Source organism: Bufo bufo, chromosome 2 (assembly GCF_905171765.1).
Source record: "Bufo bufo chromosome 2, aBufBuf1.1, whole genome shotgun sequence".
Lineage (NCBI taxonomy): Eukaryota > Metazoa > Chordata > Amphibia > Anura > Bufonidae > Bufo > Bufo bufo.
This window is the reverse complement of record NC_053390.1, coordinates 250973027-251031846: the sequence shown is the minus strand read 5'-3', so window position 1 is coordinate 251031846 and position 58820 is coordinate 250973027. Positions and strand designations below refer to the sequence as shown.

At 44.3% G+C, this 58820-nt stretch overlaps 1 protein-coding gene across 1 annotated transcript; it reads right to left on the bottom strand.

Moving 5' to 3' along the window:
- Positions 1–20499: 20499 nt before the first annotated feature.
- Positions 20500–57365, bottom strand: SLC25A1 (solute carrier family 25 member 1). Its single transcript, XM_040416367.1, has 9 exons — positions 57079–57365; positions 36302–36409; positions 34844–34943; positions 34553–34691; positions 28261–28345; positions 27027–27131; positions 25728–25843; positions 21077–21150; positions 20500–20893 (listed from the first exon to the last, which is right to left on the bottom strand). Exons 1-9 carry the CDS (start codon positions 57239–57241, stop codon positions 20779–20781), a joined length of 1005 nt encoding a protein of 334 aa, XP_040272301.1. The 5' UTR covers positions 57242–57365; the 3' UTR covers positions 20500–20778.
- Positions 57366–58820: the final 1455 nt, after the last annotated feature.

Sequence of the window (58820 nt, the reverse complement as noted above, 5' to 3'; positions counted from 1 at the left end):
CCGTGGAGAACGTTCTGTTGCCTGCAACATCCTCCAGCATGACCGGTTTGGCATTGGGTCAGTAATGGTGTGGGTGGCATTTCTTTGGAGGGCCGCACAGCCCTCCATGTGCTCGCCAGAGGTAGCCTGACTGCCATTAGGTACCGAGATGAGATCCTCAGACCCCTTGTGAGAACCTATGCTGGTGCGGTTGGCCCTGGGTTCCTCCTAATGCAAGACAATGCTAGACCTCATGTGGCTGGAGTGTGTCAGCAGTTCCTGCAAGAGGAAGGCATTGATGCTATGGACTGGCCCGCCCGTTCCCCAGATCTGAATCCAATTGAGCACATCTGGGACATCATGTTTCGCTCTATCCACCAACGTCACGTTGCACCACAGACTGTCCAGGAGTTGGCAGATGCTTTAGTCCAGGTCTGGGAGGAGATCCCTCAGGAGACCGTCCGCCACCTCATCAGGAGCATGCACAGGCGTTGTAGGGAGGTCATACAGGCACGTGGAGGCCACACACACTACTGAGTCTCATTTTGACTTGTTTTAAGGACATTACATCAAAGTTGGATCAGCCTGTAGTGTGTTTTTCCACTTTAATTTTGAGGATGACTCCAAATCCAGACCTCCATGGGTTAAAAAATTTGATTTTCATATTTTTTTTTTTTGTCTGATTTTGTTGTCAGCACATTCAACTATGTAAAGAACAAAGTATTTCAGAAGAATATTTAATTAATTCAGATCTAGGATGTGTTATTTTTGTGTTCCCTTTATTTTTTTGAGCAGTGTATTAGGTTATTTCCTTTTTTCCTTGCTTTGTGCTTTCTCTCTGCCATTTATTTTTCAGCTAACCTGAGGTAAATCTATTGGAGGATTCTGATTGGACGATGGTTGCTTACCTGTATCTGGGGTACCTGTTTTCTGCCCCTCCCATGATTGGCCAGCTGTTCTCTGTGGCGGGAATTTGGAATATTTATAGGAGCTGTTAAGCGGGTTCAGAGCTGTCAGTCACCGAACCTGTGAAGAAGAGAAGACGTCGTCCCTCCGGCCCTCCTCTTGCAAGTCGCGGTCCTGAGTTAGAGGGGGGTTAGTCACCCAGCTTCGCTGGGGGACATTTGTGGTTTTTACTGACGTTTTAATGGTGTTTGATAAATTTATGAATTAATAATTATTTATTAAATTTGGTTTATTATGAATTTTAACCCTTAATAAAGGACCGCGGCCATTTTGCACCATATTTGGGTTTGGTCTTTATTTTAGTTAAGTGTTAGATAAGAACTATGCTCATATGACACCATAAGGATTCCTCCATGAATTTCACTATTTGCAGTGCAGGTTTTCTGTTGTAAAATCCACCTGGTCTGGCTCTAACGCTTAAAGGGAAAATTAAAGGAAAATTTTCACATGTAATCATCCATTAGGGAATCGGGAAAATCATTAATTCTTTCAGGGGCCATACATTTTTATTTTTTTCCCCATTCACATAGCCATATGAGGGCTTGTTTTTTGTGGGACAAGTAGCAATTTTTTATTCCATCATCTAATATTGCATACAATGTAGTGGGGAGCTGGAAAAATATTCCAAATTGGAAAAAAAATTCAATTCTGCAGCAGTTTTAGGGCTCATGCACACAGCCATTGCCGTATTGAAACGCACATACAGCGGGTCCGCAATACACAGGCGCCGGCCGTGTGCACCCCGCATCACGGATGAATGGGTACGCAATCCGGGTGATGCGGTGCGCAACGGAGGCACGGATCAGAAGCACTACGGAAGCCCACAAAAGCAATAATTAGTTTTTTGTCTGATAAAAGGGACAAAAGCAAGTAGGGTGTTGCGTGCCAATTGGGAGCCAGTTGTTAATTACTGTAGTTGTAACTAATACCCCCCCCTTTTGTCGGAGACAATTTATGTTACTAGCCCAGATCTGTTTAGACCCCATCTCTGACCCAGCCCATTATCTGCAACCTCACCATTAGGGACTATCCAGAGGACACAGATCTGATTATTCAACAGGTAACATCCACACCCCTTTGCAGGATAAGGGCTCATGCATACAAATGTATTTTTGTACACATCCAATCCTCTTTTTTTTTTTTGTGGACCCATTCACATTCACGTCAGTGGGGCAGCAAAAGATGCCGACAGCACAGCTGTCCGCATCCATTTGTCTGTTCCGTTTCACCGGCAAAAATATAGAACATGTCCTATTCTTGTACACATTACGGACAAAGATAGGACCGTTCTATTATGGGCCAGATGTTCCATTCTGCCAAATGCGGAACGCACACGGCCGGTATCTGTGTTTTGCGGATCCGCAATTTGCAGACAGCAAAACAGGCAACAGTCGTGTGCATGAGCCCCACACCAGTTGAGAGAAAAGTAATAGGAATAGCTCACTCTAATGTGACAGGGAACAGGTGCTCTAGTCCAAATAGCTGTATCACCCGTACAGAGAAAAATATTGGAAATAGTTGTAAAATGCGGACTGGCACTCTATGTGTGGTTAAAAAATATATTACACAATATATAAAATCATCACACTAGTTTAATAAACGAAAGAATGTCAATAAAACACTATAAAAATATCATAAAAGCATCAGGCAGACGCGTTCATACTGACACAAATAGTGATAATAGGTATGAGAAAACAGGCAAAAAGCACAACAAATGCAAAAGTTCCTTGTAAAGCCGAAGCTTTGTGTTATTTCACTAATCAGCATAAAGTGCATTTAGTAGTGCTATTTGATCATATAGTTGTAGCTTACGGCTTGTAGACCAAAGTGTCCTTTGATAGGAATGGATGGTCCGTAGATATAATTGCAATTGGCTGTCCAGACCCAGTTACTGCAGATGGTAATAAATCAAGTGCTAGTTTTCACTGTATTAGAAGGGTGTATAGGTCTTACCTGCTTCTAGGTAAGTTGCAGTTTTAATATGTCCAAAGAGGCGGCATTACATAACCGGTATAAGAATCGCTGCTATACGTGCTCTTCCACGCTGTTCAGGCAGACGCCGGCATGTAACGTGGTCTGTAGCAGAAGTCTGACTTGTATCTCGCAGCAAGGTATCGCGGGAATTGGTGCCGAAGATAGGATCCGAAAGTTTTATTTCCTTTGGAGCGCTCCAATCATTCGAAAATTCTTTAAGTAGATTTTTACATCATCCGAATAGAGGCCTCTTATCAGTCCGGTGGGAGTTTTCAGCTGTTCACGCCAGACGCGTTTCGGGGACCTCTTACCCCTTCCTCAGTGGCAGCTTTTCTCCCATTTTAGGACCGGCTATTTATAGACCGCCCAAAACAGCCCAAAACATGGTGCGTATTTGACAACCACAGAATCGGCTCTATTATTGCACATGCGTTTTTTTGTGCGGTTTTGTTGGGTTTTTTCGCTACTTGTGCGTTTTTTTGTTATAATATATGTTATGATAAAACCTATCGATCCAATAAAAAATAAATATTGCATCCTATTGCCATAATTAAAAATATGATAAAATGTTGCATATAACAATATAATACATTACGATACATAAAATATAATAAAATTGTGATAAAATGCCATAATGGAACACAGATCAAACAGTAAGTATACATATAAACACAATATTATTGGATTCCTAGTGTGATGTGTACATTCATATACAAGAAACATGCTTGATTTAGATTGAATGATGATATGGGGATGCATGCTCGGTTCAGAGGGAGAGTCTCACTGCTGATAGACAGCCAGACATGAGACTCTCCGTCGGATGACGAGCACGCAACCCCAATCTTATAGAAAGCCGAAGATCTCTAGTTGGGCGTTTAAGCCCATTGGGATGAGGCTGCCGAAATCAAAAATGGGTTTTGATTCGGCTCTGGACATCTTTTCTACATGTTTGCCCCCACGCCAATGTTTCTAATTTTTTTGTAACGCCATGAAAAACATGCCCTTTGGATCTTTGTTATGGACTTCTTTAAAATGCCTTGACAGTGAATGTTTAATATATCCATTTTCATATCCATTTTTAATATTTCGCAAATGTTCACTTATTCTGGTTAAGACATCGCTTTGTCCTACCAATGTACTGTTTTCCGCAAGGACATTGGATCAAGAAAATTACACTCGAGGTATTACAATGTTTTGAGATGAGTTTATTTCCGTGGTTCTTTTTGGAAATTTCGTTATTTTGCAACCTTGGCATTTTTCACACCTATAGAACCCCTTCAAGCTCATCCAATTATTTGTAAGGGACGGATTTTTAGATTTCTGTTTAATGGAGGGTGCGATTTTAAGTCCTAAGTTTTGTGCCCTTGTGTAAGTGATTTGGGGTTTTGTGGGTAGTGATGGACCGATTGTCTTGTCTTGTGCTAACAAGTGCCAATATTTATTGATTATTAATTCAATTTGTTTATATTGTGTGGAAAAAGGTAATATAATCCAAAAATCTGTGCCATCCTTTTTTATATTATTATCCTCATTTTTAATACATTCTTCAGGATTTTTCATGAAAAAGGTTTCTCTAGGACTAGGTATTTCATTTACCTTCAGAAGTGCTTTTTCCAACACCTGTGTGGGATATTTTTTCTCCACAAATCTATCTTTTAATATTTGGGCTCCCTCTTGGTATTGCAAATCTTCAGTGCAATTTCTTTTTATACAGCGAAACTGTCCAAAGGGTATATTTATCAGCCAATGTGGCAAATGACAGCTTGAATACAATATGTATCCATTTTTTGCTGTTGTTTTTTGAAAGGTTCGGCATGTATAGTTGTGTTCTTTTTTGGTAATATTTAAATCTAGGAATTCTGTTTCTATTTTATTAATACTAGCTGTGAAAGTTAGATTGTAAATGTTGTTATTCAATTCAGAGATAAATGCCTGCAAGGTAGTTTCACTACCCTTCCAGATTAGGATGACGTCATCTATGTATCTCCGCCAGAGCACCAGGTTGCCCCCTCTTTTGGGATCAATAAATACATTTTCCCAATGTGACAAGAATACATTTGCATAACTAGGGGAAAACCTGGTGCCCATGGCGGTCCCCGGGATCTGGAGGTAGTAGTTCTTCTCAAAAAATAAGTAGTTGTGCTCTAGTATATGTCTGACCCTTTCTATTATAAATTCCAATTGTTCTTGTTTAAAATTTTATTTTTCTAATTGGATTTTTAGAGCATTGATACCTTGGTCGAGGTTAATCACTGTATACAATGATTGTATATCCAGTGTTGCCAAGATCCAATCATCCTAAGATTTCTATGACTTCTGTTTTCTTAACAAGGGGTTGTAACCACGAATCAATGTATTTTGAGAGATTTGCAGTTAGGGATCCGATACCAGATATTATGGGACGGCCAGGAGGACTAATCGGATCCTTGTGTACCTTAGGTAGGCAATATAGGACCGGAAGTCTGCCCGGTGTTTCCATAATAAAATTAAATTCTGTTTTGGTTAGGATTCCTAACTGCAGCCCTCTATTACTATATTTTAATAATTTTTCTGTAAAGGCTGGGGTTGGATCCCCTTTGAGTAATTTATATGTGCTGGCATCAGATAAATGTCTCCAACATTCATTATTGTAATCATTAGTATTCAAAATCACTATAGCGCCCCCCCCTTGTCTGCGGGGCGTATAGTTATTTCTTTCTTGTCTTGTAAATCTCTTATTGCTAGTATTTCTTTTTTAGATAGATTATTTTTATGTGTTCGTTTCTCTTTAAGTTTCCTTATGTCCATTTCAACACATTTCTGGAATCCTGATATTTCCGGGCCTATCTCGTTTCTGGGAAATTTTTTAGATTTGTTTTTTAGGGTAGTGTGTCGAAACTTTTCAATTGTATATGCCTGTGGGACTACAGGATTTTTTTAAAAATATTTCTTTAGGCAGAGATTTTTTATAAACTTCTGTATACCAATGTAGGTGTCGAATTTGTTTAATTTCGCAGAAGGCGCAAATTTGAGCCCCTTGTGAAGGAGTGATATTTGTGCTTGTGTGAGATTTACATTGCTTAAATTAATAAAATTGTCTTGTTCCATTAGTAATCCCTTCTGTAGTCTTTGTGTCTTCTTCCTTCCTCTACGTGTTTTCTTAGATCTCTTTGTTCCGGATAATGTTGTTTGTGTGTTGGTGTCATGAATTGGTGTTCCCCATATTTCGGTGCTCATGAATGTCTCTGTTGGTGTTGATTCTCTATTTGTTTTTCTGTCGGAATTGTTTCTGTGATATTTACCATATCTGGTAATGTCTCACTTTGTTTAGTCTTATTTTCTTGTATATAGGATTTTTAAATTTTTCGTAATTTTTTACTTTTTTTGAAAATGACATCCTGTTCTGTTTTGTCTAAACTTCTACAAATTTTATCTTGCCAACTATTATACATATCATCTTTTGGTAGATGTTCCATACTAATTTTAATTTGGTAAATTTTTTCTACTATTGTGGCTAAAATTTGTGTCCTACGTTTTATAATTAATTCAATGCCCGTGATTGTGTATTTAAAAAACTGTCCCATTCCTGGTTAAATTCCTCACTCCATAGATCTTGTGCTGGTATTTTAGTCAATTGTAAACCATTCGGTATGACATTTTGACTCCGGTACTGTTTCAAAGATCTAATCTCCCAATACTGCCTTAATTGTTTTAACAGTAAATTTTCAAGTTCTCTAAAAATTTCAGATGTGGATTTTTCTCTAGTTTGTGATAAGTCGGTTCCTTCTGAAACATCAAAGATAAACGTATCTACTTTTTTTTATCTTGTGTTCCATATGGTTCCACACATCCATGTTCACAAATAGAGGAGCAAAATTCCAATTAGAGTGAATAAAATCAAATGTTGAGAAAAAAGTTATAGGAATAGCTCAGTCTTATGTGACAGGGAACAGGTGCTCTAGTCCAAATAGCTGTATCACCCGTACAGAGAAAAATATTGGAAATAGTTGTAAAATGTGGACTGGCACTCTATGTGTGGCTAAAGAATATAATACACAATATATAAAGTGATCACACTAGTTTAATAAATGAAAGAATGTCAATAAAACACTATAAAAATATCATAAAAGCATCAGGCAGACGCGTTCATACTGACACAAACAGTGATAATAGGTATGCGAAAACAGGCAAAAAACACAACAAATGCAAAAGTTCCTTGTAAAGGTGGATAAAATTCCTTCTGAGTCAGACTAGCCGAAGCTTTGTGTTATTTCACTAACCAGCATAAAGTGCATTTAGTAGTGCTATTTGATCATATAGTTGTAGCTTACGGCTTGTAGACCAGTACTAGAGGTGCTTCTTCATATGTCAATTTTTATGTAAGATGTCATAAGCAGGATTCATACTTCCTTTCCATTGCGGAGGCATACAGCTGGTAGCTCAGAGGTCAGAACTGTTGCTTTACAGTGCTGGGGTCCTGAAGACATCTGCAGAGTCTTTGTGGGTTTCCTCTGAAGCCTTTGGTTTCTTTTCACACCTATTGGCTTTCTATGAAATTAGACTGTAAGCTCTGCTGCACTGGGGTCAGGGCCTGATGTGAATGGTGACAATATCTGTACAGCACTGCAAAACAAGCTGCAGCTATTTGGATACGCATTGTGTCAGGGTGCGTTCAGTGAAACTCGCACCATTTCGCAAGCAAGTTCAGTCAGTTTTGTCCGCATTTGCGTTCAGTTTTTTCCGCGCGGGTGCAATGCGTTTTGATGTGTTTTTCACTCACGTGATAAAAAACGGGTTTACAAACAACATCTCTTGGCAACCATCAGTGAAAAACGCATCGCATTCACACTTGCTTCCGGATGCAATGCGTTTTTCACTGAAGCCCCATTCACTTCTATGGGGCCAGGGCTGCCTGAAAAATGCAGAATATAGAGCATGCTGCGATTCTCACACAACGCATGCAGACCCATTAAAGGGAATAGGTCAGGATTCAGTGCAGGTGCTAGGCGTTCACTTCACGTATCGCACCCATTCGGAAAACTCCCTCGTGTGAAAGGAGGCTACTACTCTGAAATTGTAAATGGCTATTGCTCCACTGGTTTTATCCCAGATCTTGCAGACACTCTGTAAACAGGAGGCAGTATTTTCTGTATCATTAATGTAGTGTATTCAGCCTACAATCATCCAGCCCTGCATCTTTGCCGTTCTCATTATCTCCGGGGGCTTGTGTTTCAGAACCTCAGTGAACGGTGTAGATTTCATTTTGAAAGTACAAAACACCTTCTATCAGCACATACAGGACCTCCAAGTGTAAGGAGAAACTCTGGTTTGTGTAGTCCGCTCCTATTTCCTTTATAGGCTAGTTCTCTAATAATTTATGTAAGGCGTCTCATGGTACAGAACGTGCTGTTCTGGACTGGATTATATGAAGTTTACTGTATACACATGGATACAAAAGGAAACAATACCACTTAGAACCGAACCCAAGTTCGGGAAATGGTTTTATGAAGTTATTACCCGAAGTCTCGAAAGACTTCGTGAAGTAATAACTTCGGCTTATCGGAGCCAATACATTCGGAGCTCCTGCTCTGTACAGTATTGGAACAAACTATTATGCGAATCGAATTTGGATGTTTCATCCGAAGTCGATTCGCTCATCCCTAGTTGCTACCATTCAGGTTGTCAGCTCCTAGGCTGGAAAAACCCTTTAAATGGAGTCTGTCACCTACCTAACAATTGATTATATAGCTCTGTGGGAGGCAAGATATGCAAATTACCTATCGCAAGTGCCCACTGCTCCCCGCTTTTACTTGAGCCTGACTCCTCTCCTCTGTATCGTCCGGCCAGCCCTGCATCCTTGCGGCGTCATTTTAATCTCCATTCATAATCCAGTACCTGTGCGCTTCACATTGCCCACTGTGGGCAGAGGCATACCGACCATTTTGTTACCACGGACCATAACGCAATTCTATGATGGAATGCATAACGGAATGCCGTTATTCATTTCGTAATAATAGAAGTCTATGGGCTGCAAAACTGATCCGTCGTGTTTCCGTTATGCAGGGGAGTTCTCTCCTGCATAACGGAAACGGGACGCAGGGCCGATCCTACACGGGGTGCAGTGGGTGCCCCGCACCCCAGCGCTGTCACCCGAAAGGCGCCGAGCGAGCCGCCGGGACTTTTTTATTTTTGACTTTTTTTTTATTTTATTTTATAATGCCCGCAGTGGCGTAGCTATAGGGGTCGCAGCGGTCGCAATTGCGACCGGGCCCCTGAGTCAGGGGGGCCCACAGGGCCCCCTCAAGCCAGGAGAACGCAGCCGCAGCTGAATAACTAAGATACGATTTACAGGGGGCGGAGCGGAGGCCGAGAGGAGAGGCCCTGTGTGACGCGCACTGTGCAGGGCAGCTGGGCAGGCGAAGTGAGGAGGAGGGGCCGGGGGAGCGGCTTCAATTGAGGTGCGACGCAGGACTTAGTCACGTACCTCACTGTGACCTCCTGCGTCGGATCTCGCGAGATGGCGCGGGAAGGCACAGTGAGTGAGGCATGATGACCGCCTGTACCAGGATGCCACAAGCTGTGAAGGAGAGAGAGGTAAGTATTAATTATTTTTTTTTTTTTATGTACCCTACGTTCTACCCTTATTGCAGAGGCACTGGGGGCACGAGAGGAGGACCACTGACAGTACTCAGTCAGTGGACATCATAGTATTAATAAGAGTGGAGACTGGAGAGACTACCATTATATTAATAATAAAGAGGGGGCTATTATATTAACAACGAGGGGGACATTATATTATTTTTTTTTGAATCAAATCGTTTTTATTAAACAATAAATACATATTATAACATAATACAATATGTTGACTTTTTCTTTCTTTAAATTATCCACGATGCAGATTCAGTGAACAACAATACTCATAAGTATATCACCACTCAGTATTATCATGAATCCATACACTACATATACCTTTGCTAAAACATATTATGGGCAAAAAAAATTACCAGAAACTTGACCTTTCCAAACTCCCTCCCCCCCTTACCCTACCCTAACCCCCCAACCCTAACATTGGTCTTGACCATCACATGACTATATAACCACGTGGGTATGAGATAACCATTCAGTCCACATTTTTTCAAACTTCTGAGGGCACCCTCTCTTCACAAACACCCCTTTTTCGAGTACCAGCATGTCATGCACCTTCCGTTCAAACTCACTCAGTGTGGGCGGACTCCCCTGGATCCACCTCATAGCGATCAGTTTCCTGGCCACATATAGCAATCTCCCCGCAGCTACCCTAACCGGTTCATTTCCTCCAATTTCAGACACATACCCCAGAATACACACCTTAGGATCTTTTTGAATTCTTAATGTCAATTTACTATTAATCATCTCTACAACTTCCTCCCAATAATTAGCAACTACTGGACAAGACCACAACATATGTAACAAGTCTGCACCATCTTCCATACACTTTGGGCACTTGTCATCACCTCTTACTCCTATCTTTTTCAGGAACACCGGTGTTTTGTACACTCTGTGTATAATAAATAGTTGGGACAGTTTGCCCTGTTCACTTAGAGACACCTTGGGGACTGCTTCTAAAATATCTTCCCACATATCCTTAGACATATCCCCCACGTCAGCCTCCCACTTTTTCATTCTTGAAAGCGGATATCCCTCTAAGAATTTTTCCATTAGAAGAGCGTACACCTGTGATATTAACCCTCTTTTTCCCCCTCCCGACGGAAGAACAAGCTTATGGACCACCTCCATTTGAGCTATCACACATCCCTTCCGCATCGTGACCCCAAGGGCATGTCTTATTTGAAGATATTTATAAAACCACTCCTTGGGGATATTAAATTCCTGCTGCAGGCTTTGAAATGACTTACATGTCTTGTCCTTAATTAATTGTCCAATTCTCGTCACTCCATAAGTTTCCCAGTTCCTAAGTCCTGGTATGGCCAATAGTTCTGGCAACAAGTGGTTCTTTCCAATAGGTGAAAGTTCACTAATACCTCCCACTCCTCTTAGCAGCTTCACTTTTGCCCAAACTTTTTTCATGAGTTCAATCAGAGGAAGTTTTTCCCTCCCTGCATGCATTCCTAAACCTTCCAGAATGCCCATGAGGTCACGACTGCCCAGCCAATGCTGCAATATCTGCCCAGTCATATCCGGTGCTTGTAGATCAATCCATCCCTTAAAATGCTGACATTGGGAAGCCAAAAAATAAATCCATGCGTTAGGGACAGCTAAGCCCCCTTCCGACTTAGAATACTGCAATGTCTCCAGTTTGATCCTAGCCTGTCCATACTTCCAAGTAAGATCTCTAAATATAGAGTGAATTTTCTTAAATCTATCCAGAGGGATCCAAACTGGAGCATTATTCAGTATATATAACAGTTGGGGCATCATAACCATTTTTAAAAGGTTAACTCTACCTACCACCGAAAGAAAGAGCCTACACCATGACCTCACTTTAAGCCTAAAAGTAGCTAGCAAAGGGGATAGATTTAGTTCTTCAAAATCCGCTAGTCTCGGTGTTATATGTAATCCCAGATATTTAAATTTATCCACCCAGGGCACCAAACTATCTACTTGTCTGCCTACCAGGGCCTGCCCGTCAATTGGCATCAAAGAGGATTTCTGCCAGTTTATCCGTAGTCCGGAAAAGCTACCAAATCTGTCAATCAATGCCATGGCCGTATCCGGACATTATATTATTAATAAAGAGGGGGTCATTACATTAATAACAAAGAGGGGGCCATTATATTAATAAAGAGGGGGTCACTACATTAATAACAAAGAGGGGGTCATTATATTAATAAAGAGGGGGCCATTATATTAATAACAAAGAGGGGGCCAATACATTATTATTATTATAATGGCCCCCTATTTATTATTAATATAATGTCCCCCTCTTTATTATTAATATAATGGCCCCCTCTTTATTATTAATGTAATGCCCCCTCTTTATTATTAATGTAATGCCCCCTCTTTATTATTAATGTAATGGCCCCCTCTTTATTATTAATGTAATGGCCCCCTCTTTATTATTAATGTAATGGCCCCCTCTTTATTATTAATGTAATGGCCCCCTCTTTATTATTAATGTAATGGCCCCCTCTTTATTATTAATGTAATGGCCCCCTCTTTATTATTAATGTAATGGCCCCCTCTTTGTTATTAAAGAGGGGCCATTATATTAATAATAAAGAGGGGGCCATTACATTAATGATGAAGAGGGGGCCATTATAATATACAGGGGGAATAATATTATGAGGAATGGGGGACTACCTGTCTGGCTCTAGCACAGTATTGGGGGGCAGCAGGATGAGTTGTTGAGACACCAGGAAGGAGAGGATGAGAGTAAAGTGAGGAACCTAAAAAATAATCTGTGAAACTCTGCAGAGACGAGAAGCGGCTGAAAGAAGGTGTCATGGCGGTCTTATCTCTGGATGAAGACGTCGAGGAAAGTCTACATCACAGGAGACGTCACTGGATGTAACAGGTATGGTGCGGCATTCTCCTGTAATAATATTACCCATGCACATATCTGTTTCTCGGTAGGGTAAGGGGTATATAGAATTTGACCCACACTGCCGCATCCGGCCCCAGACTTCAGGTAACACTGTGTTCTGAATTCTGGGGCCTAAGGGGTATCAGGGGACATTATTATACAGGGGTAATATAACTTATATTACCCCTGTATAGTGTACCCTGATACCCCTTAGTTATATTACCCCCTGTATAATTTACCTGATACCCCTCAGTTATATTACCCCTGTATAATGTCCCCCATAACAATGTGTCATCCACAGATCTCCCATAACAATGTGTCATCCACAGATCCCCCAAATTATTTTAAAAACCTGCTGTTTCTCTAGATGACCTTATGTTTATGGTAGTGGTAATAGAGTCTCAATGGTCTATAAAAGCAGCTACACTATTTTTACAGACCTTTGAGACTCTATTAACACTACTATTAACTATTAACATAAGGTCATCTAGACTAGAAAAAGCAGGTTTTTAAAATTCTTATTTTTCCCATTTAGGTGTTAGAGCAATCTAATTAAAGTTATGTTTTAACACCTAAAGAGAAAGAAAAAATAAATAAAAACCTACGGTTTCTCTAGATGACCTTATGTTGATAGTAGTGTTAATAGAGCTTCAATGCTTTGTAAAAATAGTGTAGCTGCTTTTATAGACCCTTGAGACTCTATTACCACTACATTGTAAAGGGGAGGAGTTAGTAAGATAACCACGCCCATGTGGGGGCGCCAGAAATATTTCTGCACCCAGGCGCCTGTGACCCTAGGATCGGCCCTGACGGGACGGATCCGTTATGCAGGCCATAGACTTCTATTATGACCGCCAAACATGAGAGAGAAAGTTATGGCTTTTGTCAACGTCATCAGCCCTACCAGGCTAAATACCTGGTAGGGTAGGCTTTATCCGGGTGACTGAGCCTGTTTAAATCAGGGATGCCCGACCTGCGATCCTCCAGCTGTTGCAAAACTACAACTCCTAATATGCCTGGACAGCCTACAGCTATTAGGGCATGCTGGGAGTTTTGCAACAGCTGGAGGGCCGTAGGTTGAGCATCCCTGACTTAAATCATACCCAACAAATTGGAGTGATGTTCTGTTCCTCTATTAACTGGATTTGTGTCTGGATGGGAAGCAGTCGGTCCTAGATCACACTTCTGCATTGGAGCTGCGCTACCTGGTCCATATAGAGATAAACTGATCAACTTTTATTGTACATTTACAATTTAGCACTGTAAGGATCGCCTATGTTCACACCATCACTGTTGTTTCCAATGTTCTGATCTGTTGAAGATGCACAACAATGAAAATAACAGAGATTATAACAGATCGGCACATAAAACAAATGGCACTGGCTGGACCACATTGACTATAATGGGATACGTCAAGTACAGCTGCATTATTTCGTCCCATATTTTTTATGGAAATTGTTATGGAGGCCCCCAACACAGTGTAAGGGCTCATGCCCGGCCGTGCCCGTATTGCTGCCCACGTGAAAATTTTCTATCATGACTTTTCTGCAACTTGCTGTCATGCAACAAATTTCAATGTGGAGCCGCAGCCTAAGGGTTGATATGTTATACGCCTTACTTGCACTCCATCTCAGTGAGCAACCAGGTACTTCTTCTACTGCATCCACTGCAGACCTTGAGCTTCAGACCACATCTCTCATGCTGACACTGCACAACAGTGTCAGGCTGGTAAGGCAGTCATGCCTGGCTGCCTAGTAAAAGCAAAATTGTCCTGCCATACCTTGCCTGTTGAATGATGGTTCATACCGTCCTTGTGCTATTTTTCCTGGATTGTCTCTAGATTGCCCCTTGCTCTTTGGCTCCATTCCTCACCATGCTCTTATCTCATGCATGCCCTCATCTCCCGCCTGGACTACTGCAACATTCTTCTCTGTGTCCTCCCATCTAGCACTCTAGTTCCCTTCCAATCTATTCTAATCCACCTCTCCCCCCGTTACTCCTCTGCCAATCCCTTCACTGGCTCCTCATTGCCCAGCGAATTCAGTTTAAAATACTAACAACTACATATAAGGCCGTCCACAACCTGTCCTCTGTGTACATCCCCCACACATCATTTCCTATTCTCACAGGACCTCCTCCTCAGTTCTCCTCTCATCTGTTCCTCACATGCCTCGCCCCTACCCCAGTATATCAGACTCTCCCCCAACATCAAAACCTTCAAAAGTAACCTGAAGAAAACCTGAATCTTGAGGAAAGGCTACCACCTGCAATAAGCATGCTGGCACCCACAGCCAGATATGCAGCCTTTACCCTCACCTACTGTGTTCTTTCCTTGTAGATTGTAAGCTCTTGCGGACACAGTCCTCTCCCCCTCTGTACCAGTCTGTTAATAGTTTCTTGTATTTTTATATTATGCATGTGTAACCCACTCTTGATGCACAGCGCCATGGAATTAAATGGTCTGTCTCATCTCTCCGTCACTAAGGCGAGATGAGACACTGTCCCGACCAACTTCCTAACTCAGAAACAGCATAGCTGGCTGTGCTACGCTGTATCCGTAGCTCTCATACACCACAATGTGAACTACTAAAAAGGGCACAACTGTTTCCCGGCTTGGGAGGTGGTCAGGACTGTGTCTCATCTCGCCTTAGTAACAGCAAGATGAGACAACCCCTTTGATTGCGCTTTGAAATAAATAAAAATTATAATAAATTACAATACCGCACTTGCCGGATCCGGCATTAATTTCCATAGAGATGTATTAATGCCGCATCCGGTACCAAGTGTTCTGGAAATTGCCACGTCGCCGGATCCGGTTTTCCGGTCTGCGCATGCGCCGGGATATACGAGGAGCTGGTTTTGCTTTTGATCTTTAAAAAAAATGTAAATACCGGATCCGTTATTCCAGATGATACCGGATCCGGAAAAAAAAAGCTATCCGTTTGTATACGGCTTGCCGGATTCTAACAACGCTAGTGTGAAAGTACCCTTAGGACTTTGCATCCCAGTCCAGCCAGCATCATTGTGGCTTAGAGGATCCACATCACTGGCACATGACAGTAACTTCATACTATGCTTTTACATTATAAGCTGGAATGGTACACCTTCAGTTTTATTTCTTGCTCCCTCTCACACCCTTCGATTTCTCAGTTTTAAACAGAAATATGTAATTGTATAGGTCAAGCCACGTTCACCAAGGCGTTATTTTCATTGTTCTGCTCAGTTATAAGCACAGAATGCTGAAAATAACAGCAGAGCAAAATGGACACATGCAATTGAATATAAGGGGTGTCCATCGGTTTTGTTTTTTTTTTGTCATGCAACCAGGTACAGTACTATATACATATACAGTCATTCTGGTGAAATCTGCGAAGGAGGCTTTTAAAGGAGCCTCCAACACAGAAGTGAACGCAGCCTAAAGTCTGCACTGAACCGCTACAGTTGACAGCTGAATTAGTATTACTCAGACTATCCTAAAAATTACCATGCTGGGGACATCACACCCACAATAAATTCTCTAAAATCTGGCAACCCTAGATACAGTGGATGAGGAACAGAAGCGCCATTTCCGCCAGCTGTTTTCTTCTTTTGGGTCTGACTGACCATATCCTTTAGCGCTTTATCTTAACATTGATAAACCTGGTCTAATTTCACCAAATATGCTTGATAAAATAATTAATATGTAAATTTCGGTTATGTTCATTATAAGACAAGATTTTGGATACCCTTCTGCCTTCTTAGTTTCTGTCCTGGCATTATATTATTCACAACGTATCTAATTTAGTTTCACATATGACTCTACCATCATGTTTTGCATTCAGCACTCTGCTCCTGCTTAGGGCTCATGCACACGACCGTTGTGCAGCAGTTCCATGTATTGGGGACCGCAATTTGCGGTCACCAATGCACAGGCAACGTTCGTGCGGCGGCCGGGACGGATCGAGACCCATTCAACTTGACTCTGTAGTGCTTCCGTGGGGTTCCGATCCGTGCTTCCGTTCCGCACATCTCCGGGTTTTCGGACCCATTCAAGTGAATGGGTCCGCATCAGTGATGCGGGGTGCACACGGCCGGTGCCCCGTGTATTGCGGAATCGCCGTATGCGGGCCGCACAACGGTCGTGTGCTTGAGTCCTTACTTTGTATGCAGTTTTTTTTAACCAGTTCAAGACCAGGCCATGTACCACCCTTCCTGACCAGATGCACTTTCTCCTTTTTTTTCTCCTTTTTTATAGTCTTTGAAAGCCATCATTTTTCGCCTTTTTTCAGTGACACATGGGGCTTATTTTTTTGTTTTCAAAATCACATTTTTTATATATTTTTTGTAATAGCACAAAGTGCAACTAAAATACTAATTTATGTCTTCTTTCTGTAATGGTCATTTCAAGATACGGAGATATATAGTTTAGAGTCGCAAGAGACGGGGCTAGAAGCTACAGTGTAGCGTTTGTACTTATCTTTTTATGTGTATGTATTTTTACTTTACTACACGTTGTGCCTTCCCCATAATGTCATAGAAGACCTACTGTATGAGGGCATTTAACATTACATTATTTTTTTTATTGCCGATTTCTCCTGCAGCTGGGGCTGACATATAAGTCCCAGTTACACAGGGAAAACATCCCTTTGAGAGGTCACACAATGCTGTCCAGCCTCACTGCAGAGCTGATCTGGGTCTGCTAAGACCCAGCAGCTTGTACACATATCCAGCCCCAGTGTTCATATGACCACTAGGACTGGAGCAGGAAGCATTGCCACTTCCAGATCTGTATCTGGTGCTCATTGAGCGCTGTGTATAAGTGATGGAGAAGGCAAGGACACAAAAAAAAATAATCATCCCTGCCTTCTCTATGGAGAGCCCAGCTGTCACTAACAGCGGACAGCTGTTAAGTCTGCAAGGAAGTTCCAGAGTGTTAAGTTAAAGGAGGACCCCGAGATGTCTTAAAGTTGATAAAAAATCAACAACTTCTAACTAAAGCATAAATACAATGTGGGAGTTTATTACAAATAGCACATCACTCAAGAGTCTGTAGACACAAATGTTTTTTAATAACCTTGGTAGTAAATAATTATTTTGGTTTGACATGGTTGAACTGTAATATGAGACATGTATATATACCGGCAGAGCATCAATTACAGCAGCTGTAATGTAAACTTCAAACATTCAAGTATCGGCTTTAAAAAAGAGTCTGTCAGCAGTTTTGACCATGTTTTTACTATTAGGAGTAGTGCGAGTATGAACTTTTATTCTGCCAGTTTGTGCTCCTGCAAGTTTCCTGAAGGCGATAAATCACTATGAAATGCTCCCCACAGTGAACTGCTCCACAGCCCCTCCCCTCTGAGTAACAGCTACAGCCATCACTCATTGCAGAGGGGAGGGGCAATGAAGCAACTCAATGCAGAAAGCAGTTCACAGTAAAGCTCACCCCCCGGGCACATGCTGGTTCACAACCTGGCAGAATAAAAGTTCATATTCACACTACCCCTGATCATAAAAGCTCCACAAGATATATGTTTGTACTGCTCTTCCCAGTGAAAACTGCTGACGGACTCTCTTTAACAAATAAAAATGGAATATAAGTGCCTTAGGGAATATTGGCTGCCAGCACAGTGCCTCAACCAGTTGTGAAAATATGGCATGTACTTTTACAAGATAAGCTTGATCCCAGCTTATGATGATATTCTTCTACCATCATGTTGTGGATTGCAAATCCAGACAGAAAATTAAAATGTGACCTTAGCTTGTCTGCACTGTAGATTTGCAGAGGCACAAGGAAGAGAACTATGGCATGTATTGCAATTAACATACACAACAGCATCACGTTCCTAAAACACACAGGCACAAAATAGGATATATATATATATATATATATATATATATATATATATCACAAATACATACTATTAGTCAGACATACCATACATTGCAATGTACTTCATATGCCATACACTTATACCGATTTCTCTTATGTACAGATGATGGAGCTATATATTTTAAGAAATCTCAATGTGTATCAGCTCAAAACATAACTAAATGGTATTATTTTGCATGTGTCAGCCTCTTCATTTAGCACAGAAGTAACCAATACAGTAAGTCTTAAAGGGAACCTGTCTTCTCCTGTATGTGGTCCTCACTGAAAGCAGTATACTGTAATGACAACCCCACTGATTTCAGTGCTCTGTCACTGCTGTGATGGCATTCAGTACTTTTACAGCAGCAGCACATGCCAGTGCAGAGAAAGACGAGTCCGATGCCTCATGCTGTCTGTGCCTTCCCCAGATGATGACTGACAATTTTCTTTCCTGTTAAACTTAAAGGGGTTCTCCTGGCTTTTAATATTGATGACCTATCCTCAGGATAGGTCATCAATATCAGATCAGCGGGGATCCAAAACCCACGCCGATCAGCTGTATGAGGAGACGGCGCGCGCAATGTGCACGTGCCATCTCCCTTCTCTCTTCCTGCTCTCCGCTGTATGTCTATGGCAAAGCAGCACCGGATAGGAAGAGAGAAGGGAGACGGCACGTGCACACTGCGTGCGCTGTCTCCCCGTACAGCTGATCGGCGGGGGTGCCGCGTGTCGGACCCCCGCCAATCTGATATTGATGACCTATCCTGAGGATAGGTCATCAATATTAAAAGCCTGGAGATCCCCTTTAATTAAACTGTCATTTATCATCCAGAGCCAGTGGCAGCATGTGCGATCCGACTCCTCTCACAGCACTGGTGCACACCGCAGCCTTTGGTAGGTCAGTACTCTTAAAGTACTGAATACCATCACATCATGACAGATGCCTGAAATAGACCTAACAGGGTCACCCGAGCCCTCCTCACGGTCGCTGGCCGAATACATAACGATCTGATGCTCTAAGCATTAATTAATGCATCAGATACTTAGGCACTTGGCCAACAGCTGCAGGTGCCCTCCTAAACTAACCTGTATCAACGTCCTCAGAACGGTGATACAGCTGAATACTGTGGTGAAGGCAGCACTATTTGGGTATTTGCTTCTGCTGAGGCAGTTTATTGTGCAGAACTGTGCTATATGGTTCTGCGGGGGTGGTATTTTGTGCTACATTAAAGTATTGAAGGTCCTGCCTACTTCTGTTGTCCTGCCTTCTGTCAATTTGGACCCACCCATAATATAGGGCCACTTTACGTTTCCCAGTCCGTCCATACACTATGCTGTCCTGCTGTGAGGCCAGCAAACAGAGGCCGACAGTTTCCCTTTAAAGATAACACAATAAATTAGACAATTTTCTTACAAATGCTTAAAAGTGTCTTTCTGCAAAAACATTAGCAGCTTGTAACTATTTTACTGTGAAGGGTTTAACAAATAGCATTGCAAAGGCACATTCTGTCTCCCACTGGTGGCTATGTCCTAGAAATTTGGTCTTACAGCTGGAATGGTACTGTTATTTTGGCTTAAAGGCTGATATGTTGGCAGAGGTAGTACAAATTTTATAACTCTACAGAGCACAGATGGCAATTTGGCACACATAAAAAAAAAAACAAAAAAAAAACGCAGGGGTGAACATTCTTACACCCATAACACAGCTGAGAAAGACAGTCTATGGGAGCATACGTATATAGGAGTAAATATACATGCAGCTTTAATTGCATAGAGGAACGGGAGATGCAGTCTTCACATGGGAACCAATGAAACCAAAAACCTTTCACACCTTAGTGCATGTCTTTCTATGTGTTCTAGAAATACTCAAAAAAAAAATGATTCTAGAGGAATAAAAACAGCAATTTTATAAATTCACCCATATTAAAATATGAAACCATTCTTGGATACGATGTGTACTGTTACCATGGCACAGTATAGAACACAAAGAGATAAGAATAACATAATAAAATTACACCGTACCGGGAGAACATCTTCAAAACCTATTGCGTCAGTTCACAAGCACTGGAAAAAGTATCGTTCTACAAGGATCGCCTTAAAAATGATAAAGTTAAAAAAGGAAATAAAAAAATAATATGCTGGTCTTTAGGACATTACCCACAGTATACAGCGTCTGGCTGTAAGCAGAGTAATAAGAGGTCATTATTGTAGGCTTCAGTTAAAAATAAAAAATTTGAAAACCTTTTTTTTTCAAAGACAAATAAAAAGGTGAATGTATATTTACCCTTGTTAAACCCTTCACTTTTGTTGCAACAAATGGTGCTGCAAGGCTGTTTGGTTATTGTTTCTAAATGGTGGAGGATGCCAGAAAAAAAGGGGACAATGTCTTGGGAAACTAGAGGCACTGGAGCATTTTACTACAGATTTTAGCGATTGAATGGACTCTTTGGCACCCTGAAGATCCCGTGTAGGTGGGATCCTTGGTTTATCACAATTGCTTAAAGTATCAGTCGGTCTTCCACACCTTGTTCAGCATCTTCACCACTTCATCATAGATTATAAAGACAATAGCCACGTCAAGACACACGCGTCCAAGACGAGGAACAGTCCCCTTGTAGAACCTGAAAGATGAGGGACATCAGACATTACGCCTGTACCACAACAGCGTGTGGATAGCAGAACAGAAAACAAGTGTTAAAGAGGAGCAAGCAGGAAAAATGTGGAAGGGATAGAGGGGGATGTGAAAATGATCATGACAAATTGTCTCATTCACATGGCTGAATACGTAGAAATGTAACACTTACGCTCGGGGACCCTCATATTTGAGGATCTTGTAGGCACAATCCCATGTACTCTTGTATTTATGCGCTTCCAATCCCTGCAATGAAAATACGACAAATTGTTTCACAAATAAGGAACATTTAGACCAAAGCCAATGTATCTGTTTATTAGTGATGCCTTAATTAAATGATTTGCATATCAAGTCTGTTTTCTATGGCAGATTCCTTTTAACCCTTGTAGGATCAGACCATTTAGCATTTTTGCATTTCTGTTTTTTTACTCCGGGCCTTCCCAGAGCCATAACCCATATGAGAACTTTTTTTTTTTTTTTCTTTGGGGGGGAAACAAGTTGTACTTTCTAATGGCACCATTTAATATTGCATACAATGTGGTGGAAAGCTGAAAACAAAAAAATAAAATGGGTATTTTAACCACCCCAGGACCGCCGTACGCAGGATTGCGTCTTTGCGGCGGTCCTGTTGTTCTGGGTGGACGCGCCGGTGCGTCCTCTCGCGAGATTTCCTGTGAACGCGCGCACACAGGCGCGCGCGTTCACAGGATCGGAAGGTAAGCGAGTGGATCTCCAGCCTGCCAGCGGCGATCGTTCGCTGGCAGGCTGGAGATGTGATTTTTTTAACCCCTAACAGGTATATTAGACGCTGTTTTGATAACAGCGTCTAATATACCTGCTACCTGGTCCTCTGGTGGTCCCCTTTGTTTGGATCGACCACCAGAGGACACAGGTAGCTCAGTAATATGTTGCACCAAGCACCACTACACTACACCCCCCCCCCCTGTCACTTATTAACCCCTTATTCACCCTTGATCACCCCATATAGACTCCCTGATCACCCCCCTGTCATTGATTACACCCCTGTCATTGATCACCCCCCTGTAAAGCTCCATTCAGATGTCCGCATGATTTTTACGGATCCACTGATAGACTGATCGGATCCGTAAAAATCATACGGACGTCTGAATGCAGCCTTACAGGGGAGTGATCAATGACTGTGGTGATCACCCCATATAGACTCCCTCATCACCCCCCTGTCATTGATTACACCCCTGTCATTGATCACCCCTCTGTAAAGCTCCATTCAGATGTCCGCATGATTTTTACGGATCCACTGATAGACTGATCGGATCCGTAAAAATCATACGGACGTCTGAATGGAGCCTTACAGGGGAGTGATCAATGACTGTGGTGATCACCCCATATAGACTCCCTGATCACCCCCCTGTCATTGATTACCCCCCAGTCATTGATTACCCCCCCTGTCATTGATCACCCCCCTGTAAAGCTCCATTCAGATGTCCGCATGATTTTTACGGATGCACTGATAGATGGATCCGATCCGCAAAACGCATCCGGACGTCTGAATGAAGCCTTACAGGGGCATGATCAATGACTGTGGTTATCACCCCATATAGACTCCCTGATCACCCCCCTGTCATTGATCAACCCCCTGTAAAGCTCCATTCAGATGTCCGCATGATTTTTACGGATGCACTGATAGATGGATCAGATCCGCAAAACGCATCCAGACGTCTGAATGAAGCCTTACAGGGGCATGATCAATGACTGTGGTGATCACCCCATATAGACTCCCTGATCACCCCCCTGTCATTGATCACCCCCCTGTCATTGATCACCCCCCCTGTCATTGATCACCCCCCCTGTCATTGATCACCCCCCCTGTCATTGATCACCCTCTGTAAGGCTCCATTCAGACATTTTTTTGGCCCAAGTTAGCGGAATTTTTTATTTTTTTTTCTTACAAAGTCTCATATTCCACTAACGTGTGTCAAAAAATAAAATCTCACATGAACTCACCATACCCCTCACGGAAACCAAATGCGTAAAATTTTTTATACAAAGTTGGCATTTGACCAAGATATTTCTCTCACCCAGCATGGGTATATGTAAAATGACACCCCAAAACACATTCCCCAACTTCTCCTGAGTACGGAGATACCAGATGTGTGACACTTTTTTGCAGCCTAGGTGGGCAAAGGGGCCCATATTTCCAAAGAGCACCTTTCGGATTTCACAGGTGATTTTTTACAGAATTTGATTTCAAACTCCTTACCACACATTTGGGCCCCTAGAATGCCAGGGCAGTATAACTACCCCACAAGTGACCCCATTTTGGAAAGAAGAGACCCCAAGGTATTCGCTGATGGGCATAGTGAGTTCATGGAAGTTTTTATTTTTTGTCACAAGTTAGTGAAATATGAGACTTTGTATGAAAAAAAAAAAAAAAAAAAAAAAACATCATTTCCCACTAACTTGTGACAAAAAATAAAAAATTCTAGGAACTTGCCATGCCCCTCACGGAATACCTTGGGGTGTCTTCTTTCCAAAATGGGGTCACTTGTGGGGTAGTTATACTGCCCTGGCATTCTAGGGGCCCAAATGTGTGGTAAGGAGTTTGAAATCAAATTCTGTAAAAAATCACCTGTGAAATCCGAAAGGTGCTCTTTGGAAATATGGGCCCCTTTGCCCACCTAGGCTGCAAAAAAGTGTCACACATCTGGTATTGCCGTACTCAGGAGAAGGTGGGGAATGTGTTTTGGGGTGTCATTTTACATATACCCATGCTGGGTGAGAGAAATATCTTGGCAAAAGACAACTTTTCCCATTTTTTTATACAAAGTTGGCATTTGACCAAGATATTTCTCTCACCCAGCATGGGTATATGTAAAAAGACACCCCAAAACACATTCCCCACCTTCTCCTGAGTACGGAGATACCAGATGTGTGACACTTTTTTGCAGCCTAGGTGGTCAAAGGGGCCCATATTCCAAAGAGCACCTTTCGGATTTCACAGGTCATTTTTTACAGAATTTGATTTCAAACTCCTTACCACACATTTGTGCCCCTAGAATGCCAGGGCAGTATAACTACCCCACAAGTGACCCCATTTTGGAAAGAAGAGACCCCAAGGTATTTCGTGATGGGCATAGTGAGTTCATAGAAGTTTTTATTTTTTGTCACAAGTTAGTGGAATATGAGACTTTGTAAGAAAAAAAAAAAAATAAAAATCATCATTTTCCACTAACTTGTGACAAAAAATAAAAAGTTCTATGAACTCACTATGCCCATCAGCGAATACCTTAGGGTGTGTACTTTCCGAAATGGGGTCATTTGTGGGGTGTTTGTACTGTCTGGGCATTGTAGAACCTCAGGAAACATGACAGGTGCTCAGAAAGTCAGAGCTGCTTCAAAAAGCGGAAATTCACATTTTTGTACCATAGTTTGTAAACGCTATAACTTTTACCCAAACCATTTTTTTTTTTACCCAAACATTTTTTTTTTTATCAAAGACATGTAGAACAATAAATTTAGAGCAAAATTTATATATGGATGTCGTTTTTTTTGCAAAATTTTACAACTGAAAGTAAAAAATGTCATTTTTTTTGCAAAAAAATCGTTAAATTTCGATTAATAACAAAAAAAGTAAAAATGTCAGCAGCAATGAAATACCACCAAATGAAAGCTCTATTAGTGAGAAGAAAAGGAGGTAAAATTCATTTGGGTGGTAAGTTGCATGACCCAGCAATAAACGGTGAAAGTAGTGTAGGTCAGAAGTGTAAAAAGTGGCCTGGTCTTTCAGGGTGTTTAAGCACTGGGGGCTGAGGTGGTTAATAGTACGAGCGTTTTGGGACACATGGTGATATTTATTTTTTTCATTATTTATTTTTATTATGGGGAAGGGGGGGTGGCGATTTGAATTTTTTTATATTTTGTAAAAACATTTTTACACTTTTAGATTTGATTACTTCTCCTATAGACTTCATTTATTTAAGAATGCAGCAAGATTCAATATATTCCTATAGAGCACTGCCACCTGCAGGCCTCCATAGGAATATACCTGTAGCAGGACTCATAGCCTTGAGCAGGCTCCAGCCTAAAACCACCAAAAAATGGCTTCCATAATCCCAATGCAAAGGAGTCGTTTGGGCCCTGGGAGTGCCGCTTCAAATTCCCTGGCATCTTAGAAGTTAAAAGCATGCAATTGGAGTTATCGCCAATCACAGACATTAGCTCCGGGTGTCTGTGGCGCCTATTCCGCTCGCGAGTGGGTGCCATTTCTAAACCTCGAAATTCCACCATATATGTACATGGTGGTCCTGAAGGGCTTAATGCATATTGTACAAGCAAACAAATGTACAGATCTGTATAGACCTGCAGAAATCCATGGTTCAAACACAGAATGCAGTCAAAACCTGCATTTTAGGCCGAAAGCACATGACCGTGGAACACAGACATGAGCGGTCCGTGGTATCCCAGCCTGGCATCCTGCTGAGAGCAGGAGCGCACGGAGTCATTGGTTGCTATGACGCCGTGCGCTTCGAGCCGCCGCTGCAGTACAGTAATACACTCGTATGATCTATACAAGTGTATTACTGTACTGCAGCGGCGGCACGAAGCGCACGGCGTCATAGCAACCAATGACGCCGTGCGCTCCTGCTCTCAGTAGGATGCCATGCCGGGATACCACGGACCGCTTACGTCCGTGTTCCACAGTCGTGTGCATTCGGCCTTACACCTCTGTCACACTGAAACAGTGAAAATCACTGTGAGCTGCAGTCAATCCATTTGAGGTGACCAGTGAAACAGGCCGTCCCTTTTATCAGCTAGTACGCAGAATTAGTGCTTGTTCACATTACCTGCATTCTAGTCTTGATCACATCCACAGGAGTGTTACCAAACACACTGGCTGCTCCAGCCGTGGCTCCAAATACACCAGTAATAAGTGGGTTCATTGGCTTGTTAGGGTTGTCACCTGTCAAAGACAAACACAGGCTGCAGAAGTCTTATCATGCACTGACAGTCATTACATAATCTCTGCCAAGGGTCCAAATCATCTCGATCTTAGTTCTTCATGTTAAATAAATATTTGTAAAAAATCTCTTGGGTGCCTTTGGCTCTGAAGTAAAATAAATTGGGAGCTAAATAACATTTTCTGGTCTACAAAACAAAATAAAATTTATATGTAAAATAAAGCATTATGACTGTTGAATAACCAACCTCACCATTTATACTAACCTGTCTCTGTAGGCAGACTGACTGAGCAAAAGTGCTTACATAGTGCAAACTGCAGCCACCATTAGAGGGAGCACAGCTGCCCCTTACCTACTGTAACACATAGAAAGCAATAACATAGTATACAGCGAGCTCCCATGCACCCTCTAGGTGCAGCTGCAGGCCATCAGAGTTTTCAAGGCAGTCTGTAAACAGAAAATTCTCTTTCATTGCACCCGCACTGAATCCGGACCCATTCATTTCTATGGGGGCTGTGCACACGAGCGGCGATTTTCACTCATCACTTGTGCATTGCGTGAAAATCACAGCATGTTCTAGATTCTGCGTTTTTCACGCAACGCAGGCCTCATAGAAGTGAATGGGGCTGCGTGAAAATCGCAAGCATCCGCACGGTTGCTAGGAGACGATCGGGATGCAGACCCGATCATTATTATTTTCCCTTATAACATGGTTGCCGTTTGTTGGCCACAAAGCAGGAAACAGAGATTGCTTAGCTCTTCTACAATAATGAGATGCAAGGGAAGTCAAATAGACTGACACCTGAAATCCCCCCCTAAACTACAGTAATCTGTGAATAGTTGAAAAGACGCCTATTTCCAATGTGCGATTTTTATAGCCCCTCACCTTCCTCTGCTTTGTGGCTGCAAATAGCCAGACAATATATGAAGACTCCTGAGCATGCGCTCATAATGGAGGGGACTCCAGGACTGTGCTCTAAGGGCCATGCTCAGCACTCACAGGATGGCCCATAGCGCACAATGGAGCAATGCAAGTGAGTTTAAAGACAAATATGACAGATTGGAAAAATTATTCACTGCTTACTCAAATTATTATTTTTTTGGTGGGGGGGGGGGGGGGGGGGGGTTCTATGGTGATGGTGTCTCTTTGAATATAAAGCTAAAAGAACGCCTTTTGTGGTTTACCTCTATACCAGTTTCTTAGAGAGGTCATTACAAAGAAGCGGATAGCCTGGTTAGATCCTTGCTTGAGGATTGTAGCTGTGAGACCTTGATATGTCCCTTTTATACCTAGTGAAAAAGAAACGGTTACTGATGAAGTGGGAACACAGCAATTCACTCCACACCAACTTATGATGATAACAAAACGTTCCCATTTTAGAGATCTAAAATACATGATACAAATGTAAAAGATTAAAGAGTCACTCTACTTTTACACTATTTAATTTAATTTAATAGAGAATAGTGTAAATAACAAATTTCTAAATTATTTTTAAAAACATGCCTGCCTCCACCTGAAAAAAAGCTGTAAAGTCATGGCCACTAAGGGTCTCACTTCCATCTTAGTTGTAGTCTAGTGCCTATTGTCAGGCAAGATCCGTTCCTAGAAACAGAAGACGGTAAAGAGCAAGTAGGGGCGTGTCAGTGCTAGCTGAGATTGTGAGCCTGATAAAAGAACTGCTTCTACACTGCTTGTGAAGTTCATAGGAGCCTTTCCATATGTGTGATCCCTCCCTTCTTATATGTTCTGTGAGCTTCTGAGCTGAAAACAAACATAGTGGGAAGTTAGGAAAAGGACATTACAGCAGTACAGTGCTGGCAGATTCCACAGAAGGTAGACACCCCCCTGCTTCTGGGAGAAATGCATCTAGCTATGCAGCAGATGAGGGGGGAAATTAGGCTGAAAAACACATTAGGGAAGCCCAAAAATACTTATTCCTTCACATTTATGATTTTACAAAGAAGCACAGACATTATGCAAACTTTTTTTGAAATCTCAGGTACGCTTTAAGTCATTTTTTAAACAGATGTTTAACTAGTGTACATAATGAGAACTCCTTCTGCTTAATTAGAATATAGAATAAGAGTTTTTATAGCCAAAGCCAGGAATGGATCATTAATGCAAGACATGTATAAAGAAACACTGGGGCTTCTCTATTTGAATCCATTCCTTACTTTGCTTTCAAAAACTTCACAAAAAGCCTGAACGTGGAAATCCAGCTTAATGGAGAACCTCACACAAGTCAAAATGTATGGAAAATATCTCATCAGTAAAAGAAAACAGGATTATAGAAGTCAGTGTCAATGTATGGATGATAGGTTGCATTTAACAACTAAACAAACCGACATCTTCTGGTCATATGCTACCAGTATTTGATATTATCTGTTCAGACGAGGAGGAAGGAACAGATGGCAATACCTTGGTTACGTATGATCTCCCTCACGCCATGAAAAAATCCTCTGTATTTTGGGTTCGGAGAGCACTGATCATGAATAAACTTTACCTGTACAAAGACAGAATAATAGATTTATTACTGCCAGTCCAGAAAAACAAATTACAGCTCTGTAGACATGTAATGCCCAGCACGAGAAAGGGGGTGGTGTCCCTTCAAATTTACCTCAAACCCCATACTGCTCTCATCCAGTGACTATGTGGCATTTACTAATATTGCCTAAGTCCGAGAGGAGGAGATTACAACCATTGGACCACACTGATCGCACATCCTATAATCATCCCGGACACCATTTAAAAGTTACATATAGAAATTCCCTACATAAACGTTGAGTGACTAAATATTATTTATATCGTACTGATCTCAGTTGTAGCTATATTATAGCTAAAAGCTTCAATCAAACTTCTGCTGTTTGCTATTGGAAACAGTCAAAAATCCTGTCAGCAGAGACTTTCCTAACAAGTGAGCAGTGTGCTCATGGAGCGACCATCAGCTGCTAAGGCTACTTTCAGACTAGCGTTCAGAGAGGATCCGTCTGATGTCTGCACAGATGGATCCGCTCATATAATGCAGACGTTGGGATCCGTTCAGAACGGATCAGTCTGCATTATAGTTTAGAAAAATTTCTAAGTGTGAAAGTTGTTCAGACGGATCCGTCCAGACTTTACATTGAAAGTCAATGGGGGACGGATCCGTTTGAAGATTGAGCCATATGGTGTCAACGTCAAACGGATCCGTCTCCATTGACTTACATTGTAAGTCTGGACGGATCCTTTTGCCTCCACACGGCCAGGCGGACACCCGAACGCTGCAAGCAGCGTTCGGGTGTCCGCCTGCTGAGCGGAGGCTGAACGCTGCCAGACTGATGCATTCTGAGCGGATCCGCGTCCACTCAGAATGCATTGGTAGCTGGACGGATGCGTTCGGGGCCGCTTGTGAGACCCTTCAAACGGAGCTCACAAGCGGAGCCCCGACGCTAGTGTGAAAGTAGCCTAACTTGTTAGATGAACTTCAACTACGAAGATGCACGCGGGTGGACCGACTCACCGCAGTTCAGCAAACCCTACTGCGTATGGGGCTCTGAAGCAGACGGATGGTCACTGCACCTCTGCTAACAAAGCTGCATTAGCAAAAAAAAAAGCTTCAATTTTCACGGGAAGCGTCAGAATTGGACCTCTGCTGATTGGCAAAGGGTTGCCTTATCCGACAAGTCATATTTTTTGCTTTCATCGAACACCCTGCAACCATTGCTGAAAGAGCACAAGCTGGTGGTGGCAGCGTTATGGTCTGGGGCATTCTCTGGGTCCACTCATCCATGTGGAAGACACTCAACTGATTTGGGCATGATTATATCCCTGCAGATCATGTACACCCATACATGCGGATTGTCTTCCCTGGGGCGAATGTGATCTTCCAGCAAGACAATGTGACCTGTCAGACAGTTAGAAATGTCCGACATTGGTTGGAAGAGCATAACTAAGACTTCCAAGACCTCCACTGTTGTGGATCCTGACACAAATCCTCCTGGTCTCGGACATCTTTGATTTTTGTATCTTGCTTCATACCCTTGTGCTATTTATCAGTAAAGACAAAGAAAAACTGCACCACTCCTTGCCATGGTGAAAATTATAGAGTCTTTGTCAAACATCTTGATCACTGAATGTTGAACAACCTTTTGATATGTCATAGCAACATATCAATGACCTAGACCTCCTTCTCCTCCTGCAGGAGATGGGCTCAACAAAAAGTCTATGGATCAAAAACTTTGATATGTCACTACAATATATATCAAATGTTTTCTCAACGTTCAGTGACACTTTAAAGGGGTTATCCCATGATTAATGTAAAAGTCAGCCATCATAACAATCTCTTTCTAACAAAGCTAGAACCAGCCCTGTACCTCACATGGATCCAGAGATCTCCCCATTCATTGCTCTGCTAGATTTATATCAAGCTGACGGCTCAAGGGGAGTGTCTTCTCTACTGCAGCTCAGGGGGCGTGTCCATGCTCTCCCAATCACAACTCAGGGCAGTTGAAGGATGCAACTGAGCATGTGCGGACTTCTAAGTGAGCCGAACAAAGAAATAAGAAAAAAAAAAACACTATACAGATACATTTTATTGAATAATTCAGTGGCTTTGCAAAATTCTTAATTACATACAATTATAAAAGTATTCAGATCCAGATGCTGGTTTGAAAACTGTAGAATATTTTTCGTGGGACAACCCCTTTGAATAAACAGTTTTGATTAAAAAAAAAAAAAAAAAAAGCTACAAATACATGGTGGATTTTTTTAAAGTGTATTTTGCTGTGTGAACAAGGTATGATTTGTTGCCGTTTGTTATTGGTCATTCAGTTTGCCTAAAATCACACAGCAGTGAGTTAGCACTTATTTCATTAGTGAACTACACAGACTTTTAGCCACGTGGCAACTGCTACATGGGGCACCACCCTCAAAAAAACTTTCAGTGTATTAAGGATACTTGAAAACTGGATTTGAGAAACACTGGTTGAGGGTGTATTCATATGTGCAGTAATGTGCTGAAGCTGTGGAAAGTGGCAATCTGTAAAGAGATCGCTAGTTTGTTAGATAAGGAAGGAGTTAACAAAGATGACATACATATGCTGGGACATGCAAGTAGAAAGACAAATCTTCAACATCATACATCCTTTGGGACCTCATGACTAATACATGTTTTCATAGCATAACATTGTGTAATTTCTCATAATGAACACTAGGTGGCACTAGAATACAAGAAGTAGTATATAACGTGCGCTGATGTATGAAAGTGTGGAAACGTTGGGTTAAACCAGCTCCAAAACATTTTCCTAGAACTATGGGTAAGATTTACAAAAAAAAAAAAAACTGGTACAAAACAAACAGTGGAGACTGAGATTTATCAAACTAGTGTAAAGTAGAACTGACTTTGTTGCCCATAGCAACCAATCAGATTCCTCCTTCCATTTTTCACAAGCTCCTTTGGAAAATGAAAGGTGGAATCTGATTGGTTGCTATGGGCAACTAAGCCAGTACTACTTTACTCCAGTGTGATAAATCTCCCCCTCCAGCTTTAATTTTCAGGGTTTACATATAACAGATTCAACTTCATTGTTAGGGACCACTGCTCCACTTTATTGTATCAGTTTTTATAACTCTACACTTTTGTCTACGGAAAACTGATTTTGTACATACATCTAAAAGGGGTTGTCCCACAAAAAATATTCTACAATTTTCAAATCAGCACCTGGATCTGAATTCTTTGTACCTGGATGTAATTAAACATTTAGTTTGGCTACTGAGTTATTCAATAAAATGTATCTGTGTAGCGCCACCTGCTGTTAGTTTTTTTCTTATTTCTTTGGCTCACTGAGATAACTGCACATGCGCAGGTTTATTCCGCAACTGCTACCCGAGCTGTGATTGGGAGAGAGCTGTGGCAGAAAGGACATGCCCTCTGATCTGTCAGCTTGATATAAATCTAGCAGAGCCATCAGAACAATAAATGGGGAGATCTCTGGATCCATGTGAGGTACGGGGCTGGTTCTAGCTTCGTTATAAAGAGACTGTCATGTACTATATAATGTCGGATTTAAATTTTTGACATTAACTATTAGTGACCACCCATACGCCTTACGCGGCGGTCACTAAGGAGCCCTGTGCAGTGGGGAGCCGCGGCCCAGCTCTAACAGCCCGGACCGGCAGGAGTGCAGATCCGGGCTGTTTAACACTTTACATGCCACGGGCAATGGCGCCCACCGCATCATGTAAAGCGGTGACAGAGTGAGTGGACTCCCTCTGTCTCCCATCAGCACCCCGCAAATGTGATCGCGGGGTGCCGATGTGTGTGAAGGCTGGCTGGGGTCTATGAAGGCCCCAAGCCAGCCTTGATTCGTTTCCAGCAGGCGCCATTAAATGGCGCCTTTAAAAACTACAACTACAACAAGCCCTCATAAAGCTATATAGATGGAAAAATTAAAAAGTTATAGATCTTGGAACGTGACGATGAAAAAAAGGAAAAAAAACGCTTGGTTAGTAAGGCCCAAAACAGTCTGGTCACTAAGGGGTTAATCATGGGATAACCCTTTTAAATAGGTTGCCCGGTTTAGTTATATTGGTAAATTATCCTCAGGACAGGTCATCAAACCGTTCAGCTGTCTGGAGACAGGGTGAGCGCTGCGTTCTCTTTACGGTTTACCTGGTCGTCGTCGACACTGCAGTGGCGGAGTAGCTGTAATTACACTGCTATACTGCTGCAGGCGAGCAGGTAAACGGTCAAGAGGTCATCAATATAGGAAAACCGTACAACCTCTTTAATAGTGATATGCCAACAGTCAATGTGCTAAATTAATTTTATTTAATCCCTCTCCACCAACATGTGAAATCACATCCCAACAACTTATGCCTTACACTGCTGGGTATATCTTGTGTAGTGGTACACCATGAGGATTGGCTTGATGCCACTTTTGTGATTTTTCTTATGGGTATTAGCCATACGAAAATAATGTACAACATCACATTTACTTCCCCCCCCCCCCCCCTTCCTCAGGTTATAATACTTTTTCTTAATATGCAAATTAGGCCTCTTGTGGCACCCAAGCTCCTCCTGACTGATTTGATTGATAGGTCCAGGCAGTGGTAAAGCAGCAAGGTAGGGGATGGCCACGGAAAGGAGCGGAGCTTGGGTGCAACAAGAACAATGGTGACGCCCTCATTGCACCAAAGGCCTAATCTGCATATTAAAAAAAAGGTATCTTAACTCGGAAAAGGAGCCTCAGATCAGCAAAAGAAAAACAATGTTTTAATCAGGTGAACCACAGCTATGTGTCTAGTTGGATAGCAAGGTCGCTGGTGACAGATTCCCTTTACCGCAGTAAAGATGCAGAGTTAGTAGCTGCACAGAGATTGTGAGTGTCAGTGACAGCCAGGCTCCTCATGGAGAAGGAACAATGTTCTTTTACCGTCCCTGCATTCTTCGTCACTTTTTAAATAGCGCTCAATGATGCCGTTCCGTGCTCCGGTCCTACCAATCATGTGATCACTGGTACCGGTTAACTGCAGGAGCGCTGGGTCTTAGCGGCAGTCTTAGATCTAATACTACTATATTTTTTAGGCTACTTTCACACTAGCGTTTCTATTTTCCGGTATTGAAATCCGTCATAGGGTCTCAATACCGGAAAAAAATGCTTCCGTTTTGTCTCCATTTATTGTCAATGGGAACAAAACGTAACTGAACAGAACGGAATGCTCGGAAATGCATTCCGTTCCGTTCTCATACCGGAGAGCAAACCGCAACGAACCGCCCTCCATTTTTCCTGAGCCCTGCCGGATAATGCTAGGGTGAAAGTAGCCTTAGTGGACTTTGGTCCTGCATAGTTCTTTGTTGGTTTGTGTGCATATGTTCATGTATTTGGGACCTCTTGTTTTTATGGGATCTCCGATATGTCATCCACTGGTACCACTCCACTCTAAGCTTTAAAAAAAAAAAAAAGTGACTAGTAGAAACATGGACAACTAGCATCAAGAGAACAGGAGCAGAGTTGTCACAACTCTGGATGGCTGCTTTGATTGCCTCCATCTATATTAAACATTTCCTGACAACAACTGTGTCATGCCCTTAAAGGGGTTATCCCATCTTAGACAATGGGGGCATATCGCTAGGATATGCCCCCATTGTCTGATAGGTGCGGGTCCCACCTCTGGGACCTGCACCTACAAGGAAAACGGAGCGGAGAAAGTTGAGGGCGCACTGCGCATGCGCAGCCGCCCTCCATTAATTTCTATGGAGCCGCCAAAAATTTCCGTCGGCCCCATAGAAATGAATGGGAGTGGTGGCCGCGCATGCCCGGTGCGCTCCCATTCACTTCAATGGGAGAGGCGGGGAGCTGCACCTGGTGGTGGACGGACCACGGGAAACCCGGAGTCCTCCAGCCACAACTCTCCCCGGTTCTGTTCTCCTTGTAGGTGTGGGTCCCAGAGGTGCTAGCGATAGGCCCCCATTGTCGAAGATGGGATAACCCGTTTAAAATCCATTTTTGGTTCCATTGAGTTTTCAGAAAAAATTAATACACGCTAATAGACTCCTGACCTGTGACTGTCTACCTGTTGTAAATCTCCAACACCCAACATGCCCTGATATTCAAAGGCGTTCAAGGAATGCTGGGGGTTGAGGCTTTGCAAACAGCTGGAGAGTCACAGGTTTGGGACCCCTAGAGTAATGTGTTTTAGTTTCTGAAGACAAATGTATAGGGGAGCTCACCTTAATAGTTTCCATAGGGCAGACCACCACAATAGCCTCAGCCACACCAGCCCCCAGGCCGCACACTAAACTGCGCTTACTGTCCAGCTTCCCTTGTGCATCTCGCATCTGATTACTAAGGAATTCAAACATCCCAAACCTGTAAGGTAAGATATAATAATGAAACAAAAGTTACATGCAAGAACAGAAGCCAATGAGAGGGGGAGAGAGAAAATAATGACGGGGATAGTTATCTTATGGACGGAAAAAAAGTGCATTGAAGGCAAAATTGTAAGTCTGTGAGATATTTACCTTACAGCTGCCTTTGGAATGGAACCATAGAGTAGAGAACTAAGCCCCCGATACAGCCCCTTCACCCCATGACCCTGCACTGTCTGCTTCACACAGTCCCCTAAAAGGAGTAAAGGGGTGAAATAAATTATACCAGAATGTAATAATCTTTTTATAAGTAATACTACCCAAAAAATGTAAAGGGAGTTTTTTGGGACTAAGATATTGAGGATAGATATCACATCAGTGGGGGGGCGCAACACCCAGCACCCCCACCAATCAGCTTTTCTCATTCCAGAGTGTATGAATTCGGAACACCAAAGCTATGTACACCGGTGGCCGTTCTGGTGTACTGAAGTTCTTCTGGATGCTGGCACAGCTGAAAATGGCTGATGGGGGTGTCGGGAGTCACACTCCAACCGATCAGATTCAGATGACCTATCCTGGAAAAAAGTCCTTTAATGTCCACTCCTCAGTGACATGTTTGAGGGTATGTTCACAAGATTAAAATCTATTGCGGTTTCCGTCCATTTTCCACAATGAAATCCGTGATCAACACGCCAATAGCTTTCCATTGACTTCCATGGAAAAAACTCCACCATGTGCACACACACAGTAAATGGAGATCCGCTTCTGAAGTGGCATGTCATTTCTTAGAATCGGATTTTGTAGTGAAGTCAGTGGAGAAACCGAAAAAAAAAAAAAAACGCTAGCAGTGCTTCCACCACTAAAAACGCTTCTGAATTATCCCACCAAAGGGTTGGATAAGAAAAACACTGGTAATAACGCTTCTAAAACCTCTTCCAAATCCTCAACCAAAAACTCTTCTAAAACGCTTGTAAATACTCCTCTAAATCCACCACCAAATAAAAAATCTGCCACCACCTACTGATTTTTCTACCGCGGGCGGTCGAGTGAACCTAGCCTCACGATTCACCTCCCAATCCCTACAGGCACACATACTGAGGCACATTTATCAAGCTCGCCTGTTTTTAGGTGTAAGGTTAGACAGGCTTATTTCCTTCGGCTGTCTTTCTTTTGCCGAGTATTTATTTAAAAAAAAATAAAAAATAAAATCACACAGCACTTCATGAATTAGACTAGGCGTATTTTTTTAGTCTGACCTCGGGTGGCTGTTTTTCAGTTAGATAGGTTCATATTCACTTAGACTGGTCTAATGTATTTGCCCATGAAAAAAGTTGCATCTGTGCAGAAAAAAGTCGCATGTCTCCCCGAAAAAAGTCGCACTTTACCACTGAAAACAAATTAAGAAAAGTACACCAGCCCTGGAGTGGAGTAGAAATTAAGCGTAAAAACAAGGCGCACATACATAAATAGGTCGGAAAAAAACCCACAAAACTTCAGAATTTTTTCAGTAGTAAATATGACAAAAGAAATATATAAGACTGTCTAAAATAGCATTTTTCAGACTAAAAACAGGCACAAACACTTTAATAAATGTGCCCCGTTGTTACTCACATACTCCCCGGTATCTTGGGGGGTTAGCCTTCTCATCAAGCTGCAGCTGGGTCTTGACATATTCTGTGGGAAATGTGATGCAGATCTCTATTCCACCAGCAATACCTCCTGTAGAGAAAAGACAATATAGACAGTTACGGCAACATTGCCTACTAGATTTCAGACATATTTCCTACTCCTAATCAAGGTAAAACCAGCCAATGCAATAATCTGATCTATACTACAAATTCATGAAAATCCCTATATTTATAAAGCCCAACTCTCAATTTACTAGCTCAGGACAAAATGGCAGCACCTGTCATTCATAGATAGCAACTAGATAGTAGTAGTAAAAGTGAATCAACTTACACATCAAACATATAAAAGAAAATGATGGAAACTTGTAAACTCACTAGTATAGTATATATCCTACAGGTCATATATACTGCAGTACAAATCCATGGAATGGGAGTTGAGCCCCAGTCCACTACACAGTGATAAGAGCATTCTGCTTCCGGTTCTGTCCACGGCTGATCCAGCCGAGAGTCAGACCCCCACCAATCTGATAGACCTATGCTGAGGATAGGTCATCAATATCTAGGGAGTGAAAAAACCTCTTTAAAGTGAACCTGTCACACTGAAGTCATCTCACAGAGCAGAAGGAGCGGAGCAGACTGATATTTCTGATGGACAGGTTTCTGGGCCAAGATTCAGTGGGACTCATTTACTAAGACAGGCTTTTTACGCTGGTCTTAGTTTCCCCATTGCGCTGCTGTAAGATTCATGCATCTCGTCATAAATTAGCATAATCTGTGGCAGTCCTTGCGTCCCAAGGAGGAGATCCGGAGGATGCGGGGCGGTGCTGGGCTCCTTCACGCTGGACTCCTCTCAGGGACAGGACTCATCTCAGGGTAATTTGCATATGGATCAAATCATTTTTTTTACCCAATAAAAGCACACAGAGCTATGGGGACTGGGTATGGCGGATGTGCTAGCGGCCATCTAGCAACCCATGTCCTCAGCTCTATACATCAAATCCCGGTGACAGGTTCCCTTTAATAGGGTGGACCTGGCTGACAGGTGCCCTTCAAGGAGTTAAAACAGGGGGCATTAAGTGGATACACTAAACAGCCCCCTAACCACAGCTCAGACTTTCCATCACAGGGCTCCACTGAGTTTGCCCACAGAATTTTTTCATTTCTATATCATTAAAGGGGTTGTCTCACTTCAGCAAATGGCATTTATCATGTACACAAAGTTAATGTTTCCATGGTTACGACCACCCTGCAATCCAGCAGTGGTGGCCGTGCTTTCATTCTATAGAAAAAAGTGCTGGACTATGTGCACACCCGTAGTGCTGGCCACCAGAGAGGCCAGCGCTTTTTCCTGGAGTGCGCAAACATGACCACCGCTGCTGAATTGCAGGGTGGTCATAACCATGGAAACGAGCCGTGTATAATGTGATGGAAAAATGAATCCAGCCAGCAAAGGAGGCAATATAGACAATCACAATACATTAGTAAGTGGCTTGTAATAACTTTCTCTACACAATAAATGCCATTTGCTAAAGTGAGACCACCCCTTTAAGGTGCCATCACAAATGCGAAAAATTCTTTCAGAAAATGCCCCACATAGACTTCCCCCATGCTATCCTATGGGGTTGGAAAGCGTCAATCCCTGCCTCTGTTCTGCTGCATAAATAATGATGTGTTGCGGATTTTCTGAAGCATAATGTGTCCATTCAATAGGGAATGTAATCTGCTAATTTTCGGGCATTTTTGTCATTCCATGGATTTTTCCGCCACATGTGAAGGCGCACTTACAGTGATACAATATGGATTAAACACTGAATAGTAAATGTACATAAGAGTCCACATTAGACATGGATTCAGCAGGTCACTGTGGACTCAGGGGATAAGCATGAGTCAGCAGAGCATAGGAGGGAGCCGAGTGATTGGCGACTGTGGACTACGCCCCTCTCCGGGCTGGAGAGCAGGGGGTGGAGTACTTCATCTGCAGATATAATCTGTCAAATAACAAATCATATGTAGTCGAAGGTGGCAAGTCGATCTGCACCTGCCTCAGAATAAGGCCTCTTGCACACAACCGTATGTATTTTGTGGTCCGGATGACGTCTGTGTGCATTCCGTATTTTGCGGAATGGAACAGTTGGCCCCTAATAGAACAGTACTATTCTTGTCCGTAATGTGGACAATAATAGGACATGTTCTATTTTTTAGCGGAACGGAAATACGGAAACTGAATGCACTCGGAGTACCTTCCGTTTTTTTTTGCTGACCCATTGAAATGAATGGTTCTGTATACGGGCCGCAAAAAAAAAGGAACGGAAACTGAATGAAAATACGTTCGTGTGCAAGAGGCCTAAAACACAGCAAAAATGTGCTAGACCTAACTGCTTGAGGGAAAAGTCCAGGATCTCTTGGGGGATCTTGGGATCTCTGCCAGAAAAAAAAATGGCAGAAGAAATGCACAAGTTTCATAGTTTTTTTCGTGTCTGACCATCAGCTTTATCTTCATGCTGTTTTTCCCTATAGAGAATGTGATATGAAGACCCCTAAAAGAAGGAACGGGGCAGGGGTCATCAAACAGGTGTATAGGAAAACTGGCTTAGTTGTCCAAAGCAACCAATCCTATTCCACCTTTCATTTTCCGAAGGAGCTCTGAAGAATGGTGGAATCTGATTGGTTGCTATGGGAAACTAAGCCATTTTTTCTTTACACGAGTTTGATAAATCTCCCCCAATGGCTACAGCATACAGCATTTTTGAAAAGCCAGGAAAAAAATAAAAAAATAAGCCACAAAACAAACAAAATGCTTGTGTCTCCTTTGTTTCACATCCTCCCAATTATAGAGCTAATGATACAATTGTAGTTTCCTGCAGACACCACTAGGGGGATCTTAGGAGCCATGTAGTTTATTATTGAGTTCATTGGGAGCTGTAGGGTACGGCCACATGGTGAGACCATTAGGCCCCTTGCAGATGAGCATGTGTCACGCTATGTAAGGGCTCATGCACACGACCGCGGTCCGTAAAAAATGCAGATGACATCCGTGTGCATTCTGTATTTTGCATAACTGAACAGCTGGCCCCTAGAACAGTACTATCCTTGTCTGTAATGCGTACAATAATAGGACATGTTCTATTTTTTTGCGGAACAGAAATACGGACATACGGAAACTGAATGCAGACGGATTAACTTTTTTGCGGACCCATTGAAGTGAATGTTTCCGCAAAAAAACGGAAAAGGAAAGAAAATACGTTTGTGTGCATGAGCCGTAACCCTTTCAGTTCTAGAATGTATTGGATAACACTGGCAGCATTAGGTCAGCATTATCCCATACATTCCAGAACTGTAATGGTTACATGGCATCATAAATCAATATACTGCTATGTGACCCCGTCAGTGCTGGGAGTTCAGGCCAGGAGCTGCGCTGCGGACTCACAGCGTGACAAACTCTCGTCCGCCAGTGTTAAGGGCAGAGTGGTATACACTCCAGATACGTCTCAAAAGCACTTGAAAGAAGTAACATGCCACTTCTGAAGCATTATTGACTGCATAAAAATACAGGTTCAGATGCACCAGGGGGTGTATTTCCCACTGAAATCAATGGGGAGCTGTTTGGTAGAGTTTTGAAAGCATATTGCGCAGCGTAAAACCAACAGTTTACACACAGTTTTTTGGCTGCAATTGTCACACAGGTCAGTATTTTGCAAGTGTCATGTCACTGCTGGGTTGCATGTGGTCCCTGGCTGCAGCGGCGTACATCTGTGCAGCAAGTTTCCATGCAAGGACTGAAAGTGCAATGAAAACAGCCTGGGAGCCATGGAGCAGGTAAGCATCGGTCTCTTCACAGGTCCTTCTGAGAGGAGGAATATAAAAATGCTGCATAGCCCCATTAAGGCCTCACAGTCCGCAAAACGGGGTTCTGTTGTTCCATTTTTTTTTCCGTGTGCCTTCCTTGATTTTTGGAGGATCACCAGACATGAAAAGTGAAAAAAAAGTCAAGTTTGCCTTGAAAATGATAGGAAAAAAACGGACACGGATCACGGACACGGATGACAATCTTGTGTGCCTCCGTGTTTTTTCACGGACCCATTGACTTGAATGGGTCCGCGAACAGTTGTCCGTGAAAAAAATAGGACAGGTCATATTTTTTTCACGGACTGGAAACACGGATCACGGACGCGGATGACAAACGGTGCATTTTCAGAAAGTCAATGGGTCCTCAGAAAATCACGGAAAACGGAACAACGGACGCGGAACCCAACAACGGTCGTGTGCATGAGGCCTAAGTAAGATTCTGGAGTGAAAGGGGCATAGAAGCAACATAGGCTGACCCCCATTCTGTAGTTAGTGGTTTATGAAAACGCCTGAAATGTTTTTGCCCTTGCAATGATGCTAAAAAGCGATTTGCTTGGATCAGTCACACGGGCAGCTCCATGAGGAATGCCAACAATCTGCAAATCCAGTATTCCAATACAAAGACTCGCTATACTGCAGAGAGCAATGATAAGGTCAGGAGGCTACATCAAGGATCCTATACAGGCATCAGCTTCTTCTTCCAGCAGGCAGAGAGCGGCATGTTATACCACCCCAAACTACATAAAGATAGTAACAAAGTCTCTCTCTTAGGCCTCTTTCACACGGGCGTTGCGGGAAAAGGTGCGGGTGCGTTACGGGAACACCCGCGATTTTCTGCGTGCAAGATTAATGCGTTTTGCACTCGCGTGAGAAAAATCGCGCATGTTTGGTACCCAAACCCGAACTTCACAGAAGTTCGGGCTTGGGATCGGAGTTCTGTAGATTGCTATTATTTTCCCTTATAACCATGTTATAAGGGAAAATAATACATTCTGAATACAGAATGCATAGTACAATAGCACTGGAGGGGGTTAACAAAAAATAAAAAAATAAAAAATTTAACTCACCTTAATCCACTTGATCGCGCAGCCCGGCATCTCCTTCTGTCTCCTTTGCTGAACAGGACCTATGTTGACGTCACTCCGGTCATCACATAATCCATCAACATGGTAAAAGATCATGTGATGGATCATGTGATGGATCATGTGATGGATCATGTGATGGATCATGTGATGGATCATGTGATGACCGAAGTGACGTCACCACAGGTCCTGTTCAGCAAAGGAGACAGATGAGAAGCCGGGCTGCGCGAGCAAGCGAGTTAAATACATTTTTTTTTTTAACCCCTCCAGCGCTATTTTACTATGCATTCTGTATTCAGAATGCTATTATTTTCCCTTATAACATGTAATAATGATCGGGTCTCCATCCCGATCGTCTCCTAGCAACCGTGCGTGAAAATCGCACCGCATCCGCACTTGCTTGCGATTTTCACGCAACCCCATTCACTTCTATGGGGCCTGCGTTGCGTGAAAAACGCAGAATATAGAGCATGCTGCGATTTTCACGCAACGCACAAGTGATGCGTGAAAATCACTGCTCATGTGAACAGCCCAATAGAAGTGAATGGGTCGGTATTCAGTGCAGGTGCAATGCGTTCAACTCACGCATCGCATCCGCGCAGAATACTCGCCCGTGTGAAAGGGGCCTTAGGCTACATGCACACGACAGTTGTTTTTTGCGTCTGCAAATTGTGCGTCCGACAAAAAAAAACTGATGCGGTATCCGTTTTTTTTGGAGGATCCGTTTTTTTCCACAGACCCCATGTAATAAATGCCTATCCTTGTCCGCAAATGTGAAAAAAGTAGGACATGCACTATTTTTTTTGCTGAAGGGAAACACGGACAACGGACGCGGAACACAAACGGATGAACTATCAGCATTTTTTTGCTCACCCATTGAAATGAATGGTTCCCCATCCTATCCGCAAAAAAAATGGGACAGAGGCCGAGAAAAACTACTGTCGTGTGCATGAGGCCTTAGGCCTCATTCACACCTCCATGTTCAAATCCGTGAGAAGGTGGTCAGTGATGCATCCGTGAAGCGGTCCGTGAAGGATCCGTGTGTCCATTTTTTGCTGTCCGTGTGCCATCCGTGTTTTACTGACCCTGCACAGCTGAAAAATGATTTTCAAAGCATCTCTTCCCAATGATCCGTGTTGCATCCGTGGCTTTCACTGACCCATAGACTATAATTGGTGTGATGAATCCGTGAACACAGACAAAATAGAGTATGCATCCGTGCTAAAAACACGGACCCACAAATCGTGCTAAAACAGGGGTCAGCAACATCACAGCACTACAGCTCTTGCAAAACTACAACTCCCTGCATTCACACCTGCTCAGCTGTTCTCTAAACTCTTAGGCCCCCTGCACACAAACGTGTGCTTCCCGTTGCTGTATTGCGGACCGCATTTGCGGATCCACAATACACGGGTGCCGTTCCGTGGGCATTCCGCATCATGGATGCGGACCCATTCACTTCAATGGGTCCGGAAATCTGGAGATGCGGAATGGTGCGGAACGGAAGCACGGAACGGAACCCTACGGAGTGCTTCCGTGGGGTTTCGTCCCGTACTTCCGTTCCCCAAAAAAGATAGAACATGTCCTATCTTTTTGCGGAACAGCTGGATCATGGACCCATTGTGAATGGGTCCGCGATCCACTGCAGCTGCCCCACGGACTGTGTTTGTGCATTGTGGCCCGCGTTTTGCAGGCCGCAGCACGACCGCGGGGTGCACACGTTCGTGTGCAGGGGGCCTTATGGGAATAAATTGAGCTTGTGCACCCTTTAACTCTACAATCACATATATTAAAGGGATGGTCCAGGAGCAGAAATATTTATTATTTATGAAAAATGAGCTTACCTATTAAAGAGGACCTGTCACCACTCCTGACATGTCTGTGTTAATAGCCTCATGCATCCCCCATGTAATAACAATTCTGGAGCATCTATTCTTATGCCTCTATGTTGTGCCATTCCTTTATTATTTCTACTAGAAGTTATGAATGAATTGCTAGCAGTCTGCAGTAAGGGTAAAAAAGGGTTGGTAACCAGTTGGGGCTGTGTACCTGCACAGTCTGAGAATGGCAGCATTAACTGGATTAAGTGAGACTGTGCAGGTACACACCCCCAACTTGTTACCACCCCTCTGTACCCTTACTGCAGACTGACAGCAATTCACTCATAACTTCTAGTAGAAATAATACAAGAATGTACAGGCCCCCCAGAGCGTTTCGCTTGGGGGACACATGGGGGCAATGACACCAATTTTTTGTATGGCTTTAGTCCAGGTCTGGGAGGAGATCCCTCAGGAGACCGTCCGCCACCTCATCAGGAGCATGCACAGGCGTTGTAGGGAGGTCATACAGGCACGTGGAGGCCACACACACACTACTGAGCCTCATTTTGACTTGTTTTAAGGACATTACATCAAAGTTGGATCAGTCTGTAGTGTGTTTTTCCACTTTAATTTTGAGTGCGACTCCAAATCCAGACCTCCATGGGTTGAAAAATTTTATTTCCATTTTTTAATTTGTGTGTGATTTTGTTGTCAGCACATTCAACTATATAAAGAACAAAGTATTTCAGAAGAATATTTAATTAACTCAGATCTAGGATGTGTTATTTTTGTGTTCCATTTATTTTTTTGAGCAGTGTATAATAAAACGATTTTGTGCCACTGGACAACCCTAGATTTGCGTAACATAACAACTACACCCCTTCCCGCCAAACCCTGACCACTTTCTATGCCACTTTTTAATAGTAGTGCGTTCCTAAAACTGTGACCAGTTTTACCACAATTATGACATGCACCAAAATTAGAGAACCTGCATGGCCTGAATAAAGGAGATACACAAGTACCTCCAGGTGAAGAATCACAAATGGTCAGGCTCCTGACATGTACGTGTTGTTACTGTCAGGATGGGGAAAGCGATCCTAGCCATCACCTTCAGCGTAGGACCCCAATAGTATGACAAGGATAGAAAATACATACCCATTTAGGATTAGGATTGTTAAAGGGAATCTGTCAGCTCCGAAACACCCTCTAACTCATAGTATAGTGTATAGTGTCAATGACTAGTCCAATCATAGGCGCGCGCAGCCTATTGCATTAGGGTGTGCACCCTAAAGCACAAACACACACACCGCGTGTATATATATCGCGCCTTTAGCCCCCATTATCAGCCCTTATGCCTCATTTTAAAAAAAAATAAAAAAACACTTACCTCTCTGCTCCTGGACGCCGCCCGCAATTTTCTTCCTCCTGATGTCGGCTCTCAGCTGTGTGCTCTGAACTGGCGCGCATCGCGTGACGTCACAAAGTGCCTCACGCTGTGCGCAGCCCTGCACAGCAGAGAACCAGGAAGCGGTAAGTACGTTCACAACTTCCTGGTCCTCCGGTATTAAAGAGCGCTTCTAAAATGGAAGCACTTCATTAGTATTCGCTGGCCAGCGGGGCTCAAGGGGCAGCTGCCGGAGGTCTCAATTTGGAGGCTTGATTAGGGTGTGCCCAGGCACACCCGTCACACCCCGTGTGCACGCCTATGAGTCCAATTATGTCATTTTTATCTGCATACTCACTTGCATTCTGATGCTGTGCACCTACAAACCAGCAGTAACATGCATTGAGAGGACTCCTCTGCTCATGCACACACGGCCTCATGCACACGACCGTTGTTTTGGTCCGCATCCGAGCCGCAATTTCTGCGGCTTGGATGCAGACCTATCCACTTCAATGGGGCCGCAAAAGATGCGGACAGCCCTCCGTGTGCTTTCCACATCCGTTGCTCTGTTCCGTGGTCCACAAAAAAAATATAACCTGTGCTATTCTTGTCCGTTTTGCAGTTATATTAATGGCTGTCCACGCCGTTCTGCAAATAGCGGAACGCACACGGGCGCCATCCGTGTTTTGCGGATCCACAATTTGCAGATTGCAAAAGACACAACGGTCGTGTGCATGAGGCCTAATGGAGAGGACTCAGAAGAGTCCTCCCAATGCATAACTGGACTCAGCGTCACTTACACTATGCACCACTTATCCTGGTTTAGAGGGCGTGTCAATACTAAGATTCCCTTTAAGAGTGCTTTCACAGGGTGCTTGCAGTGTTTGTCAAAAGCGTACATCAGAGGGATTTTCTGACGGAGGACACTGTATAAAGCATACAATGACATCCATCGGCCATAGTATCCAATGTTAGAAACCTGTATACCATGCTGAATATGTTTTTTAACTGAATCCCTCTGCATAGATCTGCACAGCAGACTGCGCCATTATGTACAGTAGGAAAAAAAATTATATTCAAGTATACCATCCCGATGGAGACCAAGAGGACACTCTTATTGCCTTCTTGCCAAGTGACCAGGTCCAAGAAGTATCCAAGCTCACTGGGCAAACAGACACTACAAACGCAACAGCATCTTAGATGTCCATCAAGTGAGTTTAAAGGTGTTGTACAACCATCCTACTAAACTGAAAGACCGAGCCGCAATTCCAGCAGACAGTCCTGTCAGAGGCTCTCCTCTAACCAGTATAACCAAGAGCCCCTGGTTTGAAAGGCTTGGGGCAACCACAGGCTTAGGCTACATGCACACGAATGTTGTTTGTTTCCATGTCCGTTCCGTTTTTTTGGGTGGATAGGATGCAGACCCATTCATTTCAATGGGTCAGCAAAAAACGCGGACAGCACACTGTGTGCTGTCTGCATCAGTATGTCCGTTCCGTTGCTCCGCAAAAAAAATAGTGCATGTCCTATTTTTTTCTAGTTTGTGGACAAGGATAGGCATTATTACAATGGATCCTCAAAAAAACAGATGCCATACGGAACATCATCCGTTTTTGTGTTTTGCGGTCCGCAATTTGCGGACCGCAAAACACATACGGTTGTGTGCATGAGGCCTTAAAAGGTAATGTGTCATCAGAAAGTGACCTACTGTTTAAATCACATTTTTATATGTGTAACATATTTTTCAATAATTTATTTTATTTTTAATTTTCCATGTCAATATCTATATTTAAACAAAACCATAAAATCCTACAGTTTTCGAACTTGCCACTATGTGGAATAATTGGTGCCACTTCTTGATCTGTACAGATCACTTTACTGCAGTTATATACTGTACCATTCTAATGATATCCCCTCTGTGTATGGATAAGACAGGATCCACCATTCACAATAGCTGATTGTCAGAGCTTATCTATTCCTTCCTTGTACAATGACCTCTGCACAGGGCCCAGAGCATGCCTAGAGAACTCTCCCACAGAAGTAACTGAGTTCCCCTCCTGTCCCTTGTGTCTATGGCCCATGGGGCTGCCGTAAAGCAATTTTCTTAATACTTTCTAAATGCTGTTAAAAACGACCCCATAATCATGTTCAGAAAATAGAAGAAATAAATCTACAATAAAAAATAAAATTAAAAAAATGGATGCCATATTAAATGGTGGCATTAGAAAGTATAACTTGTCCTGCACAAAATAATCCCTCATACAGCTATGTCAACAGAAAAATAAAAAAGTTATGGCTCCAGGAAGATAGGGAAGAGAAATGAAAAGGAAAAAATGAAAAAAAAAAATCTCCAGTATCCTAAGGGTTAAAGGAGACATTTTGCAACATCTCCTGTCCATATGTGTGTAGGGTCAGCTGAAGGTACACATTTTTATAAAATCTGTAAGGCACTGATAAGATATATCATATGATGTGTTGGAGGATATACGTCCTCTAATACAATTTTCTAGCTACATGAAAATCATAGCAATTCATTCTGCACAAAATGTATAGGTCATGTTAGGAATGCGTTCTTAAATTTCAAAGAACAGGAGACCAGTATGTCCACACATGTTTCTCTAGTACAATCTGCCTCTACTTCCTCTCCGCCCAGCCTTTCTTGTTTGATACGCCCATTGATTCCTTTCACAGACTGGTGCCACTAGAAAGCCTAGGAGACGGAACTTGTCCTCGGGACTTTAGAGCACTTACAACATTTCATTCGGAAGGAAAACAGAGGAGAAAAGAGAATGTGGACAAAAAGATATATAAAGCGATTGAGCTGAGACTGACAAAGTACAAACTGCTAGTGGTGCTTGGTCAATGAGCACACAACCAAGGTGGTGCACCCTTCATTTTGGGTTCTGCAGCTGGGTATATGTTGAGGCAGGATCACATTTAGGCCTCCTGCACACGACAGTATTTTTTCACGGTCCGCAAAAAGGGGTTCCGTTGGTCCGTGATCGTTTTTTCGTCCGTGGGTCTTCCTTGATTTTTGGAGGATCCACAGACATGAAAAAAAGTAGTTTTGGTGTCCGCCTGGCCGTGCGGAGCCAAACGGATCCGTCCTAAATACAATGCAGGTCAATGGGGACGGATCCGTTTGACGTTGACACAATATGGTGCAATTGCGAACGGATCCTTCCCCCCATTGACTTTCAATGTAAAGTCAGGAGTTAATATACCATAGGATCGGAGTTTTCTCCAATCCGATGGTATATTTTAACTTGAAGCGTCCCCATCACCATGGGAACGCCTCTATGTTAGAATATACCATCGGATTTGAGTTAGATCGTGAAACTCATATCCGACAGTATATTCTAACACAGAGGCGTTCCCATGGTGATGGGGACGCTTCAAGTTAGAATATCCTACGAACTGTGTACATGACTGCCCCCTGCTGCCTGGCAGCCCCTGATCTCTTACAGGGGGCTGTGATCAGCACAATTAACCCCTCAGGTGCCAGGCAGACCCCCCTCCCTCCCCAGTTTGAATATCATTGGTGGCCAGTATGCGGCCCCCCCTCTAATGTCTTAATATCATTGGCGGCCAGTGTGCCGCCCCCCCCTCGATTGTTTTAATATCATTGGTGGGCCTCCCCTCTCCCCCCCCCCCCCCCCGATCATTGGTGGCAGCGGAGAGTTCCGATCGGAGTCCCAGTTTAATCGCTGGGGCTCCGATCTGTAACCATCTGTAACCATGGCAAACTCCCCCCACCAATGATCGGGGGGGGGGGAGGCCGCACACTGGCCACTAATGATATTAAAACAATAGAGGGAGGGATGGAGGGGGGGCCGCACACTGGCCACCAATGAAATTAATACAATAGAGGGAGGGGGGGCCGGGGGGGCCGCACTGGCCACCAATGAAATTAAAACTGGGGAGGGAGGTCTGCCCCCTCCTGCCTGGCAGCCCCTGATCTCTTATAGGGGGCTATGATATGCACAATTAACCCCTCAGGTGCAGCACCTGAGGGGGTTAATTGTGCGGATCACAGCCCCCTGTAAGAGATCGGGTGCTGCCAGGCAGCAGGGGGCAGTCATGTACACAGTTCGTAGTATATTCTAACTAGAAGTGTCCCCATCACTATGGGAACGCCTCTGTGTTAGAATATACTGTCGGTTATACAGCTCTGAAAAAGCTTTTATGCAGACGGATCTTCGGATCCGTCTGTATGAAAGTAACCTACGGACGCGGATGCCAATCTTGTGTGCATCCGTGTTCTTTCACGGACCCATTGACTTGAATGGGTCCGTGAACCGTTGTCCGTCCAAAAAATAGGACAGGTCATATTTTTTTGATGGACAGGAAACACGAATCACGGATGCGGCTGCAAAACGGTGCATTTTCCGATTTTTCCACGGACCCATTGAAAGTCAATGGGTCCGTGAAAAAAAACTGAAAACGCCACAACGGCCACGGGTGCACACAACGGTCGTGTGCAGGAGGTCTAATAGTGGGTGGCATCTCCCCTTGCTGGTACGCATTTTGTGGAACAGAATTGCGGACCCATTCATTTCTATGGGCCGCACGATGTGTGGCCCGGATCAGGAATTGCGCACCCGATAAAATAGAACTTATCCTATTCCTGTCCTCAATAGCGGACAAGAATAGGCATATTCTATTAGTGCCGGCAATGTGCGGTCCGCAAAATGCAGAATGCACATTGCCGCTGTCCGTGTTTTGCGGATCCACAAAACACACACGGATGTGTGAATGGACCCTTACAGTCATACAGATGCTCCACACTATGGATGATGGCAGTAACCACTCTCCAGCCACATGCAAACTCTGATGTGGCCACTAAACGGGTTGTCTCACTTCAGCAAATGGCCTTTATTATGTAGAGAAAGTTAATACCAGAAGCTTACTAATGTACTGTTATTATCCACATTGCTTCCTTTGCTGGCTGGATTCATTTTTTCCATCACATTATACACTGCTCGTTTCCATGGTTACGACCACCCTGCAATCCATCAGTGGTGGTCATGCTTGCACACTATAGGTAAGAAAAGCCGGCTTATACACGTTCCAACAATCCCATCCACCAGATAGGCCGGAGCCTTATCCTATAATGTACAAGCATGACCACAGGGTGGTCGCAACCATAGAAATGAGCAGTGCATAATGTGGAAAAATTCATCCAGTGGCTTGTATTAACTTTCTCTACATGATTCTTGCACTTCCGGGATGACGTGCCTTACATTGGGCACAACCCACAGTTTTATTCTCACACATATACGCTCTGGGTTGTAACCAGGCTGGGATCACGAGCACAATGTACGGAACATGATCCCCGAAGTGCAAGGATCGGGGGCGCGTCGCTGCCCTGGTAAGCAACATTTAATAAGAGCCAAAAAAAATTGTTACTGTAAGGGACATGAAATTAAAAAAATATTGGATAACTCCTTTAATGAGAACATAGTGTTCTAAAGAAGGTATAATCAAAGCCACAGGGTGTACTTGGGAATGCACAATGTTACATTAGAAAGTGTCACTCATGAAGGCAGTGACCAGGTCCTTTACTTGGTACACAACCCCATGAGAATGTGAGAACCTAGAGGAATGCCGCCTAGAAGAAAGCTACCTTTGACAGTAGTAAGGCTGTAGGTCACTCACTAACACAGTGAGATCAATATTCATCAATAACACCACGTCTGCTCATGGTCATAATTTTATAGCCTTTAAACTGGGACCAAATTATTTTGTAAAACAGAACATACTTTACATACTATCATAAACACTTATTTAAGCCAGATTATTATCAGTAAGGTAATAATTGATCTATAATGAGTGTTAAGAGGTCAGCTGAGTTGCCTGACGGAACAAAGTAAAGATTCTGAGCCTTCTACTAGAGAATCTCAAGGTTGTACAGAGAAAGGGGCTTACATTTTTTATATAGATCAATAGAAAAAATATATATTTTAGCTAAAAATTTGTACAATGCAATTAAAAAAATTGCCCCCAAAAGGTGTCCATAGCTAGCCTTTAAAGTGTAACTAAACTTTTAATATGTTGTCCCTAACCCCCTATATTTTTCTAATATACTTTATTAATTTTCTATTTTTACCCTACTTTTTCATCCCTAAAGCTGGTGTGCTAAAACTCAGTTCTCCCTACACTGCTGAGCTGTCAGCGGTGTACGGAGTACTCATTTTATGAATGGGGCCAAAGCACCGGTCAGAAGCAGGAGCCCGCTCCGCTCAGCTAATCCTGGCATAGTAGATGGGTACAGGGTACCCATGTGCTATGCCAGTAGTTAGTAATAGTCGAAGGGACCACGGGCAGGAGCAGCAATATGCGCTCCTGTCCGTACTCCCTGCGCTGCTGCGGCCCCATTCATAAAATTAGTACTCCGTACACCGCTGACAGCTCTGTGGTGTAGGGAGAACTGAGTTTTAGTGCACCAGTGAATGGTGCGCTTTAGGGATGAAAAAGTACGGTAAAAATAGAAAATTTATAAATAAAGTATATTAAAAAAAGTTTTTTAGGGGGTTAGGGACAACATATTAAAAGTTAGTGTCAAAGTTTAGTTACTCTTTAAGTTCCCAGGCCGCCCTTGTTGGTATATCAGGACAGATACACCCAGCTACAAGATTATAAAAAACCTCAATACTGAACCATTTAAACAGAAATTATTTAGTGGGAAAGCGATACTGCTTAGGGATCAATTATTTGAAGAACAATCCAGAAAAGCAAGACTTCGCAGTTGCCTTCCTGCAGGCGGTGAGCAATCTCTGAATGGGGCACGCAGAATGACAGCAGTAACGTGTTAACGTGTTACTTCATTCAGAAAAAAACTGCATCTACAGAGAATGGACAAGTAATCTGAAATGTCATTTTATTAGAATATAATAAAAAAAAAAACATACAGGTAAGGGCTCACGCAAATGGCCGAAATGATCAAAAACGGCTATTTCCGCAGACTTATCTTACGTGGATTGGCAATCTTGTGCCAAATGCAAATGGAACTAGAGAACATTAACCTATTAAAATAAAATGTAGACACGTCAGTCCATACTATATAAGGAGAACCCTCTAGAATACTGAAGACGGGCACCGATCTAAGCTCGTGGTGCACTTAGTATTCAGCACGCTGCCCATCAATGTATGGAGATGATACATGTTGGCTGTTGACCAGCAGCCTTGTGACAAGCTGTGTATTTATGGGCCCTTGAACGTTCATCCCTGACCAGAGATAAGTGCAGTCCCCTTTGGCCTACATTGCCTTTCCCTCCTCTTTGCTGGAGGCACTTGTTTTGCTGCCTTTCTTCACTGCTCCGGAGAACAAAGGTGAAAGTACAAGGCACCTCGTCTACATGCTCTGCCAGCGGCACGTCAGCACATTAGCAGCCCCTGGATCGGTCACATTTTCTTAGTTGATCCTGCAGATTTGTTTTTGGAAGGATCTGCTGACATGTATTTCTACAAGGGGCCCAAATGTCTGACCACAGGGTAGAAATCCTGCTGGACAGGTAATATTCTGTTGTATATACTGGTTGCTAGTGCAGTGCAGAAACCCCTGGGACTCATCTGCCTCGTTACAATTAGTGTCTATGGCTGTAGCACTGATGATTAATAAAACCATGGACCACTGGTGGTTATGTATCTCTCAAATCAGGGAAGGGGTGGATCTCCAATAGAAAAGGGGAGATTAAGAATTATCTCCAGGATCTGCTGTAGCATTTTCTTGAAAATCTAAGACACGAGAACCTGGCCAAACGAATAAAACAAATGAATACATTATCTCTATCATTCTACAGAGATTTTCCCTCGATTGCGATTATTTAGCGAAGATAATAATTAATGAGGCGGCAGCTACAGTTAGAGCATGGTGGTGGGGTAATGCCACGGATGTGGTTGGAGCGGTGGGGGGCGAGGTGGCCACAGTTGGAGGGGTGGGGGGGGGAGGTAGGTGGCCACAGTTGGAGCGGGGGGGGGGGGGAGGTGGCCACAGTTGGAGCGGGGGGGGGGGGGGGAGGTGGCCACAGTTGGAGCGGGGGGGGGGGAGGTGGCCACAGTTGGAGCGGGGGGGGGAGGTGGCCACAGTTGGAGCGGTGGGGGGGGAGGTGGCCACAGTTGGAGCGGGGGGGGGGGGGGGAGGTGGCCACCGTTGGGGCGGGGGGGGGGGGGGGGGGGGCCCCAGTTGGAGCGGGGGGGGGGGGGCCACAGTTGGAGCGGGGGGGGGGGTGGCCACAGTTGGAGCGGGGGGGGGGGGTGGCCACAGTTGGAGCGGTGGGGGGGAGGTGGCCACAGTTGGAGCGGTGGGGGGGAGGTGGCCACAGTTGGAGCGGTGGGGGGGAGGTGGCCACAGTTGGAGCGGTGGGGGGGAGGTGGCCACAGTTGGAGCGGTGGGGGGGAGGTGGCCACAGTTGGAGCGGTGGGGGGGAGGTGGCCACAGTTGGAGCGGTGGGGGGGAGGTGGCCACAGTTGGAGCGGTGGGGGGGAGGTGGCCACAGTTGGAGCGGTGGGGGGGAGGTGGCCACAGTTGGAGCGGTGGGGGGGGGGAGGTGGCCACAGTTGGAGCGGGGGGGGGGGGGGGGGGGCCACAGTTGGAGCGGTGGGGGGGGGGGTGGCCACAGTTGGAGCGGTGGGGGGGGGGAGGTGGCCACAGTTGGAGCGGTGGGGGGGGGGGGGGTGGCCACAGTTGGGGCGGTGGGGGGGGGAGGTGGCCACAGTTGGAGCGGTGGGGGGGGGGAGGTAGGTGGCCACAGTTGGAGCGGTGGGGGGGGGGAGGTAGGTGGCCACAGTTGGAGCGGTGGGGGGGGGGAGGTAGGTGGCCACAGTTGGAGCGGTGGGGGGGGGGAGGTGGCCACAGTTGGAGCGGTGGGGGGGGGAGGTGGCCACAGTTGGAGCGGTGGGGGGGGGAGGTGGCCACAGTTGGAGCGGTGGGGGGGGGGGGGGGGCCACAGTTGGAGCGGGGGGGGGGGGAGGTGGCCACAGTTGGAGCGGTGGGGGGGGGGGAGGTGGCCACAGTTGGAGCGGTGGGGGGGGGGAGGTGGCCACAGTTGGAGCGGTGGGGGGGGGGGAGGTGGCCACAGTTGGAGCGGTGGGGGGGGGGGTGGCCACAGTTGGAGCGGTGGGGGGGGAGGTGGCCACAGTTGGAGCGGTGGGGGGGGGAGGTGGCCACAGTTGGAGCGGTGGGGGGGGGGAGGTGGCCACAGTTGGAGCGGTGGGGGGGGGGAGGTGGCCACAGTTGGAGCGGTGGGGGGGGGGGGGGGCCACAGTTGGAGCGGTGGGGGGGGGAGGTGGCCACAGTTGGAGCGGTGGGGGGGGAGGTAGCCACAGTTGGAGCGGTGGGGGGGGAGGTAGCCACAGTTGGAGCGGTGGGGGGGGGGAGGTGGCCACAGTTGGAGCGGTGGGGGGGGAGGTGGCCACAGTTGGAGCGGTGGGGGGGGGTGGCCACAGTTGGAGCGGTGGGGGCCGCAGTTGGAGTGAGTGCAGGAGCCTGACACAAACATCAAAAGAGCAGGGGAAGGGAGTAGAGCAGCGCCTGCTGTAACCAGAATAATTTAAATATCTGACATGGCCAAGATTATGTTAATTAATCAGGCTGCATTTCAGTTTGTTTGTTTTTTTCGATTAATTGCCCAGCTTTACCCATTATAGTATTAATAATTCTGCAATTCTTCTGGGAAATGCGATTAAATAGACAACTGGGTGTTACCTTCCCCCTTGCCGCTATGGGGTGTCAGGACAAAGTCTGACATTGTCCAATTACTGCGGAGTCAGATGGTGTAGACAGACGTCCTCGACGGGGGGAATCAAAGCCCACAACAAAAGTAATGATGCGGCTCACCCTGCTGAAGTGACACACGGACAAGCCCCGAGATCAGCAGCAAGTTCAGGAAACCTAGTCCAGTCTTCCCTGGACTTCAAGAAAAACTTCTTTATTGTAGAAAAATTAAAAACACCTATCCAATAGTAGTTTTTTCATTTTTCTACAATGAAGAGGACGTTTTACTTGAAGTCACTGGAGTGATGGATTTCATTTCCGGAATTCAAGTCCAGATACATATACAAGTATTTACTAAACCATGCAGGTCGGTGGAGATGACAGGCCCTCTCTAAATATCCTGTAGGGATTTTTGGTAACTTTAGGAATAGTGAAATCTGATTGGTTGCTAAGGGCAACTAAGCCAGTTCTACTTTACACCAGTTTGATAAATGACCCCCAAAGTCTTTACAAGTGCTGTCAGAGCCACTGTCTCACGTCTGACTGGTGGCAATATATCTTATCTGCCCGAACAGAACATTCCTTTTTGCATTTGGGCACAGAGACAGGTACTTTGCTTAGATTAGCGTGAATCAGCAAGAACATCCTGGTCTCTTCTGTCAAAACCAATATATCTACCTTACAGCCCTAGCCATTCTACACGGATATCTACACAGTACGGGTAATAGTACAGCAGCCATGTAGTAAATATACGGAATATATGTTCCATATAAAAGAATTCTGCCTTTACTTCTAGGTTTACTTTACTTAAAGGGCAACTCCTCATCACACTAACCTCTAGTCCATGGTTAAGCAACCTCCGGCACTCCAGGTGTTGCGAAACTACATCTCCCATCATGCACACTTGCTTGGCTGCTCTCTAAACTACCACACAAAAGAGCACACTGGAAAGAGCACACTGGGAGTTGTAGTTTCACAACAGCTGGCGTGCCGAAGGTTGCTGATCCCTGCTCTAGTCATAATCACAAGAGATCTACAGCATTTTCTGATAGAGAAGATATTGGCCTATCCCAGAGATCAGCAACCTCCAGCTGTTCAGAAACTACAACTCCCAGAATGCTTCATTCACTTCTGTGGGAGTTATAAGAACAGCTGAGCATGTTTGCATGCTGGGATTTGTAGTTTCCCGTCAGCTGGGGTGCCGAAGGTTGTTGATCCCGATTATCGCCACAGATTAGCTGCCTGGGCTGCTGCGGAGCCGGAATCAAACAATGTACAAATAGGGAGCAGAACACTGTGCAGGTTCTACTGCCGGCATCCTGAAACTCAGCTCCCATTGACTTGAATGGCAGCTGAGGGGCAGTACCCTGGCACCAAACTGTCTGCCTCCAGCTCCAAACCTAGTATAGTTCCCAGCGCTGCTGCAGCCCGAAACATCTGATCAGTAGGGGTGCCAGGGGTCAGACCCCCACCAATCTGGTACTGATCTATCCAGAGGAGAGGTTATCAACATCTGTAACCCACAGAACCCCCTTTTAGCTGGAGCTGGGCTCAATGTAAGGCTACTTTCACACCAGCGTTTTTGCTGGATCCGTCATGGATCAGCAAAAACGCTTCCGTCACAATAATACAAGCGTCTGCATCCGTTATGAACAGATCCGGTTGTATTATCTGTAACATAGCCAAAACGGATCCGTCCCTAAAACCATTGCAAGTCAACGGGGGACGGAGCCGTTTTCTATTGTGTCCGAGAAAAAACGGATCCGTCCCCATTGACTTACATTGTGTGTCTGTCTTGCAGCGTTATTCTGTCCGCGATGGGGACGCAACCAAACGAAACGGAATGCATTCTGGTGACTCAGTTTCATTCAGTTCAGTTTTGTTCCCATTGACAATGAATGGGGACAAAACGGAAGCGTCCCCCCCACCCCCACCCCCCACTGTTGAGATCCTATGACGGATCTCAATAGCGGAAAAAGAAAGCGCGGGTATGAAAGTAGCCTTATTCATCCTGTGATCTGATAATCTGATTAACTTCCATAATGAAACTTACAGACCCTATGCCATTCTTGCTGGGGTGCGGCTGTGGAATACAGTCTTCACATGTATGGCGACAGTCCAATTCTACTAGACCTCCATTGAATTTATTTTTTTATCGCTATCTGATCTGGGTGATCAGTACATTCGATTGCTCTCAGATGCCACCCAAACTGGTGCTGTCTCCCAGCAAAAGATAACATTTGACACACAAATCCAGGCGACCTTAAGGGTTATTCTTCGTGTCGGACACTGGGAGAGAGGTTGAGTGACCTCCGTAGAGGCTCGTTGTTGGCCAGCGGGAATGGGAACAAGTTTGTTTGCTGATCACGTTACGAATCATTAGGCAACAAGCCCGCCTGTCCAGAACAATGACAGGGTACGGCTCTGTTCACATTTGGCTTTGAGGCTCTGTCAGAAATGACAGATAAAATGACGCACCCATGTCCACAGGGTCACCTTTGGTGCCCATCAGGTGACAGGTCTAGCACACTCTTTATACATTTATCTGTTCCTTTGATGGACCAGAAAAAGAAAAACTAAAAGGCAAACATGAAGCAAATGTATATAACGTATATTATAAAACCGCCATATCGCGACAGGTAAATATGAGGACGAGATGTAGGAGTATGTGCGGAGATCCAGGGCTAATGACAGCGACCTAACCAGTCAGACCAGTTCATTCATCCCTTCCAGTACCAGTGCACGGACACTCTGCTCCATCCAGCAATGGGTAACCTGGCAACTTGTCTCCTCATACCCACCAGCCCAGTGCTGCCAGGTGACCACATCCCTGGTGACAACTACAAGATCAGCTGCCAGTGCACTGGGCACCAGCCTGGGTGCACACACAGAGACCCCTCCTCTACTACTAACCTGCTAAGATGGCTTTGCCCGGGTGGGTCAGCTTGGCACCCCCGGCCGGTGCAGCAGCTGCAAGGCTTCTCAGTCCACTCGGGACAGCGAATGGGGACCCGGGCAGGACAGACAGCGGTGACACATGGGCAGGCAGCAGCGGGGAGCCAGGCTTGGAGCACATGGCCGTAGTGACAAACGGGCAGGGAAGAGAAGTCGTGCAGGGTCCGGGGCTGGGGCACAAGACGGGGGTTTACACTGGTTCCGGCAGCTGCCGTGTCCGGGATCCGGGGTAGGGGTGGTGCTGCCAGCTCTGCCCCCCGCCCGGGGCCGCGCCCAGTCCTACGTAGAGAAAAAACCCCGAGCAGCTCCGCCCAGAGGGGAGGAGCTAGAAGCTGAGGAGACGAGGACTCCAGAGGTGTGCGCGGTCCCTGACCGGAGCCCACCTGAGGCAACTCTTTACAGCCAGTTCACACTGGTTTTTGGAGCGTTTCCGCCTCAAAACCAGCTCCATTCATTTCAATGGGAAGCAGATCATGTTTTTTTTCTATGTGCACAAAAAAAAAGAAGCATCATGCCCTATCTTGGGGCTGAACCTGTGCTAAATGTCTCATAGAAATGAATGGTAAGCAAAAAAACTCCCCTGTATAACGGAAACAGGACGGATCAGTTTTGCAGCCCATAGACTTCTATTATGACGGAATGAATAACGGAATGCCTCTAAAGGCATTGAGTTATGCATTCCGTCATAGAATTGCGTTATGGTCCGTGGTAACAGAATCCATAGCGCAATTCAACTTTAACCAACAAACGAAGTATGAATGAATTTCAAAATATGAAATTCGCTCATCTCTAGTCTTTATCCCATGTCCAGGAAAGGCACTTTTAGGCTCAGTTCACACCTGAGCGTTTTACAGCGCGTTCCTACGCGCTGTAAAACGCTCAACAAGGAGAAACCAATGCTTCCCTATGGGAATGGTTCTCACCTGGGCGTTTTACAGCGCGTACGATCGCGCTGTAAAACGCCCGACGCTCACACAAGTACAGGAGCGTTTTTTGGGGCGCTTGTCGCGCGTTCCCGTACATAGACTTTCGGGAACGCGCGACACTGTGTGCACACTTGTCTCTGTATGCGCGCTTGTAAACGCCCGTACAATCGCGCATACAGAGCGCTCCTTTCAGAACGCTCAGGTGTGAACTGAGCCTTAGGCCCCTTTCAGACGAGCGGGTGTCCACGCTGTGGACTCGCAGCGCAACACCCGTCCTGACCTCCCGGCACTGCTTTAGCTGCTCATATCTTGGGATTGGCAGCAGCTAGAAATATGGGCCTGACTTTGTTGGCATTCCAAGCTTTCAAACAATACCGGAATCACAGCATTATATCCACTATATCGGAAGATATAGCTTTTAGAAATAGAGTCGGGAGTAAAAGCTGTTTTTACTTTCAGCCGGAACTTGGGAGATGTTTTTCAGCAGAATTAAGCCCCTTTCACACGGGCGAGATTTCCGCGCGGATGCGATGCATGAGGTGAACGCATTGCACCCGCACTGAATACCGACCCATTCATTTCTATGGGTCTGTGCACATGAGCGGTGATTTTCACGCATCACTTGTGCGTTGCGTGAAAATCGCAGCATGCTCTATATTGTGCGTTTTTCACGCAATGCAGGCCCCATAGAAATGAATGGGGTTGCGTGAAAACCGCAAGCAAGTGCGGATGCGGTGCGATTTTCACGCACGGTTGCTAGGAGACGATCGGGAT

Coding starts and splice junctions, on each gene's coding strand:
- SLC25A1 (XM_040416367.1), bottom strand. CDS start 57,241: ATGTGCTCCAAGCCTGGCTCCCCGCTGCTGCCTGCCCATGTGTCACCG. Junction 36,410..57,078: donor GGGCAAAGCCATCTTAGCAG/GTTAGTAGTAGA, acceptor TTTTCTCTACAG/GAGGTATTGCTGGTGGAATA. Junction 20,894..21,076: donor AAATATGAGGGTCCCCGAGC/GTAAGTGTTACA, acceptor CTCATCTTTCAG/GTTCTACAAGGGGACTGTTC.